The sequence below is a fragment of the Myzus persicae genome, unplaced genomic scaffold, assembly GCF_001856785.1.
Source record: "Myzus persicae strain clone G006 unplaced genomic scaffold, MPER_G0061.0, whole genome shotgun sequence".
Taxonomy (NCBI): domain Eukaryota; kingdom Metazoa; phylum Arthropoda; class Insecta; order Hemiptera; family Aphididae; genus Myzus; species Myzus persicae.
The window spans coordinates 691223-763311 of record NW_019104278.1 but is presented as its reverse complement, the minus strand read 5'-3'; the positions used below and the strand labels follow the sequence as shown (position 1 = coordinate 763311).

The following is a 72089-nucleotide window of genomic DNA, read 5'->3' as shown; positions in this document are numbered from 1 at the left end:
CGAAACCCTCAAACCTGCGAACTATACAAGCCTTCCAATCAATATGTCTCCGTCAAATCGTTTCTGCCCCTTGGTATATAAAAAACGCCAATCTTCACAAAGACACGTTCCCACACTTTCTCAGCTAACCAAATCCCACTTCCTCTCATTCCATTCTAAACTAAATCACCATACTAATCCATTAATTAAACGCCTGTCTTCTTATACAATTCCCGATAATCCTAGAAGAAGATTGAAACGATCTTGGCCTAGAGATTTCCTTGCTTGATCTATGGGGTGGTACTACTGAGTACCTTCCCTCTCTGTTATATCAACACTATTTTCCATCAAAAAAATTACTTATTGTATAAAATGTTTGTATAGATTGTAATTATTCTTTAAATAAAATAAAAAAATAAATAAAATAAAAAAAAACAATTTTACTAAAATTTGAACCTAAAATGTCTATAAAAATTGTCTAAATGTATTTTTATTTTATTTAAATTTCAATAATAACAAATTACGATCCGTAGGTAGGTATGTATAAGGTTTTTGTGACTGTCAACCCTATAACTGAAACTAGTAGAATATTTTTAATAAATGCAAATAATTTGCAAATCTTCATATTTTAAAATTTTGTCAATATTTAAACTTCACTCCCTTATAATTAAAAAAAAGCGGGTAAGTGGATGTCGCTCTACTGTAAAATAGGTTACAACTTACAAGTGGGTCACTATAATGGATGGTATTAAATTCGAATGCAATGATAGAAAATCATTGTACGCTATAATATAATTTGAGCCTCAGCCTATGATATTACTTTTAACAGTTCAAACACATTATTATGGAATATTATAATGATGAAAACTCAATTCATGATTTGTGAAGCTGCTTATATCTCGTTAAGTGGCCAAGTTATAAAAAATAATAATGAAGACAAAATTATTTAAAAAAATAGAAGCTACTAAGTTCCTACTGGGTTAATAAATATTATTAAAGTTGGAATTATTAATAAGTAAATTGTTTTACTTATCATTAGTGTATATAATTTGAGTAAATAAATTAAGAAATGCAGGACGAAGGTCGACGGTTGAAGGGGTAACGTTCTGCTGTGCATTAGATGTCTAGAGAAGTCACTGGAATGGATGTGTCAAATTTGAATTTAATGATTGAATGATATCAAATCATTGTATACCAAAAATGGTTCTGAGTGAAGACGGCCTATGATAATATTAAGCATATTTTATGTTATTATTGGGATTAAAGTAATTTATTTTACTATTAGACAGAACTTCAGAAGTACTGCAGTAGGTTAACTATATTTTCGCAAACAAATTACATTTGAAAGTTTCATTGTATGTGTATTAAAAAATATAATAGTATACTTAATCTAAAATTTTCATATACCAATGAATACTATATTTTTTGGTTACGGAATTAATTGCCTACTTACGTGGAACTCTGTTTTAAGTTTTAACTGCCATCGTAACAATATATTAGGAGCCTACATTTTCTTGTGTCTCTACTCTCAATGGAACCTATATACAGAGACAGAGCTTAAAATGACTCGCAATATTTCGAAAATATCTTGGTGCATGGAAATTGCTAATAAAAACATTCAGTGAAAATGGCATCTACCTATAAACATTTATTTTTTTTATAGTTCGACTAAAAACCAATTTTTCGAAAACTGGATTTGCCTACTGGTACTGAAGTACCAACTAGATTCACTTTCCTGCCAGAAAAGATGAAGTTGAAGAAAATCAAATCATTCTCATTGCCTCAAAAGGCGATGAAAGATACAAAATAAAAATAAAAAACATTTTCATTATAAAATCAATTCATTTATCGCTCCACTGGTATCTAAAATAAGCCTCATCACTCATCAGTCATTAGTCATTAAATACGTAAGTACAACTATGTGTTATGAAGGATCTTGTACGCATTACCTATTTTTTTAAACTTTTTTACGAAGTACCTTTAGGAATACTATTTTTGTTCAACACTTATAATTTTATAAAAAAAAAAAACTATGACAATTAAAACTTTCAATATGTATGGAAAAATGTTAATTACGTATAACATTTCAAGTTCTTACGAATAATATTTTTTGCATTACAAATTGTCGACAAAATAGTAACCAAAACTAATTACCTATGAAGAAATTGTTTTTTATACTTTTGAATAGCCAATATATATTTTGAAGAATTACGTAAAAATTTGAGCTTTAAATTAATTTATTTTTAAACTGTTTTGTAACCAACATTTTTTAACCGTGTTTTTATAAGTACCTATACCATTTTTTGAATTTTTGCTACAACAACTAATGAGGAACTTTTTGTACTACAATTTTAAGCTTTTATACTTAAATAAATAATAACAAATATCTTATCAGTTATCAACATAGTTCAAAGAAAATCTTAAAATGGTATCTTTAAATAGCTAAAAAAAGCCAACATATTTTGAAATGTAGAATTTTTTGGAAAATGCTAACATCAAGTTTCTATTTTGGAAATATTTGTTGTTAGATAATTATTTCCAGGAATCAAAGTGGCACAAAATGATTGGGGTTCTGTGATTCATATTTTATTTTGAGCGTTAATCCATCCTCATGTTTTTCCATACAACAGTTCATTAAACTGTTGAACCTAAACAATTGTTCTCACCATAGACCTATTAATTCTAAGTTAATAGGTCTATGGTTCTCACAATATTAATTGCTTTTGTCAATAGGTAGGTGGCAAAAATATCAATATTATATAGAATCAAAATACCTATGTATACAATTTAGTTAAATAGGTAGGTACAAAATATTTAGTTAGGCACATAACTCACATTTTTCTTTCTTTTTAGAACTTAATTTCACATTTTCACAAAAAACTATACATTACTATATTAAAATAGACTTATTGTCCGTATATTCGTAATAAAATAAAAATAAAATAGAATTACATTTTCATTGTAACTCTTTTTCACAGTACCTACTCACATTTCACAAAATGTTAAATATAATAACTAACTATTAGTTAATAAGTTACAAGATTCATCAGGCAAATCATTTATTAATATTTTTTATTTAACTTAAAAAAAAATATGCTTATAAATTTACCACTACGACAATATTTACTTTAAAATATAAAGAAAAAAAACAATCATTTATTTATTTGAGTTTCATTTTTCACAATAATAATATACTGATGTATACTATAGTTCAGTATATATTGCAGAATTATGTATAATAATGGTACTAATGCACTAATATAAATTATTTCCTTAAAAACAAATACAGGCCATATAGCTAATGATATTCACCATATTTATCATAAACAATATATAACAATAATTTATAAACTTCAAATAAAAATTAAATAATTTAGTTTTTTTCCAAAATTAAGTATAACAATTGAATTTTCAAAGGTTTATTAATATTTAAGGAAACAATTGAATAATTTATTTAGGGGCTGAGCGCCAAAGGATACGACACCTCTTATCATTCACACATATTATATGATATATCTATCGCAACCTAACAGATGTAACCGGCTAAATTTGTGTGAGTTTTGAAATAAAAGTAGAAACTAATAAGACCAAATGCATTATTTTTATCAGTAAGGAACTCCTTCCTATAAGCCTACTGGATTAAGGCTGTATAAACTGTCCTCTCTCGCTATAAAACTTACGACCACCGACTACTAAGTACAACTGGAAATCTAAGACTTCACCTAAAAAGAAAAAACTTTTCATCCCATCACATATTTTGTATTCTAAAATAAGTTAAAAACTAATTTTATCTGTATATCATGTATTATTATTCTCTAGTGATGACTAATTCAACAAAATCAATGACTGTAATATTTAAGTCTATACTCTGCGGTGGTCGAAGTGGCTCAAAATAAGTGGAAGGATGCCTTTCATAATTTATATAGTTTTCATATATTGATTAAACAGTGGTATAAAATAAGTAGAGGGATGGAAAATATGAATTATAAAAAGTGGAGGGATGCCATCCCACTGTATCCCCCTCACTTTGACCACTGATACTCGGTTCAAAATAAGATCATCACCCGGCGGTGATGGGTTTTGTTAAGCGGTGGTCAGACGCATGGTTAGATAGACACGTCCATACACACAACTTGGCTGCAGGGTAATGATCTTATTTTGAACAGAGTACCTATAGAATACTAGCATGAAATAAATACAATTATTCAGTAAGACGATCCCGCAGCCTATAGTTATTCAGTAGCCTAGTTTAGTCCTTTAGTTCATCTGATATAATATTTATAATATTGTTTTTATTGTTATTTACTTAGAAAATAACATGGTGGTCTTGAAGGATAGTCCTACAGATCTCAAATCAGAAAAAATAACAACAAATCAATGCCAATAGACATTAAAACACTATGTAGTGTAGATAGAATCATAGTATGATAATATCGTAGATGTCATATATTTTATTGTTGATAGTTGGAATAATTGTAGGTAATTGATTTTATCATATTAACCAAGTATAACATGGACAGTTTTAATACACATAAGAAATTTACATTTTATTAAACCTTAAAACATTAACTTATAAAATAATATAGATGTATATAAATATAGAATACAATTTTTAAATTATGTTATTTCTATAGTTTGACAGAATCTAGTGATTCTTTGAAAATTAATATTCATAATAAGAAATTAGTTATTATAGTTTAGTTACCATTATAAAATCACTTTCCATTAGAAATTGGTAAATAAGCTGAATGCATGATTGTATAAACAAAACAAAAATACTCAATAAAACAAATCGACATAACTTGAATTCAACTTAATACCTTAAAAAAAACTTAATCACAGATGTTACAAAATGATAGAATAGTTGAAGAAATAAACCAATTATTGACCCTCTCTATCAGTTAACTATAATATGAACTAATAATAATACTTAGTACAACATTTTAATCACATTATGGGATATTTAGATACTTGTTAACAAAAGTTATGTGGAATTGCTTCCAAATTTCTCCAACCTTTTTAACCTAATAATTCGCTGCTGTTCAGTTTCTTCTTGGATCAATTGATCTTCACTGCCACTGCTGCTGCTAAATGTTCCAAATATTATTAATATTTTTAATTTCAGTAAAATTAAAATTAATGTACATGTTAAAAAACTAATATTAATGTACAATAGATATTTTTTTAATTATTTCAATAATCATTTTAGATACCTAATTAAAAACTTTGCAATTTAATATAAAAACAATAATTCATTGTACTTCAGATTTCATTTTCATCTTGTATACAAAATGAATGGCTAAACCTTGACATAATACTAATCCCCAAGATAAACTCCAAGATAATATGCAAAAGGCAGTTGACATTTTGAAAAAGTAAGAATTTATGTATTTAAAGCATGATTAGAATAAAAACTTCTGAAGTACAGTCTTAAAAATATTATCAATAAAAAAATTACAGTAGGAAATAGAACATTTGTGCCACCTCCTATTTTAGTAAATACAATATACGTCTATTCACTTAGATCGAAGTTAAGGATAAACATAGATTTCTAATAGTAGTTCATAATTTATTGGTTTTTATTGAAAAAATTGACAAAATTATGAGCATAGCCCATTTGTTTAATGACGACCTTAAAAGAAATCGTTAAGACTCTTTATGAAGACAATGGTCAAAATGTTGACTGCTGTGAATTCTTATAATATGAGATCTCACCAATCTTTAATCTTTGTTCTGGCCGCCATGAGGGTTTTTCATAGGTTTACTTAAATACAGTTTGACGATTTAAATGAAATATTATTGATTTAAAAAAAACTAACAATGATGATGTACACCTACTGAAAGTGGCAATACTAAACATTTTAAATCCAAAGAGAAAATACCACGGAATAATATAATATATTTATTCTGTGAAAGTACCATAGACCATATATATTTGTAGACAAAGTATGCCAGGCTGTGATGGTTGGGGGACAGTGACAGCAAACTGCGCTGCATTGATGTATTATTATAGCGGGTGGTCAATTCAAAAACCAGACAAGTTACTACTAATACAAAATACAACTTTAATTCAACTACAGTTGGTAAAAAATAAATCTATTTTGGTAGAAAACACAGCAGGATCAAATCCCTTGTTCTCTAAATTCTATACAGTTTTTTTAATAGTTGGTCTAAAGTAAAACCAGTTGAATCATAATAATACTCTTGTCAGTTAAGTTATAACATATAAACATTATTATATAATTAAAAACAGTAAATTAATTTGTGATGTTTAATAAAAAAAAATATATAAAAGTTTACACATACTCTAGCGCTTAATTTATTGTTTAAAAATAATAAATTTTGAAATATCATAAATACCTAGTAACTCCACTACTGGTACTAGAATCAGTTTCGGAAGAAATATTACTTGGTGGTCTAGTTTCTGATTGCTCATCATTTTCTGTAATATCCGAAGTTTTAGTTTCACTGTTTAAAGTTGAATCGGTACTATCAAGACTAGAAAACAAAAGAATAATAGTTAACAGTGTTTGTTATTATTAAAACATTTTAGAATATTTGATGTTTTTGACAAAAATATATTCAACCCAATGGCAACTTGAATCTACAAAAATCAAGGTGCAAGCTGCATAGGCCTACCTACCAACCTACACACCCACCAACTAAATTTACTAGGACAAATGTAATATATTTAAGTTCTTCGTAAGTAAGATTTTTCACGTGCTTATACAATTAATAATAGCTACACTTATTTTTAGCTTGAATGATTAATGTTATGTTATGATAAAAGTATAAAACCTGTTTAATTTCAAAAAAAAATTGTATGATAATAAGGGCCCAAATTTAAAACAAAATGCAATATGTTTTAGGAAGTCCCAATCAATGATTTTCAAGTACAAAATCCGTTTCATACACCAGAAAATTAAAAACTTAAACTTTTTATTTTTAGCAGTTTAGACATTTTTTAAATAATTTTTATACATTATGTACATTTTTAGACCAAAGTTCATAGGTAATTTAAAATATTAGCCAGAGAAATTTTAATTTAACTGTTTATCATTTGTCAAACATACTATTTATGATTTTGATGTGTCGATAACGTTTTTGCTTACCATACTATGAATAGTAAAGTTAAAATTACTTTAATAGTAATATAAATACATAATAAAATATAGTTAGTAATATTGGTTGACAGACTTTGCTTAGAATGGTTGTTTGTTTGCAATTATCTATTATTGAATTCAAATTTAACACATCCACTCAATAACGAGTGTATACACGACAGCTACTATGCAGCAGACCAAGTCACCTAATTTTCGTTTAAATTCTAATGCCACTAATATTTTTACTCGCAATGCATTTGACTAAATATTGTAAAATCCAAATCCAATTAAAATTAAGAATTATATTCAATTCAAAATCATTTACCCAGCTATAAGACATGCTGATGAATACTGATTCATCATTACTACAGCAGCGTCCAACATACATTTTATATCAGTAATGTATTTAATGCGTGCTAAACATCCTTGTCTTGTATTTTGCTCCATTAGACGTAATTCTTCATCAGATAGTGTATCCAAGTTAGGAGGCATATTTGGTCGCTGAATTGCAATTCCTTTTATTAACAATGTATTAATTAGTTAAAATAATAAGTTATTACAAGAAAATATTATTTTTAAAATTGTTAATATATCTCTTAATAATGAATGTTTATAGATGAATAAAAATAATTATTTAGTTTATGTTAATTCAGTAGTGAGAAATAAGAATACCAGTTTCCTTAACCTTTTAGGGCTAGCAGCTTATTTAAATATGGTATAGGCAATTTCTAACTCCTTGTAAATTTTAACTAAAAAATTATTTGGTTTTATATATTTTATTCTTCTTCTTTTCATTTTATGCTCTCCTATGTAAATTAGGGCTTGCTTTTCTATACATCCTATTACCCAAGTTCTCATTGGGAAGCACATAAAAAAATAAATATTGTATTATTGTGTCTAAACCCATTTTTTTATTGGATATTATGCAACCACATTTAAACCAATAATATTTTAACCAACAAATATTTTGGCCGAAATTATTTCAGCAGATTGGATTTTAGCACACAAATATTTTTGCCAACAATATTATAGACGAAAGCTAAAATATGGTTTAGCCAAAATATTTGCCTGGTGAAATACTGTCAGCTAAATTATCTTTGGATCAAATATCAGATATTATTAGGGTAAAATATTATTCAGTCGAAATATTTTTTCAACTAAAATACTGTAGGTGACATTATTTTTGAATTTTTTATAGCCCCTCCTACTTTGTGGAAAAATAGATTTCATGCAATATTATCAATTGTCAATTATTTATTATAAAACAAATAATTTTAGAATCATTAAGGTAGAATTACCGCGTACTCCCTAACTTATCAAATAAAAATAATTTAAAAATAAGTGAAAAAGTTTCTAGATAGAATTTTAATATTAGTTGGTTCAATTAAATTTACTTACCACCAACAAATGGCAAATCAAGTGGAATTTGTGGTATATTTGTAAATGGTAAATTGGAGGATGTTTGAGGTATATCATCTAATTAAAACAAATAAATAAATATTAAGCTAGCATCTTAAATGTTGTATCTATTAACTTTTAATAATTAGTATTTTTAATTACTGAATAATGTTGATGGCCCAATTCCACCACCTATTCCTGCTGCATTCATAAACGCAATCCATGATTCATTCATATTATTCGATTCAGGTATGCCATTATTTGAATTATCACTGTTGCTTCCATTAATTTCATCAATAGATGTTGATCGTTGTTGAAATGTATATGGTCTAAATTGATACTGGAGTGGTGTTTGATTATAATAGGAACTTCCACTACTTCCTGCTTGACCAGAAGATACATGTGTATGATTGCTAGATGGTCCGCGATTGTTGTCAGTAGCAGAAGATGATGCAGCTGCTTCAGCTGATGGTGTTTCCTGGGCTGTTCTGCCAGGTGTTGGTGTTGCTGGTGTGGGAACATTAGAATTTTGAGTTGTTAAAGGTGTTGGGCGCAAAATATCTAATCTACAAGTAGGACATGTTTGATGACGTTGGAACCAGCTTCGTAGACATGATGTATGAAATATATGGTTACAAGGCAATTTTTTTGCAGCTAAAAATAATTAAATTAAAAAAATTATTATTTTATTTTATTATTTTAATAGAATGCAAAATTTAAGTTAATGCTACAATTGTACAATGTTAAAATTATTTTATATTTATAAGGTTAGGTTAGGTTAGGTTATACATCAATAATTACCTGCGGCTGTCATATCTTCCCGGCATATAATACACACGTTTTCAATGGCTTGTAAATCGTGTAACGTAGCATCTGGGTATAATGTATTCATATTATGTATTGCTCTACGAGAGAGTACAAGATCTTGGAATACTTTTTTGAAATTTCTACAAAATAATTTGTTTGTGCATTAGTATTGCTTATACATTTTAGATAGACAAGCTCTACAATTTTTTAAATTATCTCTTCAGTTGCTTATCAAATAATACTATTAATGTTTATTTAAAAGAGTTAATGGTATAAGTACTATCATTGATAATACAGTGGATGTGAATAATATATAATGTAAGGTATTTTGATTTGTTTTCAAAATAAGAGTAGACTTTCTAAAAAATATATACTTAAATATATACTTAAATATATAAGACGTATTGTTTAAATTATTTTATTTTTTTACCTCAGTGTATGATACATTGGTCGAAAAGCAAATAGCGGTATTGTGTATGTTCGTACCATGATTATAAGGAAAACCACATACATCACAGCTTTACACAATCCTAATTAATCAAACGATAGATTAGTTAAAATGATTAAAATAATGAATTTAAGAGACATAATATACAATACTTAATAAGGGGAATGCAGTCAGTATTTAAAGAAAAATATAGAAAAATTGATAAGAGAATATTTTGATGACTAGCCAGCTTGAAGACTATAATAAGGAAACCAAATACGGTTTCTGATAAAGTCCCAAAATTAGTAGCACAATTAAACGGCCACAAGATGTTCTAAGTAAGCTAGGGTTGCTATTTTAATCAGTGTAGTATAGGGATTATTCATGTTATCTTACATTTTTTGGAAAATCTATGCATTATATTGAACCATGCTCATTTATAGATTTAATAGCATGAACGATTAAGTAGTTTATATATGCACTTATGTGAGTATTTCATAAACATTCAATATTTTTAAGAAACAAATTTGAGTATAATGATCATTCAAGAAAACACATGTGCATTGTGTATATAATAGTATCCAAGGCTCGGACTTACTGTAAACATAGATATTTAGGTATAAAAGAACTAGATATAATGTTAACAGATAGTATAATTTAATTATTTACACAATAAAAAAATATTACAAAAATATATGTATATGTACATAATATTTAAAAGCGTAATCATAAAAGCTACAATATCTAGAAAAGGTTATAGTAAAAAATAATGCATATTTTTTTTCAAAAAACATTAATAATCCCTATACTAAAAGTGTTAAAGTAGCAACCCTAGCGTACACAGTGCAGCATGTGACTGTATACTCTTATGACTCATTTCAGTACATTTTTTCATGTGGCTGGCTGTAAAAGTTTGGTTTTCTCAATTTAGTCTTCATGCTAGCCAGTGTGTATCATTTTAATCTAGTGATATTATCACACATATAAATGAATAGTTTATACATTATAATTGATGCACTTCTTAACACACAGGGATATGTCAATAAATATTATTCATGGGTCACTATTCAAATCGATATAAAATATGATATCTCTTGACAAATCTATAGAACTATGGGTTGGTCAGCTTTTGATTTTTATACATCAACATATTAAACACATTATAATTGAAGAAAAGTTTTAATAAGTATTCTAAGAAATGTTTGTTATAAATTACATATAAAAAATAAAATTATTGTTTTTATGTTAAATGATATTTCAGTTGAAAAAGAAATACATATTGAAAATCACTTGAATTAAAACATAGTTAAATTGTTAATGTTTCAAAAACTAAATTTGTCGTAGCAAAAATCTTACTGATTTTTCAGGTGACTATATCAAAATACAACTGTTTTGTATGATGATTATAAATTGTGGTCCCCTTAAACTTAATATTAAATTTGTAATTGTAGAAAATATATATTTCAAATAATCTTACCAATAAAAAATTCAAGGTATAGCAGGAGAACAGCTTTACTTTCCCAAAAAGTGTCACTATGTACATCAACTGCATGCAATATATATTTAAAGGCAGCATTAGCTGCTAATGTGATGAGTAATGCATATTCAAATCCAAATACTAATTGCACAGATGGGCCTTTGATCATTGTAGTAGTATATGCATCATGAACGAAATATATGTCACCCAAAGTTAAGATGACTAATAGCACTATTTAAAAATAATTTAAATTATATTAGAAGTATAAAATGTGTATATTTGAATACAGAAATATTAAGATTACTTACACCATATGCGCAAATGAAATAAATATGATATAACTGGAGTACGTTCCATCTAAAAATATAAAAAATAAAAATAATATAATTACATACTTAATAACAACATGTTTATTAAATATAAAATACGTAAACATACATAATCTACTCGATCCTCTGCCAGCCAATGGAAACATTTTAGAAATAATAATAAAGTAAATAGAGCTACAAATTTGGGACTCAAGTCATCTTTAAAAATAGTAAATGCTAAACATGTTTCTGTCACAGCATACCAGGCCTTTTCTATTAAACGCTAGAAATATAAGTACACAAATAAAGTAATTAAATCACATAGACATTGGAAGTTAATCATAAAAATTAAAAATTTATAAAATAAATACCTCTGATTCTGCGGGGCGTAATGAGCCAAAAAATAATTTACCAGTTAATTTTCCGATTAAATAAACAGCAACTAAAGCTTGCATATACATTATCTAAAATATAAATATATTAATTATGTATAATTATTGTAACTTTTAACCCACTTATTAAAAAAAAACATTAAGGTATTATTGTTTTTTTAGTTAATGTGAACGTTAACTCTTATGATAATGGAAATGCTTTAGTGTAATTGTACTTACAGCCATACTTGGATTGGATTTACATATGTATACAACTGACGGGTAAAATTGTTTCTTTTGACGAAAAGCATTTGCTACAACACAACTGGACAACACTAGACTTATGGCTACAGCCGTGGTGCTCGTCATTTTCGCAGCGGCCGCAGCCGTAGTTGTACTCATATTGATACTTAATTTCTATATGTCGAAAAATAAAATTACATAAAAATAATGCTTTACACGTACGCGAATGTGAAACTGTCGATTATAAACCGATAATTCAACCTTTCAATGTAAACAAATACAATCGCACTTGGAGTCAACTTCGAGTACTATGTCTTGTTCAATATTATATTATTTAAATTATATTTTCTTTTATGTTTCAGCAAAAGGACTAAGGAGTACAATAAAACGACATAGCTGTTGTCACTCTTTTCCAGCGTATGGACGAAGCGCACGTCAACTAAATAATATCAATACTGTTATCATTTGTAATTGATTATGTTTAACAGCAGGGTATCGGAATGATAAAATTATGATCAAGAAGATAAGAGATTAAAAATTAATTCAATTTCCTTTTATTAGAAATACGAAGCATGCAAAACATTTTAATAATTATTATTGTCGGTATAATTATACTCAAGAGTCAAGAGTCATGTACACTCTACAATGTCATGGCTAAATGATATGTTTTATCCATGGTCTACAAAATACTACCGTAAATATCGATTGTTATCCATCGATAATATCTGATATCGATTTTTAGTTTATAAAATTTGTAACCATCCGTTGTGCTTATTGTAAATTTCTGTTACAGATTGTACAAATTAATAAATATGTTTAAAAAAATAAAAAAATAAAAAATATTTACTAGGTACCTACCTGCATAGATAATAGATATATCTCTTTATTATATATGCCTAATTACTAATTAGTAGTTACATAATAATAACTAGTATTTGCCCAATTCAAATTAAAAAAGAAGGAAAGTAGGTTACCGCTCTGTTGTACAGTTGGTGTCGAGTGAACTCGTTGAGGAGTAACTGTAAGAGTAAAATGTGTGATTTAAATTTGAATTCAATAATAAATCATTGAATGCAAAAAACGATTGTGAGCGAATGTCTGTCGACCTATATTCATAGACTTAAAGAAATAGACGGAACATTAGGTATGATAACGCGTGCAAGTGGGTGGAGCTTGTTCCGAGGATCGGGCGTTGAAAAACCGCGGGAATAATTTTCAATATTTAAATATATCTATAATAAAAATAATCTATAATATCTATTACTTATAGAAACTATGAACAATTGTAATAATATTATTCATTGAAGTAGGTTATGTTATTACCTAATGGCTAATATTATCTATTATCTAATAGATCGAAAATAAAAGATTATTTTTATTAAACTATTTATTGTCCTATTATAATACATTATTTAAATTTATAAATATTTATTAATTGTTTAAACTTATGTTTTTTCATTTATTATAAATATTATTTATAAATTTGAATAATAAGTTCAGTTATGAAGACATGCATTGTGTGCGAATGTAATGATCAAAAGGCAACATTTCATAAGTATATTTATTTGATGAATTATATATCAATAACTAATAAGTCCAGACTTGGCTACCTTTTTTGAAAGTATTCAATACGGTATTTTTTACAAGTATTCTAAGTACAGTATTCGGAATACTTTTTTTCTTATATAGGTATACTCTTATGCATTAGGTACTAATTTTATTAATTTGAATATAATTTATGACTAATAGATTCAAGATTGCCATATAGGTGTGTAGGTACTATTGTGATTATAGTAATCTTCTTTTATAAACACAGAATTGAAAAAATAATATTTTTGGTATTGAAATCTAAATCTACTGAAAAAAAGTATTCAAAAAATATTTGAAATACTTTATGTGAAATATTCTAGATACTTAGGGTTAGGAATATTATTATAAAGTATTCGAATACATACCTATTCTGAATACTTTTTTTTAAGTATTCAGAATATTTATTTGAAATACTTTTAAAAAGTATTTTACCCAAGTCTGTCAATAACTTGGTAGTTGTTGGGTGGCAGTTATTATTAATTGTTCTTTGTGCATTTTATTAAATTAGATTCCCTAGTAATCCATATATGAGGCAAAAATGGTTAAATCAATGCAACATTAAAGGAACACTACCTAATTATTCATACATATGTTCATCACATTTTAAAAAAGAGGATTATGTTAGTACTAGACTTAAGAAGGATGCACTCCCAAAACTTGTCGAGTAAGTTTAAGAAAATGTGTATATTTTATGTCAATGTAATATAAATATAATTGTTAAACATTTTTGAAATTTAGAGACCAAATTGAAATACAATATGTTCCCTCACATAGCAAAAATAAAATATTAAGTTGTTCAGAATCAAGTACACCACAATATGTTGAAAATAGGTATTATTTGGACCTTGATAGAATATTTATAAATTTTCAAAAAGTGTAGTACCTATATAATGTTATTATTTATTATTATATTATTTTTAACAGTCCAAAAATATCTACTAGTACTTCTTTAAGTTCTTTATCCAGTGTGAATGACCACGGTGAAAAGTAAGTTTAAAAAAATGTGTTTAATGTATTTTACGTAAATGTAATATGATTATTATACCTTTTGGGAATGTAGAGAGTATTCAATAATCATAGAGAGCAATTAATTAATCTGATTATAGATTTATTTTTGAAAGTTCGTCTTAGACATATTGGAACCAGGATAAACGATGATGTATTCAAATCTTCATTCAGGCAAAAATTTACAAAATTAGTTACACATATGAATCAATAAATTAATAAAATAAATTAATTAATTAATAACTTTAGCTGAAAATGTAATATTTATTATAACAGGAAATATAATAATTATTTTATTGTTTTTATATGTTTATTTTAGATTTATCAAGGAAACATTTTTAGTTTTAAAACAAACTACAAAGAAAAATTTAAATACAAAAGTCTAACAGATATTAATTAACAATTTATTATATTTTACAAATGAGTTGAACTTGAAAATTTCAACTTAAATTATGAAATTTGTATTTTAAAATATAAAGAATATTATATTATTATCACAAATAATTGTCTTATCATTTAGAAAATAATAAAATTGAACGAACGCTCTAATTGGCTGTCCTCGGAGCAGAGGCCAATTCTCTCACTCTTATGATAAAACTAATGCTGTCTCTCTTAATCCGTTTGGCACGACCACGCCACCCAGTCCTCGGGACTAATGTTCCGTCTATTTCTTTAAGTCTATGCCTATATTAGGTAGGTACTCAGTATTAAGTAAGTGTTATGATATAATTGATGTTAAAGTAATTTATTTTACTATTAGTGATACGGTAGGTTCAATTAATTTTTAACATTGCATTTGAAAACGTGATTGTGTGCAAAAAATTACGCTTTTTATTTTTGGTCGGCCGTGCCGTCGACATGACGTGCGTGCGTAGAATTGCCGTAGATAGCTCGGTACCCGCATACAATCACACTCACACTGAAAAAATATAATATATTATATAATGCCATGGGCGGCAGTAACAAAATTGCTTATTGCCTAAATATTGCCTCTTAATAAAGACCCACGAGCAGGCCCCTTAAGCAAAAAAAAAAAATGGACTAAATAATTGCAAAATAGTCTATTTTCAAAAGCTGAAGTAAACGATGTTTTTTGGCATGTTGTTAGTAGTGAAATAAACAGTTAATAACGGGAGATAAACACTACATACTGTGCCCGGCGCCTCCACCATAAATGTTACGTGGTAACAATAATTAATTTATTGTCTATCACTACTGTCTACTGACTACCTACTGGTATACGGTGTGTAATTGTGTATCCGTAGTGATAGATCAGTACCAAACGGGGGAATGTGAGAGGATTTGGATGTTCGACAAGGCAACAAGTTATACCGAGTATTATTTAACGTATATTTTAAAATGTAAGACAAAATGTAATATAAAATATTTTACTTTACCGATGACCTGGCAGCAACAATACACGGAGCAAGTGGTGAAACGACTAAACGAGACTGATCTCGTTCGGCTGACGAATGTCAAGCAGGCCAAACGATTATTATAAATTTTGTTTACTATACAAAATAGTTATACATATATATAGGTAGCTATTAGCTTTACTCCGTGATATTACAGAATGGATAAAAGATGACACGCGCATCTATGATATTTGTATAGTATATAATACTATTCGTAATAATATTATAATTATAAAAATATGAAAACTATGGTGTTTGCAAGATAGTCTACAAAATTGTCCAGAAAAAATGTCTCTTAAAAAAAATCAATGTATGAAACAAATATAAAACAAAGCTATAAATAATGAAGTAGGTAGTAGTAATAGGTACTTTTACTGTAAACCGCTTCAATAAGCAGTATTATTTGAAGTACGAAACCATGTTTTACGGTCGATTTTTTTCTACTGTGACGGCCTCTTAATAACAGTTTTCGTGAAACGAGGGCTGATGTCGATAAACAACTAAATTACGACAAGCATGAGATATTATGTTGTATAGTATTTTCATATATATATTATATATATCACTCATGTTATTTATATCAATGATATTTGATATTTTCATTGATTTTATAAAATCAATGATATTATATTGTATCATTTACGTCGTTTGCGATAAAAATATTCGTTATCGTAGTTATAACGTATTTGTCCGTAACCCATCTTATAGGCGTTGACACAGTTCGGTAGACACCATTGACAGTCAATTCGTAAATTACTCTCCGTGATTTTGTATTGTATTTTTAAATTGACATTTGACGATTACATATAGATCTTTTTTCTAAATTTAAAAAGAGTACTGGAGATGCCCAAGAAACGATGTAGTTTTGGTCCAAAATTAGAAACAAAGCTTCCTTTTTATGAGATGCTGATGAAATAGGGAAAGTTCTATGTAACGAGTGTACATTTATATTATCAATTGAACACGGCGGGACAATAAAAAAAATATATTTCTAAACATTTGAACATTTTTATTAGATATTTAGGTTAGGTTAGTCGTTATTCAACTTAAAAAGGGTAAATAAGTTAGAAAATAATTGTTTGTGATATGACACATATTTAGTCGTTTACACTCTACAGTTGTATGCTTATGTATGAATTTATATAGATATGTTTTTTTTGGAGGGAGGGGAGTAAAAACTATCCCGTTATTTATTTCCCTAAAATATTCATCCTATTATATATTGTGTATTGTGAGTCAGTGAATGCTCGTACTCTGCGGGTTAGTAAATAGTAGGTTTTTACCAAGGTGGATACATATTTGTGCATATAATATGTATGTATATACTATATATTCACATTGTTGAATCTGTATAATAATCTATTTAATCTGTATATGTCTCCTATTTTTAATTCTAAGTAACTTTGGCATAAAGTTAGCTGAAATTTATTTTAGAAAATTTGACCACGGACCTTTTTGAGCCAAGAGCAAAAAGTCGTGTATCACAGATAAGTGCCGACATAAAGCAGAAAAAATGTTCTGGTAATTCGTAAATTAAACCATAAAACCAACCTCTGTGACATTAAAGCGAATTACCAGAACTAGAGTAGTTTAGGACAACTTGTTTTTATTGTAAACATTCAAATTAAAAAAATCTGACCTTAATAGCAAGGATAGTAATCAGGTTACTGTAAGGCTAGCAGGCTACCACTATTCATAATGGATTTGGAGCCCATATAAAATACATGTGTAATCTTAAAAATGTGCTTTGTTATAAAATTAAAGTAGAACTTCCAAGAAAAAATAGTAGTGCTAAAAGGCAAAAATTACCCAACTGTTTGAAAAAAACTGCAAATTAAAATAGAAATGTGAAAACTTAATTGATTAATCGGACTCCACTTCGAGTTGACCATTGAAAACAAATGTCTACTATTTGTAACTCTGATACAATCTCATAAATCTTGTGGCTTATGGTATTCAACTGTGAGATTGTGCCACTAAGTCTTAAACCGTCTTTTTAACTATTACTGCATCCTACTGGTCCAAAAGAAAAAACTCTATTCACCGTGATATGATGCTGCCTACAATAGCAAACCAAATCCAAAAGTTTGCTTGCCAACACGAGATGAGACTAGATCACCACCTTTAATCCATTGACCATCCGCCCATCTAATTACCAGACAATTCCAAGAACAGCAGACATCTTAAGCGTCTGAAACCATACGACTTAGTTTAAGAATTTAGATTAAGGCTACAGGTGAGCCACTTCATTGGAAGTGCGACTACATCGACGTATAAAGTATATATTATTAATATCTAATATATAAAATATAAACAATTATTAAACCTTAGGACAGTTTAAATAAAGGCAATAGAGCATTTAAAAAAATAAAAAATAAAAGACAATACATAATACCCATTACAGCATAATATTCCTAAAATCATGAACAACAATATATTATGGTGTGGTATAATCAATTTCGCAGCACTTTTTTGGCTTGTTTTATACTTTTTCATTCTTTTTTGTTTTGTTATTGATGTGCTCTGTGCCGTTTCTATAATATCATTCACCCAGTTTCTATAATAGTGTATGAAAATGTGAATAGTCTGCATGTCTTCACCTTTGAGATTTAGTGAAAAACTGCATACTCCATACTGCCAGCCATTGCAAATCATTGGACCACCACTGTCTCCTTCATATGTTTTTCGCTTGTTTGGTACCACACATAAATATTGTTCCCATGTGTCTATTATTTGAACACTATGTAAACATGTAAATTCTATAAATCTTGTCTGAATTATATATGTTTATTACCTGTCATATCCTTCACAAGCTTTTCTACCATGTTTAACCATAATTGTATTCATAAATCCTTCATTGCCTAAAGTATTTTCAGCATTAATAACACCAAACCCAAACACAGTACATTTTAAGATTTTGTTGTTGGCGAAGTCGATAGGCGTGCCACCTATCCTTACATATTCCTTAATATGAGGGTATGGTTTTTCCATCTAATTCAAAATATAGTAACAATAATATTTAGTACAATATAAATTTATAAATAAATATAAATTATAATATTTATTTTTTATTTTTTAAATTATAACATTGTTTGCTTTCTCAACTATTAAAATATGACAATTGCCAAGGTGGTTACTACCTACATGGTTATTGGTTACTATACATATTATATATATAATCTGTATAAAAGGCAAATAAGGATAATTCAATGAAATCTGTTTAGGTACAAATAAATCTTAATGTTCTTATGTAGTGTAATATAAAAAAAAAGTGCCCTTACTTCCAATATACTAATATCTCCAATTATAACTTCAGATACAGGGTTATAGCTTTCGTGTACGAATAGCTTGACTACGTTTCGTAAATCATGATTTTTTATCCATGAACCTTGATATACCTGTATAAACATGGGCAATTTAGTAACAACGTATTTAAATGTATTTTGTGCATAATATAATATGTAGTTTTTTACATTAAATACATATTACATAGATATATTTACTTTTATATCCCTTTTGTCTTTACCGTAAATACAGTGAGCAGCCGTCAATACGAACAATTCTGTTAACAACGAGCCTGTGCAAGTCTCTATCCTTTTATGAGGTACCAATACTTTTACAGACATAATGTATGGATAGTCTTCAACATTATACATTTCCCCATTGGCTATAAGTCCTTTGTGTTTGTACTTGGAAGACTTAGATTCAAACAATGCCACTTTAAAAGACAGTAATAAAATGAGTGCAATTCGCATCGTGTCTTAAACGATTGCTGTTTGCGTACCTATTATTAATATTTTGTTGTATACGATTAAGATAGTAAACACTTCTATTATCATGACAACACAATTCTTTTAAAATGTACATAAATCTATATTGTTTGAATATTCATTAATAATTTTTTGTGCTCACGACTCGTCAGGTCATTTGGAATTTTGCGCCACCGATTACGAGAAGGTTTTCAAAGCTTCGTCTGCCGTCGAGATAATCCCCTGCATGCTCCAGCGTGACAGCCCGGACCTTTGGCGTGGACAATAGCCAAAAAGTACAGGCACCAGCATGACCATCGTAAGACCAGCTTCGTCGGATTTTTCCGATGCGGCAGTTCGGCGTTTAGTTTATTAAATAAATCATGTAATTTGTGTTGTTTTTTTTTTATTACAATATAATTGAGTAAATTCACTGCATTACGCGTTGTTGTTGTCACGAGTTAACTAGATACAGGATACCGGTATATATATATATATATATATAGCAGAATGTTATTAGCTACTTAGATACCAGATACGATAGAATGACGGTTAGGCGTTGCAGTCGTCGTTTTTATACTTATAGTAATATAGAATAATAACATATATCATTATATTCCATATATTTTTAAAATATATTTCTACCTACATATAACATATTTACATTTTTCTTTATACATATATATAACATATTTGTATCAGATTATAATTATTAAATTATGATTTTTTTTCTAAGAATATTTATTTTATTTATTATATATTACCTATTACTGAATCTTTCAATAGCCAAATAAATTATATTATGGCAACTTTGCACGTAAATTCATTCTCAATATTTTTCTATTTTGGGTTTTTTTTGGGGGTCAGTGGTAAGTTCTTTGTACATTTTAAGTGTTCTCAATCGTTCAGTCCAAAAGGTAGGCTATAAACCTATATAAGGTTTTCAATCGTTCGATAGCCATTTGTGCCGTCCCACCTTGGTAACCTACAATATATACTCAAATGATGTGAATTTCTCTGTAGCATGAAAGCCATGAGCATACCTAGTGTAGCACTGTAGCGTTATTTTATTTATATATTAGTAGTACAATTTATATTATTTTCTCACTGATGCGATAATGTACAAGATAGTGCGATACATACTGATGTCTTATAAGTCATTCTTTTCTCTTATCGTGGCATATAGAAAGTAATCGAAATGAATACACTTTGTCAGTTGGAGAATGAATAGAACAAACTATCAACTTAACGAAGTTAAAATATCAATCCAATTCTGGACCTATATTGACTATAACGTGTTTATTTTGAAATTTTCGTCTAAACGTTCTTGATCAACGAGGTTTGATCTTCTTTGACGTTCTATGATTACGAGTTGAGAACTGCGACCTATGTTCAGACGTGGGCGAGTCAATACAGATGCTTAATAAATGTAGCACTATGAATTTAGAATAAAGATTACCGAAATAAATTTTCCTGGATTGAAAAAACAAACAATTTTGATATTGAATTGTTATGTTTTACTGATAATACATTATGTTGCTATAGTTAATTAGTTACTCGACTAATGATAATGGTTGACAAAGAAAAAGTTTTTTATCAATGTTAGCAGCTCAACAGTTACGCCTCTCACTTTCTTTCTACTGATGAGATCGGGTATTTACTATTTAGGTGTATAAAAACATAAGAGTATTCGAACTCAACGTTGTGTCAATATTTCAAGTCAATCGACCGAATAAATTTCGAGTCTTACGAGCACAAACGTAAGCAGAATTTATATATACCTACAAGATTTTAATGTTATTTTAGTCTTCTTTTTCTTTCTTTTAATTTATTCAAAAATAATCTGTTCTGGTGTCAGTGGTAGTTATTGTCTAATTGAATATTACCTGAATTATTACAAATCTTTCAGAGCCCAGATAGTTCAGTCGAAAGCTAAGACTTGAAAAATGAAAATGTAAAACAAGGTTTCTCATAAATCTTTCATACTGCAACTTTTTTTAAAATATATAAACACATTTTTTGTAGTTATTATAAGTTCAAATTTGGACGAAATCAGATATTTTAATGAAAAATAACGATTTTAGTTATTTTTTTGTAATTTAAAAATATTGTTCGTGGGTACATGAAACTTTTAAAGCATTATTATATTTTATATACACACAATTATAGTTCCAAATGCAATGTTTTCACTATTCTAATTTTAGGTAGGTATGATTGTATGAGTATTAAATATTTTATACATTTTTTTATATAAAATAATTTACACATTTTAGCAATTTTGCCAAAGTTTCAAATAAGATCACCTATAAAAAATGTTGTGACTGTGTGTTTTCGATCATTTTTAATAAACAAACTTGATACAATTTGAGAAACTACTCTAAAGTTGAAAATCCGAGAATTTTTCTACAATGATTAGGTAGTGTATTAATTGGTGACACAGGAAAATAAGTGAGCTAAATAAATGTATATAATATATATATAGTATAATATACTAGCTATCCCGTCACGGCGTTGCCCGTGTATTATATAGCTGTATAAAAAACCCCCTTTTATCCACTTAGAGATCTTGAAAAATACTTTCAAAAAAAAAAAATATTATTTACTAATGATTCTATACACTTATTGTTATTAAAAAATGATTCTATAGTTATAATTATAATTTGTATAGTTAATTATTTTGATTGTGTACACGCTGATAATAGGCTATAAGAGTAACTCAGCCGACAGCCACCTTGTTAGGAAATGTACTAAAATTCAATTTGATGCATTCTTAAACTTGCTCTGCCCGAATAACCAATGGCAACCAAAAAATGTATACCAAGTTCTACTAAAAAAATTAAGAAAGTTGAGCGGAAAATTAGTTAGGTACCTATTAATTAAAATAAGCAACTAACAAGCAAATTATGTAAGTACCTATACACATATTGTGTAGCACGGCGGCCAGCGGTTGACTTAAGTTTGTTTAAAATTTTAAGTGTGGTTGCTTAAACTAACCTTATGAACAAACACTTATAAAAAAATTCACTATAACATTTTTCATTAATCGTCCGATTGATTCCCCTGTATACGATTATATATTAACTATTTTATATCACAGATAGTCGATAGAAGATAGATGGATCTGTTTTAAATGATAAACGATAAGCGTGATGCCTCGACTAAGGGATATAGGGTTTTATATTTACATACCTAGATAGATATAGATAGATTGTAGAATTTTACTTCTCGGAACAATTCATATTTACACTCTGATCAAACACATAGTAAGACGGACAAAAAGTTATGGTTGCATGTCGCTATGGAAACCCACTAGTCGCCGTACTGTAAATTATATATACAGATAATACTATAATAGATATACAATTTGTAGGTACGTAAACAATTTATTTTTACCGATTTCAACCCTTGAAAATCGGGCGAAGTGGTGTCATTTAGGAAGGTATTTGGAACAATTCTGTGAAAAAAAAATTGGAAAAAAGTTAAATAGCTTCGTCACAAAATTGGTACATAAAAAGGCCTGTTATTGTATATATATATAAGGATATTCTATTGTTCTATGTAATGGCACTTCAATTAATCTTTAATCTCTAGCTTAAAGATTTTGGATTTTAAGTCCATAATCATTAGCTGGTACCAAAATATTTTAAAAATCGAAACCGTAAAGATTGTAAAGATTTCAAGTCCTGTACAGGTTGTACTGAATATCCCCTAAATTATCAAAATTTTCCCCAGGCCCGGATAGCTCAGTCGGTAGAGCATTAGGCTTTTAACCTAAGGGTCCAGGGTTCGAGTCCCTGTCCGGGCGAAATAATTTTTTTCCACTTTTTTTATTATATTGATTAAAGTTTAAATATTTCACTTAATTGTATGTAATAATAACAATTGCAATTAATATTTGCATGATTTACTTAATATATTTAATCTGTAATTTTTTCTTCACAGACATAATAATTATTTATTATTAATTAAATAATTTTACACTCAGAACTGAGAGATTAATGTATTGATTTGACAATGATGAAACCCCTTGGAAATATAATACAGTAGAGCCTCGATAATCCGGACGGCAAAATTCCATTTGTTGAAAATTAAAAGTATTGTTCAGAAAAAAATTACCGATTACTATACTTAAGTTCTACATACATATTATTATAGACATTTTTTTTTTTTTGTAATTCATTAGTTTAGTTTTAATTTAATTATTATTCTTGTAATTTAAAATGCAATAAATATAAAGATGGTGAAATTAAAGTTAAATCTTAGTCATTTGAGTAGATAATTTTGAAAAACCTCCGGTAATCCGGAAAAACGATAATCCGGACGATGCTCGGTCTGAATTCGTCCGGACTATTATATCGAGGCTCTACTGTAGGTATAGGGCAGGGGTGGCCAACCGGTCGATCGCGAGATGAATTCAAGTCGATCGCGACGCCCTTTCGCATTTTCTTAAATTTTTGAACAATTTGTGTATCTTTGTATATCCCACGAATAAAAAAATTGGATTTAGAAAGTGTAACACGCCTGTACATATAATATATTTTTTGTTTATTGACAGCCTTTTTTTTTTTGGTCGATCGCGATCACCTAGAAAAACTCGGAGGTCGATCGCAGGTCTATCAAAGTTGGCCACCCCTGGTATAGGGTACCTAATAAGTTATTAGTGTAACACAAAAAAAAGTTAATCGCAAATCCACAATAATTTTGTATGAGCGTCTAAAGTTAGAATTTTGACCAAATGTATTAAAATCACGGACATTTGCAAATTATTTTGTGGTTGGAAATGTATAAATATTTTATTTTCATATTTAAGATTTTAAAATTTAATTCAAGATTCCTCTTACGTTTTCTACCTATAATAAAAAAATTGTATTTAAAAGTCACAATATTTTTTTACGAGGGTTTGAAGTTTTTATTATTCATCTGTAAATTAGCCACCTGTAATTTTCAGGTATTACGTGAATAAAAAGAGTGTGGGGTGCGAGGGCTGTAGAAATGTCTTCCAGTCCTCCCATAGACAAAAAAAATGTTCCCAGCATTTTTTGTGCGATTATTTATATTTATGAATATTTGTTTTATTTCTACGACCACTTGCAAAATTTTTGGAAATCCCTTACAATCTAGAAACGTGTTTTTGCCTTTTTGGCGCTGTTATTTCTTTAGCCCTCCCCAAAAATTAAAAATACATAACCTAGTTTTGTATTTCTACTTTTGCTTAAAAAAATAAACAAAAACCCTTAACTTCCAATCATTTAAAATTTGATTTTAAATCAATTGATGTAATGATGTTAACTTATATTCTAATGTAGGTGTATCATAATTATTATTAGAATATATCTATGAAAATAAAATAAAATATACCTACTTATTCTCATTAATAATAATCTATTATTTTGTCGAAATAATTAAACATATAAAAATGTTTTTGTAATGTACCTAGTATGAAGTAAGTACAAGGTACTTAAAATGGTAACCATTTCCTAATATGAGTTTTTTATGAATGTATAGATAATTTATAATTATATTTTTTATATTTGGTTACATTAAAGGAAAGTGGCTTATATTCTTCATGAAAAAATCCCGATACCAAATTCTTGCGTTCCTTCCTATAATACGCCTATAACATCGTATAGGACCTAGGTAATTCTTCTCTCAGCTTTTTAAAAAAAAAATCAAATTCTATATAATTGAATTTTATATCTTGAAGCAAAGTACTTTTTTCAAAAAAATGCTGACTTATTAAATAGGTACTTCGATATTTGTTGAACTAATGAATATTTATGGTATGGGAGGGCTTAAAGCCTGTGCACTGTACTATATTTCGTTTAAATGTCATACAAATTTGAAATTTCCTTATAAGTTTGCTTTTAGAAATTTAAATTATCAAAATTTATAATATCATGATCAATTTTGTTCATGGACACATTTTTAAGTTTACATTTTTACGAAATTGGTCATTTAAACAAAAATTGTGTAGCGCCCACACAGCAAATATTATTTATTGGATATTTGATGGATAGCCCAAATATCCATACTATATCTACTCCATGAGTGATATTATTTAGATACCCGTGTGCACGATTTATAAAAGAAAAAATGCTTTGATATTAAACTTCGACATTTTTTCTGCTAAAAAAGTAATTGTTATTGATACTACTATAGTGGTGGTCGACATTACTTTATATTCTCGGTACCTACTATTTAAATTAATAAGGAGAAACAAAAGAATGCAACAAGTAGCTCGTATCGAGGTTTTTATTGTGTCGTTTGGATCATTAAAATATTCATCAACAGTATATTATATTATTGCGCCTTAGGTAATGCAACGCTGCAATTCTTGATAGAAATACTGTGTGTTACACATAGATAATAAAGATATGGATAGGCCACGCCTATGTTAAATACATTTGAGGCCGCGTTCCCGGAGGGGAAGGCAATTGAGGCTCCTTTATATTGATAGTCGATACTCAATATAGGTATACTTTATTTGGCCTCAATTGTTCCCCTCGAAGACCGCTGATAAGACCAATATGTCCTATCCATATCTTTATTATCTATGGTGTTACATGAAATCGGTAAAAATCGCTTTATTTTATAATTTATTTTATACATTTTATGATCGAGAATATGATAAAAGATAGTGAGATAACAATTCTTATCTACTCATTAAAAAACTCATTTTTATTTATCAATTATCAGAGTATCATACATTAATGTCTATTGTCTATTGTTTATTAAAACTTTTAATTTTGACCTAATAATATTAATGTAGTTATGTAGTGAGAAGTGAAGTAGAATAATACATAAAATATTATATTGTTCTATGGTAGTGACAAATTACAAAGTCATTAGATAATAAATACCTATTTGTTTTCTTTCTACAGACTACTTACAATTTCTTAACATAAAATACCAATTTTTCGTATGTTGTTCATGTCGTGTACTCGTGATTCTTGTATATTCATAGGTAAAATAGGTTATAAAATATAATATTTATTTAGTTGAATACCCCTTCAATTTTTAACAGAGGAACTACAAGTTCTCACTCTACTAATCGAGCAATAAACTGTTCTTAATAAATGTTTGTTTTTTTTAGTTATTTCCATACTTTATTTATCAATTGTTCAACCTAAACACTAAATTTATGGGTAAATTTACCAAACATTTAACAAATTTGACAAATGTATACCTATTCTTGCTATGATATTTATGTGGTTAAGTATTGAATAAAGTTGAAAATCAACTTAAACTAAAACACATCTTTTATTAGTTTCGATTACACTATACTTAATGTTAAATTGTGTATATTAAATATTTACATATGATTTTAGTAGATACAGTCTTTTACTGGTATAGTTTTTTTCCTTTTGGTCTTCCATTAATTCTCTACTTTTTTCATATTGTTTACAATGCCCAACTGATGTCCTCAATCGGCTTAATCTGCGTGTATAGTTAAACTACACCTCTCAGCTTGTATGTTATTTCCTTATGAATTAATACAGGAGGTAAATCTCACAGTTTTTTTATTATTATATATATTTAGGAAAATAATATGCATAACAGTTTACTCACTATTCCAGTATTCAATTTCTATTAAAATATGCATATTTGAAATTATTGGATTTATACTTTTTATTCCAATGCATTCACCATAACCAGACACTGAACTTTCTTCATGTCTAAGAACTGCTGCAAGTCTTTTATTCTCACATCAGGTATTTGATATGTAATATAAGTGACAACTTAACTTAAAGATCTTTTGAATTTGGAGTTTAAAAATAAATAAATTGAATTTATTGCTGGGTTTTGTTTTAAAACGGCTTTTAGAACTGACCCTAAGGCTGTATCACAAATAGCAAGAGTTGTATTATACTCAAGTTGTTTTAATTCTGGAATCTGGATTAAGCATATTTATAATGAATTTTGCTCTATTTGAACATGTTGATGCAGTTATACCTTTTTGTTACTATGATGCTTATAAATTGGAAATATTCATAATTTCCATTTAATAGCATCCATCTGTTTTTGATAATTATTATTGTCACAATATGCTGTCATAAATATTGAAGTGAATGTTTCAAAAGTTAATGTGCTGCTAAAATTTACTTTTCCGAGCTCAGCAATTGCATAACTTCTCAATTCTTCTGCCCACCATCTATTTTTAGTATAGATAAAATTCTTATATTCCTAGGATTATTTATACCTAAATGGTGTAAAAGTGAATTTGGCGTCAATATGACTTATTGGCTTGCTTTTTACTTTCCTATTCCAATTTTCAAAAACTGTCTTCTTCACCTAAACAAGTTTTGCTTTAAGTCTAGGCCCACAATTGCAAAAGTTTTGTGCACTGAATTATAAAAGGCAACTAAAACAACTAAAACAGCTAAAAACACTAATTTAGGCAAAAATATTGAAATTGATACCACTTCCTTCACAAATAAATGTTTTACTTTTTTCAAATAAACCTTCAAACCATGATTGATAGGGTTATAAAAATGTTCAACTTTTTTGCTCTGGCAGTCGTATTCATAATCTGTGTTTTTATTTCAATTATTACCTGTCTCTGTTAAGAGGACGCTTCACGCGTATGTGTTGTCTCTGTTATACAAACGTCCAACATATAAAAATCTGTTTTGCACGAAACGGAACCAAACAAGCTGTAGTCCAAGCTAAGCAACCAAATTTTCATAGTATTAAGAGGAGAACATTTACTGTGCAACATTGTTTTTATATAATTGCGATACTAGCAATTGATTACAGACAGTTTCTTTTGTAGTTGGAATGTTACAATGGCTAACCAATTAAATATTGAAATATTAGGTATTATGCCTTTCACTGATCATGTTTGTATCTGCGAAGCTATGTTTTTATTATTATTGTAAAAAACATATTCATATAGAAAAAAATAACGGGTTTTTTGAAAGCCTAATTTAAAAAAAAAATGTTCACCTGATCCCATCGCATCAACTATTAAGTGGATATTGAACTTCTATATTTTATATTTATTTGTTCTGGGCAGTGGTAATGAATAAAAAATGGATTGAATTTCCATATCCTGCAGGCTGCAATATATTTTTGAAGTCTTTAGAGCTACAAGGTAGTCAGTATGCCTTTTGTTTTGAGCTTGTTTAAGTTATTTTATTATCCTCAATGCGTTTTCTGTTAGAATTACAGATTTGGGGATCCTTATACAATATTTAAAATATTCACCCACCAAATTAGCATACTAAAATAATTAGGTTCCAAATATCTATAATAATGATTTTGTGTAATATGACTGATTTATTAATGTAATAAGTTTAACATAATAGACACCATAATATGCTGATCTTTTTCTTCCGTGTTTCTTAAATCCAAAATGAATTTAATTTTAATTATAATTGAATTAAAAAGTTGTATACATAAAACAAAAATATTTGTTAGTAAGTATATTACAAGACTTTCAGCCAGACAAAAAGTGTGTAAAAGAAATTTTATGTTTCAGTATTTTGTATTTATTAAGTACCTAAAGTATTTACATATAAATCTGCATTGTTGTTACTATTATTTTTACTTATTCGACTATTTTATTTAAAATGTGTATTTCAAACAGTATATCAAATTTTCCCTCCCTCAAAATTAATTATTGTAAGTTAGAATCTTAAGTAATTTTTTTGTAAATATCTGAACTTAGCTCATAAAAATATTAAAAAATAAATCTTGAAATATTGTCCCATAAAATATCTGAAAACAACAACTTGTAGTATTGACAATCACATTTTGTTTCATCTTTAAACCACAATAAAATTAGATCTTTAACTTCAAAAATGAATAACAATCTATTATAAAAATTCAAAATAAATACTTATGAATTTCATAAAAATTAGGTACCAATGTCAACCAGTTTTTGTTTTACTATTATATCAATAATATGTAGTAATATAAAATTCAAATTATAAATACAATAGCCATAAATTTGTTAAGAAAATCATTTTTTCTTCTGATATTATGTTATATATTACTATTACACGACACAAAAATAATATACTGATCTCAATTTGAATGTATGTTTTACTAATCAATAAAAAAATCTTGGAAAAAAAGTGAAAAAAAACATTTCGCCCGGTCAGGGACTCGAACCCTGGACCCTTAGGTTAAAAGCCTAATGCTCTACCGACTGAGCTAACCGGGCTTGTGGAAGTTATTGATTATTTAGATAATATTGAATGAAACTGGGTCCGGATTTTGAATTTTGAGGATTAAAACTAAAAAGAATAAGGCCCCAGGATCTAATACATATTCTTTCCTTATCCTCTCAAATTTTTTCATGGTACAATAACACATTTTTTTTTAAATAACATTTTTGCATTGATTATTTACAATTAATTAAATAAGTTGTTTTCTTTCTAATATGTTGCAATCGCAATAAATTAAAATATTTTTAATAATTTTTAAAATCCATCAGTAAAAAAAATTGTAATTATTTTAAAATTATTTATAGGCATAAGAAAATGTCGAATTGTATTCGTGTTTTTTAAATTATTGTTTAAATACAAAATTGTTTGCACTGTAAAATTACTTACAAACGTAATACAACGAAAAATTTAAAAAATACATAAACATAGTTATTTTTTACTGACACTGTAAGTTTAAATTTGGACGAAATTCTATATTAATACTAAGAATAATGATTGTAGTTTTTATTTATAATTAAAAACTATTAGTTTTAGCCTTTAGGGTAGGTACCTACTTGAGACTTTTAGAGTATACACTATACAATATACATTATATATTTATACATTGTATACACTAAACAGTTTAAACACAATGACACTGCCAAATGCAGTTTTTTTAACCTACTATTCCTAATACTAATGGAGTAATGTTTAATAGTAGAATAAATTACTTTAAGCGCAACAATATCATAAGTATTACAGGCTGACAGACCGCTCGTTCTTTGTATACAAAGATGTTTCATCATTGAATTGAAATTTGACATATCCATTACAGTGACTCTTTATAGATATGTACCTATAATGTACAGCAGGCTCAGCAGAGTGTTACCCAGCTTACACTTATGTTTTTATTGTTATATCCGTTAAAGTAATTTGTTTTGCTATTAGTAGGTTTTACACTATTACGTTAGATAAGCAATATTAGCAAGATAATGGGTTGTAGGACTTAAGTACTTAAACTTAGTCCTACATTCCTACACAGTACATCCACAACAAACTAAACGATAAGACATAGATATTTATAATACAAATTAAATACATTTAACGATGTACCTAATACAAATAAAACATATTGGTTGTAATACCTATTACAGGTATATTATATATTGTAATAATATTTTTTTAATAAATTATAGCTTTTATTATCAGAATTTAAAAATGTTTACCTATTAAAATAAAATAAAAGCTATAATATTTTTTATTTTGATCTTTTTAAGCTCTTTGAAATTATCTGTTGACTCGTACGTTTGAAATCATATGATATTATTTTATGTTTAACTATTTAATATTTTAATATTGATTTTTGTAATTTTCAATAATTTTTTCGTTGAGTCCTGTTTTTTTGTCAACGGTAGATAATATATAAACTATTTTCGGAATCATGTTAAACTTCGCTAAATGTTCTTCAGGTAAGTTGTTTTCTAAAAACTGTTCACAAAGAATAATATGAAAATATTTTTTTTCTTTAAACACTTACGTATACCTAAAGTAGGTACCACTAGCTGTGTCTTATACTGTCTACCAGTACTTCATTTCTCGAGTAGATACTTAATTTGTAATACAAATATATTTTAGTAAAGATTTTAGTAGGTACCATTATTTCTATTGTACACACGTGCATAATTTGATTTTGAATTTTATTCATAACTTATTCACGATATCGTATTATGAGATGACTGTTACAGTATTCACTATTATGTACAAAATATTAATATTAATGATATGGTATTTATGTTAGCTAAGAATTATTTTTAATTATAAATTGTAGATGATTTTCAATCTAATCAAGTCGCAATAGTATGTGATAATGGTTCTCATTCATTGAAAGCTGGGTTCTCCAATGACAATTTTCCACGATCAATAATTCCAACTATCGTTGGAAAACCTAAACATGAAAAAGTATGCAATGTTTTTGTAATTCGATATATTTTATATACATATATAGCACATATTATTTATGTGTATTATTCTAAAAAATGAACTAGGTAGAACATTACTATCGCCTTTAAATACATTTATTATGTGTTTCCAATTTCCAGAGACATTTTGGAATGCAAGTTTGGTGATTAGTGGCTTAAGATCATTTTGTAGTCCTAAAATAGATATTGAAAAATAATTGTAAGATAAGTTTAGTTTAAGACTTGAATTATACATAAATAACATATTAACAAGTATCACGTATTCACGTGTGACACCCACTGTTATTTTTTAATAATAATTGTATTCAGTTCACATTGCCCACATGATTCTGGGTAGAGAATATTTTGTCCCGGCGCCGCGTCATAAAATATTGCGTAGACTTTTAAAACTATTACTTTCGCATTGCCAAGATTGATCAGAAAATGTTCACATACTTTTTACTTTAAACTTTATAAATTGTTTGAATTCTAATACAAGTATTTAAAACGAAAATAATAATTATTAGTATAAATGAATGTGTCATAGATGTTTAATTTTAAATTAGCAATGAATACCTTGCTTTTATATTTAAATTATTTAATCATATTTAATTATTTAATATTTAATTATTGTTCTTTTCAGATAAGTACCATACCAGAATATGGAGAAAATCTTGTATTTCCAGGTGAGTCTGCTATAAGAAATATGGACATTTTGGATACGATTTGTCCAATACGTAATAGCATCATTTCTGACTGGGATGCTATGGAAAAAATCTGGTACCACATGTATTTCGAAGACTTGTTGGTACCACCAGAAAATTACAACATTTTACATACAGAAGCAGATATGAATTCAAAGTCGTCACGTGAAAAAATGTTTGAGGTTAATGATTTTATAAATACCTAAAACTAACTACCTATATTATTTTATTATGTTACAAGGGTACTCCAGCTTACGATATTATCTCAGTTAAATTTTGATTCTTAAAAAAAATATATATAGTTTGAGATACTCTTAAGTTTTATCCATTAAAGATAATATAAAATTTCCAAAAAAAATCTTATATTTTGCTATTTTTCATGGGCGATAAAAATAATAAAACCATTTCCTACCAAAAAAAAATAATATCTCGATATACTTGGGAAAAAAAATTTTCACTTATTTGTTTTACATAATTAGATTATGTTTGAATTATTCAACGTACCAAAGACAGCAGTGATACCCAAGTCAGTTCTTGCTTTATATAGTAGTGGTAGAACTACTGGTTTGGTGGTAGATTCTGGATACGACTACACACAAGTTATGCCTATTTTCGAAGGATATCCATTGCATCATGCTGTACAAACAATGTCTGTTGGCGGATGGCATATAACACAATATTTGATGGAGTTATTAAATAAACGTGGATACAGTTTTACCTCTTCGAAAGATTTCGAAACTATAAATAATATTAAAGAACAATTGTGTTATTTTGCTTTGAACTTCCAATTTGAAAAAGATATGTACACTGAAGAAAAGGAAAAACAATATACATTGCCAGACGGAATGGTGATCAATGTCGAAAGCGAATCGTTAGTATTTTATTCAATAAAAATGGGCACTAAGGGTTAAAATTGTATAAATATCAAATTGTTTATGGGACAAAAGAAAAGGTAAACACAAAAGTATAATGTTATTATTATATTTATGGTGTATTTATAAATGTATAATATATATTTTCAGTTTGCTAGATAATACCTACGATTATTATAAGATTTATTAATTACACAGTACATCTATTATGGGTACATTTATATATTATTGAAATCTATGATTTAGGTATCTACCTAGTTTATAATAAATATACAATAGGTATGTTAAATTATAAGAATAATATAATCATCAGTTACTTATTTGAGTATAACTTATTATAGCTTTCAATCACCTGAAATCTTGTTTGATCCTCTTTTGTTCAACATCGAATCAAAGCTAGGAGGTATCCACAACTTGATACAAAGAGCATGCAGTGCTTGCGATTATAAAGAACAAAAAAATATGTACAACAACATCATATTGGCTGGTGGTAGTACGATGTTTCAATTTCTGCCCATTCGTTTGGAGAAAATGTTAGCTGATTTAGGCACATCTCCTAATAGCATACAAATTAAAGCGGATCCCGAACGTAAATTTTCTACATGGCTCGGTGGTGCCGTATTAGCTTCGATGCCTAGCTATCAGCAAATGTGGATCAGCAAAGAAATGTACGAAGAAAAAGGGTCTGAAGCTATACATGAAAAAAACTTAATTTGATCGATGTTAATCTATTATAATTTGTAATAATCCTATACGTCGACCAATGTACTTGTATTTTGACAGTTATTTTAAAGTTAAATGATCGTCAATTGATGGTAAATAACAATTTTCTTTTTTCAATAATCTCCGTTGCCGTTATTTTGTTACCCATTCCGTACTCAGTTAAAAATATAATCCCCATGAATGTCTATGCATTTACGGAATATAACACATATTTATATTATATAATATACCTGGAAGCGCCAGGTATCATAGAGAGAATAGATCATTATAATGACTGTACAGCATTATATGGGTACCTAATTTGTTTCCTTTAATTATTTAGTAGCCTTAAACATTATATATTGTTTTGTTGTGCTTCTTATATCTTTGTTAAAAATAAAAAGGATCTAGAAGAGAGTTTTGTCAACTATATTTAAAAAATATTAACATTTGTTTCTATTCATCATTAAGTTGGTAAAATAGAAAAATATATGTAAATTTATATTAGAAAAAATATATGACACTGTACAAAATCATCTATTGAAATAAAAATTATTTTTCGAAGTATTTAAAGAAACCTGTATTTTTTTTATTGTTCAACTATGTATCCCAAATGGTGGAATAGTTTTTATTATACTGTTAAGTTAAAATGCGTTGTTTCTATTCACGCCACCTTACCTTACTATTTTAAATTTAAATTAATATATAATTATATGATTAAAAAATAAGTAACAATACAATTAGTATCGTTAACGGCAGTCAATAAAGTCTAATTTTTACTTTTTTTCAATCGGCAACAGCTAGATAGTATTTTAAGTGGAGAGCTGTAACTTACATGTTGTAATGGGGTCGCTTGTTCGATGAAAAACAATCTATCCTATATATGAAAAAAGGTCATTAAACATATAAACATAAGACACCCTAATTTCAAAGGCCTAGTTACGGCACTTGCACCTGTGTACATATGAGCTGACGAGCTGTTTTATAAAATTACACAAATTCCCTATAATAAATGGGTTGTTAAGGTTATTTAACAGCTATACCTTATCACATTATAACAAAATTATAAAACCTATTTATGTTTAATATACTTTATTAAAAAAAATCTATTAAAGGATTCCCCCGAGTACTTTTATCAGCATATTGTTCATTAATCATAGTAATCAAAGAAGAAGTAACTTATATGTATCGAATGGTGAATAGTGAATGTTCTAATTAGATCAAACAAAGTGAAAAATAAGACAAATCACTAGTAAAATAAAAATTATGTTACCAAATCAACATATTACATTTTTTAATTATAGCTCTAATTTTGATATAAAAATCATGGCCCTATGCAATTGACTTGTTCATAGCAGTTGATGGTGGATATATGATCGAACAATATTATAAAAAAATATAAAAAATATTACACACAATTCCCGATTCCGACGAGCACTATATTCATTAATTGTTTATTATACCTATTGGATCCACATTGATTATTAAAGTGAGAAAAATTGAAAGCACGCAATTTTATAATATTATGCTGTATTTTTTTTATAATATAAGTTGCTTTTATTCATTAAAAGTTCAACAGATTTCATGATTGTTTTGTCTTCATATTATAAATACATAACTGTAAAAATGGTTATTTTCGAATTTTTTAATCTATTATCAAACTTTAAGTTAAGGACATAACCTGTAACCTACATGGGCTGTTTTATGATATTTTAATTTTTATGTAGGTCATATGAGCGTGTAAATTATTGCAATTTAAAAATGTTATTAAGAAACGTTGTTAAGTATCCAAGTTAAATAATGATTTTTTTTAAACCTAGATTTTTTTTTTTCAATATTTGCCTATAGTTTTAGGTGATCTGATGATTAAGCTTAAATTTATTGAAAGTTGAAATCAACCTAATTGTTAAAAATTATTTACTTACTTTACCATGGTATCCAAATTACAGCAAAAATAAAAATTATAATTCATTTGATATTTTATTTGTATGATATTTTTTATTAACACTGTATGATTGAACATTCTGCTAATCACTCGTAAGTATAATATGTAATAATTTTTTCGCCTCCTTTGTATGCTGTACGGTTAAATCGTCGTGGAAAAATGTTTTTCCTCTTATTTTTTTGTAAGTTCTGTTTTTCCATCTCCATTTTCTGTTTCTTAGTGAATTCTTGACACTCCACCGTAAAGGTATCGTCTTCAGTTGTATTTTCCATTTTAATTTCATCCATAAAAGTTGAATACAAAATATTAGAATCATGCTTTTGACCCCATCCAATATACATATAGTCAGTTTGGCTGTTAACAGTTTTATTATACACGGTTAGAATTGTCTCTTATCAAATATTATATCTTTAATATTTAATAACTGCAATTATTACTTAACGGTTAAAGTGAACATTATTTGAACGATAACTTAATGATATAACAACATAACTTTATAGCCTCCAACATTCAAACGGGCTTTAGAATAATAATTAGACATTAAAAACATATTATTATTGCTTGACATCTAAAGCAATAGTTAAATGGGTTTGCATTGGATCATCACAAATATTGGACACATACCATCACATTTATAATAATCTACCTATTTGAAAAATTTCTAAATTGAAAATTTCTGACTTCCATAAACAAATTCAATTATTTTTTTCAATTTATATTAATTTTCTTAATTTTGTTGTGGTGAAATTAGTAAAATATTAATACAACGAATACTCTACCACGTAAATATTAAATATTATCATTACATCTATACTTATTAATTATGTTTAAAAATAAAATATTTAAATTAATAATATTTGTATAGTATATTTTTAATGCTTCAATAAATGTATAGTCCCACAAATTTAAAACTCAATTTGTGCCTATGCTCAAGTATATTAACTAGGTTGGTACCAACTAGGAATTAAGAATTCAGGGGCCTGGGGCGTATCATGTTTTAAGTAATATTATTTAGGTGATTCAAATGACAAGGACGTTTAGGCTATGTCTATGTGTGTAAATAGTAAACAAACATTAGGGTGTTTCGAAAATCGTTGTCGCGCCAAGATTGGCTACCTCAGACGGATGCAACTCTTGCAAACGCACGCACCTCATATCAACATATCTCGAATAATTAAATATATTCTTGTTTGCATAACTATAAAAATACAAAAATCATAGTAAATTAAACATACCCCCTGAAGTTCGATTGCAATTTCGAAAAAACGTTGAATTTGTAAACTTCTAGATTATGCTTCTTATAAATCACCTTTATAATTGTACCCAAAATAAATACAAAAGTAATGCAATTACTTCATGCGATTTTTGAAAATATTATCTTAATTTAAGGTTTTTTAAAATTGAAAATTACTTCCTAAAAAGCCTAGATATTTTGTCAAATAATTCATACATATACTAAAAATTAAAATCGGACATTTCAAGGTATGTGTAATTTACCACCGTTTGTTGGTCTAAGACGTATGCAAAATACGTGTGCTTCTATCCCCTTTTAATCTTAAATGTCATATTAGTGGTATTACTACAGAAAGTATTTTCAAATCACTGAGGTACTGGATGAAACTTTTTAACCTTTTTTCTACCATAATAATCATTATAACTACGAACTACCATGTAAACATTTTGAACGAAAATTCATCCAACAGTGCATAACTTTTTTTAAATGTAAGTACTTATATACACCAAATAAATTTATTTTTTGTCAGTAATTATTATTGTTATTCCATTTTAGACAATAAACGTCATAAAATTGTAACATTATACTATGTTAAACTGGTATAATAAATTAATAATTATTAATTAGTTAAATTCTTAAAAATAAGACTAAAATCTCCTAGACACACTTATTTTAAGAAAATTAGTAATTTTCAAACTTTAACTTATTCGTAATTATATTTTGGATAAGTTTTCAATGTTACATACAGATTATACGCAACTGCAAAAGCTCCAGGCCATATATGCGATTTCATTATTGTGTTAGAGTAACGAGGATCAAACGGAGAGCAAAGAACACCTTTCCACGCTAATGTATTGTCAACAGAGATATCATTTCCTACGTTTCCAAACAAATCATCCTTAGAAGCTAATACATTATCACCATAACTCAAATTTTCCTCTTCTTCAAGTTCTTCAATTTTTTCTTCGTGTTTTCTTGAATTGGACAGATTAGATAAACCTAATTTGTAGGTAACTCCATTAAGGTCTATGTGAGGATTCTTATGCACCCAATTATTTGCATTCATTAAATTATTATTAGAAATTGGTTTGGTATTTTTGTTGAGAATAAGGTCACCATTTTCTGAAATCAAACATGAAAACAAGTTCATATTTAAAAAAATGTACATACCTAATTAATATGTGTACCTATACATTGTATTTTGGCATTTTGTATACATATAATATAGCATTTACGATACATTTTTTTAAGTCTTTATATATAGATACCAATAAAACATTTAAGTTAAAAATTGTATTGTTTATTATTTAAGAATAATTTTATTATAATTATACATTCAAAAATGTATTACCTAGGTATTATATTTTTATATTAACGATTCTTGCATTCAATGACTTGAACTTCAAGTATCTAATATTTGTTTAGTACCTAGGTTTTTTTTTATAAATACAATGCATGTTAAGTCTAGTAGTTTTTAAATTATTTGGTTCTATTTTTGCGTTTATCATCATTTTTCTTATATATGTATAGATACGTAATATTCAATTTACAATATACATTTACCAAAATTAAAATAATTACATGCAATATTATTAGTAGGTAAATAACGATCAAATGTCGTTATAAAATTAATTTTAAGCTTAAACTAGTGAAGTATGTGTAATGGTGTTATCTAATAAGCTATAACATTAATGTGAAATATTATGAATAACATAATATTTGAAAGAATAAAATATACCCTGTAAGTACCTGGTATTATTAATAAGAATGTAGTGGCATAACAGAATTTTTGTAAGTTTTTAGTTTTTACCTTTACTATTTTCAATTATTGAACAAATTACGTTATATCATGGTTTTTTAATTATTTGTTGAAAAAGAACCATTTAAGACAATTGAATTATCTCTCAAAGATAGGCACCGAATAAAAATAACTAAACTATAATATTAAATATAATTTACTCCAACTTTTTTTTCTAGAAATTAATGAATTTGTGGATCTTTTGTCAGATATTCTGCTCCAAGATTCATCGTTTTCATTTATAATATAATACCCGCGTGGACATATTTGAGTGCTCGATGATATTCGTGCAATTTGAGCTCTAAGATAGTCATTTTCTGAACCATTGAACTTTGAAAAACTGTTTATCTATGTTGAATAAACAATACAAAATAATTAATTAATAATAATTAAATGTATACCTATAGGTATGCTGACCGGATTTTTTAATTCCCCGGTGAAATATCGTTTTATTTTTCTAGCTTCAACTATATGATGTGGCTTGACCGATTCTAGTTCAATCCATTTGGTATTTAATTTATTTGTGACAAAATATGCCTACACATTTTATACTTGTAAAATAAATATTGTTAGTTAAGTATTGTATCAAATAAATTTACATTTATATTTGCACCGACTCCGAACATTTCTGATGGTAACAGGGTTTTTGACGAGGATCTCAGTTTTGCTGTGCAACTGTCAATATCATTTAGAGAAATCCATGAATCGTAATGATTCATTGAATTTTCAGACATTTCACCATCAAGATATGGTACAGTAGATTCAAATTCATTTTCTGTTTCTGGAGCATTATGTGTATATTCTATTGATTTAGTTTCTTGTTGAAGCAAATGATCGGAAGTGACATCATTTTCTATTTGTGTTGATAATTTTGAGTTATGGCTTTCACTGTTTGCAGTCTAAATACCCATCAACAAAAAATTTCACAAATATAATGTATAGGTACCCAAAAGGTGAAGCTGAGATTTTTACCAATAGTTTACGCTCTAATTCTGGGTCTGACCATTTACATTCTATTACATAATACATTTTTTTTATACCAAATATTTTTCCCCAAAATCTACAAATAATTTGGATTATATAGTCTGCTATTAATTGATTTCATATTTTTAGTTTAGTTATATGTAAATAACCATACCGTATGCTTTCAAATTTATTTAACTGAGCCATTTCTTTCATGGTTAGGTATATTAACGATGCTTCATCCATTGGAAGTCCAAAACCAGCTTTATTAAACATATAATTTACTTCACAAAGATTCTGAACTTGTACAGTATTATTATTATTATTCATAGTTGTCTTCTCTTCATATTGATCCAGTTCTGACTTTGTAATATTTTGTTTGTTCTTGTTATATTGTTTTTGTTGTTCAAGTTGTTTTTTCAATGCACACTAAAAACACGAATTTCAAAACAACTGTGCCCTAAATAGTACGAATTGATAATTTGCCTATAATGTAATCTATATGACTATATACCCAAACGGAGATACGATATAGATCATATAAATAATAATATACTATAACATACATATACTTTACACCACATTAACTACGCTCACTTACAAGCAATAATAATAATAATAATACTTACATCCCCCGAATATTAATAGGTACTAATTATTGTACTGTAAACAAGTAAATGTAATTTATTAAGGTTCTGTTTATATTATAATAAAAACGTGAGCTTTATTATGATGTAACATTTAATATTTAATTGATTCGTGTTTCTTACCCGTCCAACCCGTTCCTTAATTTGAACGTTATAATAAAATACTTTATTAATTTATAACTAATTTTTCTACAGAAATGCATTTAAATAATATATATTAAGGGTAATCCCTGATTTTATGACAATTTTATATTACCCGAGTTAATTGCACCAAATTGCATACATAAGTGATAAGTCATACACAAAAAAAAAATGGGAGGACAATATGTGTGTGAAAATATGCACTAATATGATATCAATAGTTGTTAAGAATACTTAAACCTGTAAAATGTCTTTATAAATTATTTCAAAATATGACGAGTCAATCTTAGTGCTAATTTCATCGTTTGACAGAAGAAATTTATTTTACTTAAAATATTCTTAACCCCCACAAAAAAACAACATGCCACAAGTCACAAAAATTTTAGAAGTCGTTATACGTATTCTGTAAGATTACAAGTTACCTATGTGCCATATTTGCACGTGATCATTACTTTATTGTTTGAATCAAATTAAAAAATACATATAAATATTATGAAAAGACGCCGAACGATGATGTTAGGCAATTTCCTATTCACCATGGCGTGTAATGATGATTGCATTATTGAAATTCATTAAACAATATTTATATATATTTAATTGAGAACATTATTAATTGTTATACTAACAAAATAAACCTATTATAGAAGTGTATCTGCTGAATAAAAGTGCTTATCATTGTTGCAAATAACTTTAATTTACCTTATACATTTGTAAACTCTTAAAGCAATAATTTCGGTCTATGTTATCCACAAAGACGCGTTCAAAATTAACTTCTTTATGAATATATGCACGCTTTAACATCACGCTATATTTTTCAAATTTCTCTAGAGGATTTTTAGGTCTTTCCAATAATATCTTATCTAAAATGTCTTGTAAATGATTATACCTAAAAAGTACATTATGTATCTGTAGAAATTTAATTAGCATATTATACTTTAAAATAAAATAATTATGTAAAATCTGTAATACTAATAACCATTGTATGAAATAGAGCGGCAAAACTGAGCAATTATAAAATATGTAGGGGAGACATTGGCAGAATGAATAATGAGAATAACGTTTTAAATGACTATGATTAAAAAATATTGTGTACATACTTTGCTGCAAATATAACATGTTACATAAAATTAAAGGTTTTAAAATATTATTCTTATTCCAGTTGTTTTTTTAAATTATTCCAATGTTAAGAGTGTATGCATATTTTTTTCATTAATAGTCTTAAAATTAATTTATTTTGGTTTATTTTTACTAGATTAAATTTATTATTGTAATCACAATAAAAATATTGAAAATATATTATCTCCAAAATATTTTTTTATAAACGTTTTAAGTTCAAATATTTACAGAATTCATCAAAATCACTAAAATATTCAAATTATTTTGTAACGTAAAATTGATAAAATGTTTAATAAACATACCTTCCTTAAGGCTTAAGTTTGAAATTTTAATAAAAGGTTCCACATAAGTTTTACTCAGGTACTAGAACTATAAAACGATAAATCTAATTACACAAATATTTTCGTTGAGCATGTTAATTTAAAATGTCGATGAACTCTTAACGAGTAAAATCACTATTTCTCATCAAACGATTTTAGTTTTTTTTTAATGCAATTCAATGAGTACTAATTGGTAGAAACCTGAAACATTTCGCTATTTCTAAAATTAAAATTGTCTTCAATTTGTTTTCAAACGACACACCAATAGTTGTGACAAATATAAACAAAAGTACTGTTTCAAGTCATTTTCAAATATTTTTTACTCTTTATTTAACTTTTCTTGGTGTTATAATTAGGCGTAAACAGTTTAATATTTAAATTCATTGATACAGTTAATTAACTATTTATTATGCGTGTCGTCAATTAATAACTAAGAATACCACTTATAATTTAGTAATTAATGATCAGTAGGTATTAACGAATTAACGATATCTGCAGATTATTATGCAAATAAACCTTAAATACTTACACATTAACATTTTCATCTTCTCTTTTTAATAGCCCAATCGCATAGTCAATATTAATATCATATCGAAGGTCTTTCATTCTTGGTCCGTTACACGTAAATAATGATTTGAATTGGGTCGATTGAGATGATACTTTAGATCTATCATGATTATTTATTTTTTCGATTGTTTGCACGCTCTCTTTAATCTCTTTTGACGATATTTTCTCTGCGTCTGATATCGACTTTACAATTTCCAAATCAGACATTTTTAATAAATAGCTTATTGTTCTTATAAATTAAACATAAGCATAATTAATGCATATTGCACAGATTTAACTTGGAGTAAGAACAGAAATACTTAAATTGTAATATTATATTGTATTAACAGGAAAGATTGGGTCGTGAAGCTGTTTATAGTAAGAACAAACAATATTTACGTGCTGTTACCTTGGATATAATACTAGTTATTATTTATTTCATTTTGAATTTTATTTAGTTAATAGGTAATCAAATCAATAAAACTAAAACCTGTAGTCAGATGAATGTTGTTTTTATTTTATAATATCTAATAATAACCAGCTGTATAACCCAACTTCGTCCGGAAAAAATGATCAAAGACAAAATATGGCGCTGTATAGGCTTGTCTCAGTTCACTGGCAAATCGACGCCGACGCACCTCACTTGTGAACTAATTTTACAGAGATGAGTATTCTGCCTGTTAATTTGGACGAGATTGAAACTTTACTATCTACACTTGTCTGATGTCACCAAGAACAGATTTTGATATTTTGGTTAAAATCGGTTAAGTAGTTCTTGAGTTTATACGCTACAAGCATACATTACTTTGTATATAAGTATAGGTACTACCTACATAGATCATATAAAAATATATTTTATTTCGGTAGCCAATGGCAATGCTGTAATAAAATCAAAAATATAAGATTTTCTTGAGCCAAAACAAAAATCCTGCTTGACTGTGTGAGCCACAGCCCACAGAAATATCCAAAAGCAACATAGGTTGAAAAATGAAGCTATAAACGACTAAACGAGTGATCAACCAGTCTCAATAAGAATATGTGCGCAAAATGTTGTGTCTATTGGTTCAATAGTTTCCAGAATTACCGGATGCATACGCACAATTATTTTGATATATACAAAGAAGAAGGTATAAGGATAAGAAACTTTATTTGAATATAATTTTTAATACATAATATTTTATAATTCAAATATATTGTATTTATCATTTATCACAACTAATACATTTAAATGTGGTAGTGGTTAATATTTAGTGTTGATGAATTTTTTTTAAACTGCTATTATTTTTATTTAATGTATGTGAACGTACATTTTACTTTTTAGAAACTGATTTTTTTGTGATTTTAAAAATAAATCATTCACTATAATTATATTATGATCTATAAAAAAAAAAACTACTGATTTGAGATAATATTATATTATTTATTAAAAATCGTACCTATTCTTGAAATAATTATTAAACTATAAATTAATATGTCCTATTAATAATAGGAACAACACAATTATACATAGATTTAATACAAAAAACTTCGTTCTCATAAAGTCAAATATTTTTAAAAGATTGTAAATTATATAGATAAGTAAACAAATAAGTTTATATAATATTTTAGAATTCCTTTTGAATTATTTGGAGATTCTTTTTGATTGATATTGGTAATATAATTATGTCATGAAATCACTAAATAGTATCCTATTATTTTGAGAAGAACATAATTTTGTCTTTAAAACAAATTAATAACGTCATTTAATTTATCGGTAGTAATAAATTTTAATTCAACATTTCTAAATAAAGTTGGTTTCTAATCGGTTTTACATGCTAAAGCTGAACAAATACGCTGTTCTAATCTATCTTTACACCAAGTCCATGTAACATTTTCTGGAACTCTCGTACGTTGTTGTACTGCATTCATACCACATAGTGCTGAACATAATGACCACTCCGACCATGGCGAATAATTACATCCTATAAAAATTAGGTATTAATGTATAAAATAATATTAACCACCACAATAATTGGAATTATTTCAAATATTTTAATTAAACGTGACGTGCACAACTCCAATCGCGAGTATCGTTCATATATAAATAATTAATTATGTAGATCTCTTTTATTATTAAGACCATAACAATTATTTCTAAGAGCTATTAAAATGTAACAATTATTGTTAGTAATAGTTGAAGATTCTGCATAGCAGTGAGATCAATGTATTGATTTTACATTGAGTATCATTTTTGGTAGGAATTTAGGTTTAATTGGAACTTTGAAGTTTGAAGGGTCAAAAGTAAAAATTACAAGTAATGAAAAAATAAAATAGGTTGGAAAAACATACATTTTTACCTAAAAACAAGTTTTTGGAAATTTCGATTTTATTTATATATATTTTTTAAATTCATAAATTAATATTTTTTTTAGAGACTTCGATTATTCATCAAATATTATTTTAACATTTCTTTACTTGGAATCATTTCAAAATATTATATCCTAGTTATTTAAACTTGATTTTAGTCATATATTATGAACATTATTAGGTGCTACATTTATTATTTTATTTAACTATGTTGGCCAATATTATTTTGTTGTGGAGTTGTACACCTTATATTTAATATTAATTTATGCTTACGTGCTTAACAAATCTAATGGGTTATGCTATGTAATGCAAAAACAAAAAATAAACATAGATTAACTTATATTATTTATTATATAATTTATACTATTAAATAAGTAACAGCAAGTATTTTGTTAATATTCGGCATTATGCATTTTTAGATATTAGGTAATTTATTTTACAATATTGCTAATAAATGTAATTATTTTGGAATCGTTTTTTTTTAAGCTTAATTCTGCCTTAGATACTCGTAATTTGTTTAGTAATTCCACAGTTTCAACATTCTGCATTAATGGAATTAACTGTGTAATAAAAACACAAAATAACTACCTTTTTTTGAAATAAATAATATTATTATCTAACAATAAAATGTGCTATTGTGTAATTAATTCTGTAAATCATATTATTATTTTATTTTTGTAATAATATTAAATAAAATATCTTGTTGCATTTTGAACTTACTGCTACATTGTCTTCCTCGACAATTTCGACGATCAACTAGTTTTTTCCTACATTTCTTTTGTTCCAGTGGATCTGTTGGGGACTAAAATATAGAATATTTATACAAGGTTAACTTCTGTTATTAAGTAATAAAATAACTAACTAGTATGGTACGTGTACGCTCTTTGAAACCAGGACCACAAATAGCATTACAACTCGAAAATTTACTCCAATTTGACAAAAAACATTTTTCTGTCGAATCCTCTGAAATCTAAACAGTACAAAAACATATTTAACGATGTAGAAATGAGGTAGAGTAGTAATTTATTATAAAAGTCTACCTATTTTAAGTTGTCCTAAAAAATTATGTAATAAAATCATTTAACAATAATTAACAAATAACAAAAAAATTAAATTTGAAAAAGATTTGAATAAATTATTTTGTTTATTTAATATGAAAAAGCTGTTGTGTTTCAACTTATTTGGTACTTTGATGGTAGTTATTTAAATGTTTCTTTTACATTAATCAAACAAATTAATTCGAGGACTTTGGTTTGGGCCAATCTGGTAAGTTACACTTCTTTTCAAAACTGTTTATAATTTAGACTGGTTTATACTCACTATTTGGTATGTGCATTTTAGTTTCACCAAAAATAACTTACTATTTAGTTTGTTTATACTTACATCGTCTGGATTTATAGTAACAGATGTTACTGGTGTATTTTCAGAACTTGGTGATATGGTTGTTTCTAAATAAAAATAAAAACACTTTGTATAAAACGTAGATGTCGAAAACATTATTATCTTTTTAAATAATTAAAAAAGATATAAATTTTTAAACATACGATTGACGATGGAAGTATTACATAACCTATTTGTCTTTTGATTAATATTATAAATAAGGGAGCGTTGTACCGTTACATTATATTTTTTTAACATAAAACTGTTTCCAAATAATAAAATATCCTCTAATATATGCAGCATGTAAAATTATATTAAAACATTTTCATTTTTGTCATTTAAAAAATTTGTGAATTTGGAATGAATTATTAAAATCAATATATCTTACCCATTCGCATATTATTTTCACATGGAGGATTATCTGTACAGTTTATTGTCTGTGTATAACAACGAGAGTCACAATTTTCTGTCACTCCAGATCTGTCTAAATTCATCCTATGCCTCTCCTTCTGACCCGTTCCACATTTCATGTTGCAAGGCGACCACAACGACCACTTAGTTAGCGAACAATTACTGCATATTATACCCAAGTCCTAAGATTTCATTAATGCTTCAGAAATTTATTATTCATAAATTATATAATATAATACTGATAATTGTGTCCTAACCACGTTATCTCGTTCGTCTTGGCAAGGTTTTGATTCGCATTGCATAGTTTGTTGTAAAAACATTCTACCTAAACAGTATTTTGGTGTCACTTCTTCGTTTAAAATTGTCCGAAATCTTGCAGTTACACCAGGTCCACACTCTGCAGAACAATCCGACCACTGACCGAAAGCAGTTACATCACATTTTGGATCAATCGTATCAGTCTCCTCGCTCTCAATTCTAAAAATAAATCATATTGATTAATTTATTAATGTCAACTTCTAAAGATATCATAAAGTTCTGAATTTTCGAAATTTATTAATTATTTAATTATTAATTATTAAATTAATTTTAACTTACGCGCACGAAGGAAGCACATAACATCCTTTACGTTGTGACATCGACCGTTTACTACAGTGAGGTTTATGTGCGTCTTCTGGATTCTTATATTGCCTATACCTATTACTGTAACCTTTACCACAAGTCACTGAACACTCGTCCCAATCTGACCACGGACCAGTATCACAAACTTATAGTGTATAGAACAAATAAATCAGTTCGTTGATTCAAACGTCACGTAAACGAAAAGAAAAATCTAAACAACAGACCTGTTGATTCGGTTTTAGGCTCTTCTTCCGAACAACTTTTCTCATAAAGACGTTGTCTCATAAGATGAAGTTTTGCAATAGGCTTCATTTGTGCACCCGATTGGTCATAAAACGGAGAACGTACATCATTGGTATTTGATGGCCAAACTCTCTCTATATTCATTATTGGTACTTGAGGCATATCGGATGACTGAAATCATATTAAACATATTTTAAAAATATATTTTAAATACCATTTATAAATAACAGCGATAACTATAAAAATGTTTATATTATTTCTAAACTATGAAATTTAAAAAGATAAATTATAAAACAAAGTCAATAACGACAGAACAACATAAAACCATATGTGTCCTTAATTAGTTTTACTTATAATCGACATAAAATATACAAAAAAGTGGACCCGTGGGTACACAGTATACAGTAGCCAGTAGACGTCGAGTGAGCCACTGTTATCAATGTGTTAAATTTTAATTCTTAAGTAAAAATTATAAGTCCCAGCTAATAATGTTTTTGAATTATAACAAAATAGCAACTAATTTCGTTATTCATCGTTTAAGTATGTAATTTCTTCCAAATTTGAACTACAGATGTCTATAAAAATATATTATGCATATACATTTTTAAGAATTTTTAATTTTTTAGTATTTACTACTTACGAGGAACCTTATATTAAATTTCCAAGTTTTTTAACCAAAACAAAATTTTTTTTATCGGTTTTAATAGTAAATTGTGCTATGTACAGAAAATGATAATATAAACTGGTGAAAATATAGTATAGAATAAAAAACTATCTTGACTTTCCGGTAAACTTTTATAATTATCATAATGTGTAGAAAACCATATAACGAATCTTGTGTTCAATTTTCTTTCCTTAGGTATGAAAACATTTTTTTTTAGACATTTCTAATTAAAAATAATTTGCAAATTTTAGGAATGTTACCGAATTTCATTTAAGTTCCTACCTCAGAGGGTCATACAAATTTATTCTGGATTTTTGCTTATTTTTTTAAAACTTTTCTTATAACATTGTTTAAGAAACTTTTTATAAAATTCTCATGTTTTTTAGTAGGAAAAAATATTTTTTTACAACAATTGAAAAAAAATCAAAGAAAGATTGAAAGTTATCTAATTTCTATGTTTTTAGTAACAAAAATTGGTTAGTAGCAAATCCGGATTAAGAGTCTATCAGATACGATGGTGGAACTTTATAATGGCCCTTTTAAATATCTTAAAATATTTATTATTGGAGTCACTTAAGCTCCTAAGTCCTAGTTTCTAATACCCACGACTTGCGTGAGTTCTATTCCCATTAATCAGGCCAGAATCCGTAGTAAGTATAGTGATACTAGTACATTTTGCATTAATAAGATCAGATATTAAACCAACTCTCAATTTATTAGTATAATCAATTATTTAATTTACCTATCTTTAAATATTAAAGTAAACAATTGCAAAATTGTAATTTGTAATATGTATTACAAAAGATGGTATTATGGTTTATTATATAATATGTGATTAAAATTACTAGAACACAATACATTGTATGTGACTCCGCTATCAATTCCAGCGTCCCATGGGTACAAGTTGATGGTTTTATTCGTAATCCAATTACAGTTTGGCAAACACAGTTCCAACCCCGAAATTCCAACAAACCAATCCGGCGATGGATCTAGTTTTAAATTAAAAGAATCTTAAAATGTTACCATAAGTAATTTAAAAATTTTTACAAATTATTTAGTTTCTTACACATGAATGACACAACTGAAATCAAATGATGATCTTGATCCACTCGAAATACAGCAAATGTCTTTCCAGTCACATTTGGATAGCTAATGCCTCTGGCTTTAATTATAGTACGAATTTTATCGCTCTATAATAAAATATTAAATCATTTTAAGTAAGCTCAGACGGTTGTAATATTTTCTTATTACTTTAGATTTAAGTTCGGATTCCAAAGTCGAAGTAGTTCCACTTTGTGCTATACTATTCATTCCGTCGGAAGCTACTTGATCTTGTTCCCAAAATCTTGAAAATTATAAAAAACTTAACTTGGTAATCACATAATATTATACATAATATTAAACATATAAGTATATATTGTTTATCATCAATATACCGATAATCAATTGTATGTGAAGCGCCAATAACATCACTAAATCGAGTCTGCCAATTGTCATCCGGGTAATCTTTTGGGTGGGTATGTCTTGACCATAGTCCTTCAAAAGTTAACTACAAAATGTCGTATGAAACTTTCAAAATAATTTTATTGCATTTCTCATAATTTACAAGTTCATACAATAACCAAACAAATACCTACTAGCTACCTAGATACTATGAATTTAATTTTAAACTAATCTTATAAAATATACAAACCTCAAACTTAGCTTCGTGACACGCACAGCACTCGTAGACTACATTAGCGTTATCGTCATTGCTTTCATTACTTTCTTCACAAATTCTTTTGTTTAATTGGTCGTCGTCCATATACCATATATCACGATATTCAACAATGGTAGCTCTAATTAATCCAAAAATGTAATAATGATATACATATATTAATGCTATACATAGCATATATAATATTATACCTAATATATGTACTCAAAAATATGTACTCAAAAATGCGTAAGAGCTTGAAATACCAAACTTCAGTTAGAGAAATATAATTTACAGTAATTATATCAAAAATTAACAATTTTAAACATACCTAAATATAACGCATCCGCTACCAGATAATGGAGCTGTCCAAAATACTTGTACTTCTGATTTTGGAATCAAAGAGGTCTGAGTAACTGTATTTGGACAGACTTCGCTAATTTTTGTTCTTACGTCACCAGTTAGTTGAAATTTTCCAGTTATAAAGTCATTGTTTTCGTCGTCATAATTCTGACTCTCTTCAGCCTCAACCATCAATATAAAACTAGTAAAACTTGGTGTTGCAGTTGGAATCGTCTTAATACCTTGCAGTAAAACTAGAGCCAACCGAAATTAATGTTTTACATTTTAGATTCTGAGCGGAACTATAAAAATATTAATTTTACAAAGATATGGGTTTTTATTTTTTCAGTGTATTTATGTGTATTTATAGTAGAAAAATGCTTCGATTTTCCACTTTAGTGGTGATTTCTGATTGTGAATTGGATCAAGTAAATACTTTTAAAAGAACAACATTTAAAATCCCTAACATTTTTCCAAAAGTTTACCAGAAAGTCACATTAATTTTTTAATCAATTTAAAAAGATGAGTTTTTTCAGTTATTGTCGATAAAAATTGATTGCTAATTAAATAAGCTTAAAATGTAATATAAGGTTCCTAATAAGTTTTCATTTTAGGTATTTACAAATAAGAAACTTTTTTTAAATTTATATTTTAAGTTCAAATGTTGACAAAATGCGTTAAAATCACTATTTACAAATAATTTTGTAGTTAAACATTTATTAAATTATCTAAGATTTGAAAAATTAACTTAAGATTCCTTGTAGGTGAGTAATTAATATTGAAACAAAAATTAAAAAATATATTTGAACTCAATGTTTTCTTTGTGTATATTATATTAAGTACTGATTTGGACGAAATTTGATATTTAAACACAGATTAACGATGTTAATTTATTGTTGTATTATAAACTGTGTGGATGGTTTTAAAAAACCCAACCATTTTTATTACACCTTACTCAGAATAATTTTAAATTAACAATTTGGTAACAAAACTTATTGCTGAAGGACTATTAACCAACCATGTTAAGCGTGGTACGATCCACATCAGTTTTCAGGGAGTAAGGCCACATATACGCATAAATATATTTAACAGCTGTACTTAAGTCGAAAATATTATTGGCAGGGACTTAAAACTTTTACGTATATTATACATTTTACTATATACAGTGATATTTTCAAAAGATTTATAGATTCATTTTATGCTATTGTATGTTTATAGTTCATAATAAATGACAATTTATTTTTATGATGATAATGTAGTCTTTGTTCAATATCATTTTTCGAATATAATGATTTCTCATTGAATTTAAATTTGACACATCCATTACAGTGACCTACTCAATAACAATGGGCACTTGACTCCTCTTTCACAGCACAGCGGTTACCTCAGTACTTACCCCATTTTTAATGATGAAAAACAACATATAATACCTAATAACTAGGGCTTGAATTTTGTAGCAAATGCTTCTTTTGGGAAGAGTGTCATAGAAAGATAATTGTACATAAATACGTTTTGAAACGTTCAGATTTTATTGAAGTAAACTTTGTTGTGTATTTTTTTTTGCTTTTTTCCACAAAACCTGCTTTTTATTGCTTTTTCCCCGGTTTGGTTATTTTTTCTTGATTTTTACATATTTTTCTTGAAAATTTAACTTATTTCTATGTTTATTATACCTGGACTTTATTATTATAATCAGAAATAATAAAACCGGTGAAAAACCCAGTAATTAATGTATGACTGATAAAATAACTATGGTTATTGTTCCGAAATAGTTTTATATACAATTATATCTATAGTTGTATTTACGACTCAAGGAAAGGGAAAATCATCTGAACTATATCTGTGTATTTTTATAGCATGTTCTAATACTTTAGTTAGCCGTTAAATTTCAATTGACAATCAATGAGTTATAGACGTATAGTGTTCTAAATAATTTCTCTAGAATCGTCAAAATGCCAAAAGTTAAAAATTTAAATTTAAAACTAAAAAAAATTGTAAGAGAATTTGGTGAAAATGTGCTTATGACTGACGGAAATATTATATTTTGTTAACGTTCAACAACATAATCATAATGATTCAATGCAGAGAAAAACACAAAGAAGCATTGAAAAAACTTGAAGCTGCAAAACATAATGCAGTTCAGCCATTCATTCAACAATTTTGTAAGACTGATTTTAATGCTGACCTATGTTCCGCACTTGTAGTGGCGACTGGCGAATATCCCCCTAAACAAATTAAATAACGAACATTTTCGGTCATTTCTTTCAAAATATTGCAATAAAATTATTCCAAATGAATAAACTTTACGAAATGGATACTTCGATTCTTGGTATAGACTATACGATAGCTAATATACGCGATGCTGTGAACGGCCAAAAAATATGTGTTCGCTTAGATGAAACAATAATTGACAGTGTACGACGTAATGTAGCTAATGTCATTATTGGTATTTTGAAACCACAAGATGTTGGTAAAACCTATCTTATTCACACAGAATATTTAGACAAAGTACTATTTTTCAATTATTTGATAAATCTATGCATATTTTATGGCCAAATAATGTTAATCATGAGAACAATTTATTATTTGTTTCGGACGCCGCGGCGCTGCGCCGCATATGAAAAAAACTGGCCGCTGTATTCAAACACTATCCAAAAGCGTTTCATGTTACATGCCTAGCTCATGCCCTCCATAGTGTGTGTGAAGAAGTGCGTGCACATTTCCCAAAAGTTGATCGTCTGATTGCCAAGATGAAAAAAACATTTCTGAAATGTCCTAAACGGATCGCTATTTCAAATAAAAAATGTCTGGATATTCCAAATCCACCTAAACCAATCACTACTCGTTGGGTTACATGGATTACAGCAGCCGAATATTATTGCACATATTTAAATGAAATAAAAAGTGTAGTTGAAGAATTTAGCGAGAATGCCCAGTGTGTGAATGTTGTAAAAGAGCTTATAAATGATCAATCTCTACATTCAAATTTCGTCTACATTACAACGAATTTTGAATTTATACCACATGCAATTACACAATTAGAAAAAAGCGGTATTTTTTATTTTTGTTTCAAATATTTGCTGTATTTATATATAAATTTTTTTTTGGCAAAACTTGGCAAGAAGTATATGTATTGTGTTAGAAGCAAAACAAAAGTTAGAGGAAGCTAATGGTGAAGTAGCGAAATTGATTTTAGAAAAGTGCAATCGTGTTTTTTCAAAGAATAATGGATGAGCAGAACTTCAAAAAGTCAATAGTAATCTTAATGGCACTGCACTAAACGTAAATGTGGAACAGTATGATTCAGATGATTTAGTTTATTTGAAATATGCACCGATTACATCGGTTGACGTGGAAAGGTCTTTTTCTATATATAAAAATATATTAGCACCCAATAGAATAAGTTTTAATGATAGTAACTTGACTAAATATATGGCCGTGAATTCCTTTTTTAATATTTAATCTTATGTGTAATTGAAATTTGTTTTTTTAGAATTAAATTAATAAATGCTTTTTTGCTTTTTTTGGCTACTAAAATTGCTTTTTTGAGGATTTATTTCGCTACAAAATCCGAACCCTACTAATAACTATAAGAATAGTATTTTAATATAATTATCAACATAAAAAAGTGAGTAAGTGGATGTCGCACTACTTACAGTAGGTTACAAGTGGGTCATTATAATGGATGAAGTTAAATTTGAATTCAATAACATAAAATCATTGCATACGATAAATGATTCTAAGCGAAGACGGCCTATCAGTCTATAATATTACTTAGTAATTTGGTATATTTGATGATATTATTTTGACTAAAGTAATTTATTTTACTAGTAAGCATTAGTAATACGCAATAGATTAAATTCATTTTTGGTAAAAAAAATACACTTTAAAAGTCATTGTGTGTATAAAATATAATAACTTTAATAATACTTTAAAAGTTTCAAGTAAACACAAATAATAATTTTAATTTACATAAAAATAACATAAATCATTATTCTTGATTATTTAATATGTAATTTTGTCCACACTTGAACAAAACAATATTTTTTTAAATATGATTATGCAGAGGTTTTTTGGTTACAAAGGAACCAAATTGCATGGAATTTTGTTTTAAATTTTTAACCTTTAGCTATAAAATTTGAACATTTAAAAAAAATTTAATTATACAATTATTTATACAATTTGAATAATATGAATTTTGTTAATGATTGAACATTAAATGCTTATAAAAAAAAAACGTGCCTATGTATTTTTAATATCTTTCAATTAAAATTTTAAATATATATCAGGAGCCTTGTATTAAATTTTCAAACTTTTTGACCCAACAAATTAAATTGTATTGACAATTACAGAAAAAAAAAACTAATAAAATTTAAAATTTAAAATGTCTTGCAACAGCTTAAGACGAGTTAAAATATTTTAAAAATTGTATCAAGTATTCAAGTATATGAATTAATAATATAAACATATAATGTAAATTTCAAGTATCTGCAATTATTCGTTTTTGAATTATAACAAAATAAGAAAATCACCATATGAGAAATGGAGTGAATATCCAATGTTGTAAAAATGTCAACTTCAAACGCTCATAAAAGTTTAATTTGACTTTCAGGTAGAAATTGTTTCTATCAATTTTGTTTTGGTAAAAGTAGACAAACTTATAAGAAATCTTTTATTAAATAAAAAAGTTTTTTAACAGAGATACCATTTTTTATAGACATTAATCGAAAAAAACTAAGAATAATCAAAAATTTCATATGCCTATAAGTAGTTCAACATTAGCCAAAATATTTTTAAAATGTTATGGTGTATGGAAAATGTAAATACAAACATTCAGTGAAAATTGCATGTATCTATGGTAATTTTTTGAGAGTGACATAAAAAACCAAAATCGAATTTTTTGAAAGCTGGTTTTGCCATTTTCATTCGAAATAATATAATAGAAATAGTATATTATAATATAATGATTTGTTCATTTATACATTATATACTTACATGTAAAAATCTAAAAAATATATTATCATATATTTTTATACTCATAATATTTGTTATTTCAGAGATCTAGTCGCAGGTCAAATGTAAAAATTTCCAGGAACATCCAGAAAAATCAGGTAAAAATACCAAAAAGAACAGCATAAAGACGGAAACATAAATGATGAAATACAAGTAGACAAATGATCTGCGGTCGAGAAAGTCGTTGTAACGGATGTATCTGAATTCAATTATTATCATTTAAGAGGATGCTACCCACAAGTTTATTGTCTGCGTCTCACCAACTTACGACATACCAAATTTTCATTAACTAGTTTGAAAAGTCTGCCGTTAGTTCTGATATTAGAGTGAATTTAAGTACTATCAAACTTTTAGGTAAGAACATTATCTATGCTTGAGCGTCGGCGGATTTTCCATATTTTCATCTTCAAGAAGATACGAGTATGTGAAATAACTCAAATCAGAAATGTTCATATCTCGCTTGAAAATTAAAATATCCAAAAATCAGCCGAACCCTGTGCATAGATAATGTTCTTACCTAAAACTTTGATAATAGGTCAATTCACTCGAATATCACAACTAACATTACACTATTAAAACTAGTGAACGAAAATGTTCTAGGTCGTACCTATGTAAGACAACAAATGCATGGGTAGTGTCCTCTTAATACGAAAAACGGATCTGGACCCGACTAGCCCGACTCAGCCTACAATTACTATTTCGATTTTTGGTAATTCTACTTGTGGCGGGCTCAAATTCACTTTATATGTACCAGTACCGCATGTAATAGTCGTTACTGTTCTTCGATTTTTGCGGCGGCGGAATCGGCAGCCAGTGTTTGAGACGGCGGCAGTAGCGGTCATCACGTTCGCCGTACAATGTACATGATCCTGTTACATTAATTTAGTTATCTAACCCCGTCAACATTCATTCATTACATCGTCCCTGCAATGTTCCTATAACGTCCTTACTACGTTCATACAAAAGCGAATGAAACAACCAATTCAAAACAAACCGTGAAGTGTCGTATTTTACAACTTTTACTATCCAAATTACACTCATTACGAATTATTTACGATCATATTATTAGGCACAATCAATAATATACAATTAAATTTGCATATTTATAATTAATAATATATTAAATAATTATATTTATTTAATTGGTTATGTCTACCTAGTACGTATAGCCGTATAGGTAAATGCAAATATAATTTAAAAATGGATATAGCTCTCTTGTACAGGAAATTCAGTTGTATACAGAGTACGCTAATACAATGGTTTTAAATGGTTAAAGGTTTTAAACAATTGTTTTAATTTTTCAAAAATGGAAATTTTATAACATTTATACATAGTTTATTTACCATTATTTTATATTTTGTTTTCTATTCTGTAAACATTTTCCTGATTATTTTTTAATAATATTATTGATTATGATTCAATGACATATTTTTTTTTAATATATAATTATTAGATTTTTTTTAATACATCTGTTTTGTATTTATTAGTTATAATTTTTAGAAACCAGACATTTTTCCTGGTACTTTTTTTCCGGGACTTTTTTACCCCGAGACTTTTTTCTTACCATCGTCTAGAGGAGTGTCTGTTATGAATGAATTATGATGAATTTTCTCAAAACGTGAACTTATTATAATGCTTTTAAAAATAATCTTGCTGATATATTTTTAGTATTTTTCAACTGCTGTTGTAACAACATATCAGGAACCTTATATTTAATATTCAAGCTTTTTTTATCGACGAATAAAATTGTATTGACATTTGCTGGGTAAAAAAAAATTGAAAACTGAAAATGTCAGTTAACAGCTCAAAACATCAAATATTTTACAAAATTTTAAGAATATCAAAAGTAGAGCTTAGGAATTGATAAAACTAAAATTTTGGTCACACTATTTAAAAATGAAATGATCACAAAATTAACGGTTAGGTGCTGACGCTGAGTAGCCTCATAACTATTATTATTTTTCTGTTTTTTATGTTATACTTTTATTATATTTTATAAAACTTTAGCTATCAATATTCGTAATAATTGTCTACAGATTATACTTTATCTTAGGTATACTCTGCACTCTGCTATACCATAGGTGTAGAGCATATCTCAACATTGAGTGAGTCACTGTAATGGATTTTTTAGATCATTTAATTTTGAATTAAAACAAAACATAAAATGTATTTTGTCAAAAACTGATTTTGACTTCTTAAAAGTACCAACTAGATCCTATTTGGTACCAGAAACCTCACTCGATGTTGAAGATCAAACCTTTGGACATTTTCCTTCTATAAAACATTTACACAATACACACTACCACACTGACAAAAAAATAAATAAACACATCAAAATGCTACACATTCATCGCTCCACTCAGAATCTAAAAGCTAAAAGATACATGAAAAATAATATCAAAACAAATTTATTTTTACAATTATAGGAAACTATGATAAATAAATGTAAAAAATACAATCGAGGAAAATACTGTTAGTTTTTATTATTACATTATAATTAATCCTTAATTGGTTATTTTAAATTTTAAATTATTTATTCGAATTTTGTAAGGATAGTTTTTTGTAATAAATAATATACCTATATTCATACTCTTTTTAATAAATAATATTAACTAAGTAACGAATTTAACAATCATGATTTTTGTTACCTGTGTATGTAGTTCCTGGTGTATAAAATTCTACATTTCCTTTAAAAATAATTCTAAACGGATGCGGATTTGTACTTTTTGGTGTTGATATTGTGGTTGGCTTTCGATCACATATTTTAGTTGCCGAAGAATTAGAAAAATAAAATACAAACGCCGCAAAAAATATACTTCTGATAATCATAGTTTCTGTAAAATAGATATTTTATATTAATAAATATTTTACAAGGAAACAAATAAATCGATTAAGAAAATTGAAAATACTTTAAGCTTGACAAGTAAATTTATACTTTTAATCTTAAAACTAACTTTTTTGCATAAAGTATTATTTACATTAAGTATGTTTAATGATGTAATAAAATAGGTATGTGCATACTGCATAATTAATTTATTGATATATAAATATAATTATTTTATTTAAGTTCAGCTAAATAATATAATATAAAATCAGTGATTAACTAAAAAATAATAAAAATAGTTTTTTTATTATTGTTCAATACTATTATTTAGTAGGTAAACGTATAAAAACGAATATAGGTTTGGTATTAGTCATATTGTGCATAGGTGCATTACATAGGTGTGTGTAGCATAATATATTATGTTGTTCATGAATAATATTGTCGCTAAAAATACAAAAACAATTTTGGCATGTACCGCTTCTACTTGTTAGAACTCATTGTAATAATAATTAAATAATTTGTTAGTTATTACACTTGTGGCTTGTGCGAATTATTCTAAACTTGATGATACTAATTAATATTACTACTTATACATTTATTTGATATTATATTTTTATGGATCCATTTAGTTATGAAAAATAATTTAAGTTAAAAATAATAAATTTTAAATTTCAGAAAAAAATGTAATAATTTATATAGTGATAGTGCAAACCAGTGGTTTCCAATCTGGTGGTCGAAACCCCCCAAAAAGGGCCCCGGGTGATTGATAGGGGTCACCAAAAATAATGAACAAAATAGTCTTTTATATGATGATTCCTCAAACATGTAATTTTAAAGTTATTTTGAAGTAGAAACTTTGACAATTTGATAAAATAAAAATTGAACTATTCAAATGTATACCTACCTGTTTACAAATTAAATTTAAATAAATATTGTAAATTGTGGTGGTTAATTCTAAAAATAAAACACATTTAAATATCCATTAATTATATCTATTATTTAACTTAAAACACGAGTAGTTAAATATTATATTATTTAGAAAATGTATTCACTTTCTATTATTAACTTATTTCAGGTGTCGCGATTCGTGTAAGATTTAAAACCACTGGTGTATACTATAAAATATAAAGCCACAAACCTAATACTTAAATACATTTATTTAGGAAAAAGTATTGTTTGTAAATATTTACAATAAGAATTTTCGAAAACATACTTATATATATACATATATATGACCACGAAAAATTGAACTGAGGAGAAACATACCCCTAATATTAAAAAATGCATGTAAATATATTATTTACATTTAATTTAAAGTAGCTATATTACTTAATAGATACCAAATATGCGTAATAATTAATTAATACTTCATATTTAAATTTATGTATCTTTATCATATTATTTATGGCTTTTCATCGGAATAATTTTTTCAGAATCAACATAGGAATAACTCGTTTTATATTAACCATCCATTTAGTATTACTTTTTACGAATATTACCCCAAAATAATCCTAAACATTAAAAGTAAGAAAATATGAAGAAAAAAAATGTTAACATCTAAAATTGATTATGCGTTGTAATTAATAATTATTGTCGAAATAAGCAGATGCTTTTCCATTTAAATTTAAATGAAGTGAATTATGTTCACATTTTTTTAATAAAATAGTTGTAAAAAACAAACAATTTACCTTTATGAATGCAATTGAAATCTGTAGTTAGTTCAAGTGAATAATTGTTATATGGTAATATACTACATATTTGTAACAAAGGAATTTCATAAGATCTCGTAAAAAATGTAATTAATTGTATAAAAAAATCACAGTGACGACACACGTAAACGTATTACTGTGGGTCAGAATAAACTGCCACAAAATGGAATGCTGGATGCTGTACCGCTGCCAGAAAAGAGATCATAATAAAAAATGATGTAAAAAGGGATTGTGTGTAACAATCTGTAAACTTTTTGGTACTTCACATTTATGTATTAGCGCTGCCTGTCGGGTCGGCAAAAGTGTGACTGTTCTAAAAAAAAAAACTTCAATCGATACAGCGCTGAAACACTAGCTCTACAGGAAATTCATTATTCCCCCTCATTATTTTATCGGATATCTTATAAAATGCACCTACATACAAAATTCAATGCGAATATTTAATAAATGTATGATATACAAGCTGTAACACATTATAAAACCTATTTATATTTTTATATATTTTATTTATTTTATACGTCCTGAAAACCATAATGTGTCTATATTTTGTTGTTATTCAACTTTTTTTTACAAACTTTTTATTCTATTTATGTTATAATAGTTAAATAATTTGTTTAAGTTTAAGATGATAATATAATATGTATTTTTTAACTACTGCAGTGTATTGTGTAGCTTGCTGAAATGCTGAATATAATAATACTTCATTATTATTAAACGGAAACTGTAGCAGTTCACAACGATTATGGCGTATTTTATGAAAGTCAACTTATTACACAGAATCGCACTGAAAGAATCATTAAAAAATAGTTGTAAGTAAGCCCAATTTTATTCTAAGTGGAGTTTCATTCAAAAAGTATTAAAAGTCTGTTTGACCTAATTTAAAATTTAATTTTCTTAATCAGTGATAATTATGTACATGAGTAACTAATGTACATAAGTATAATACATGAACTTTTCTGGATATTTTATCATGTAAAATGTTAACTAAAGAAAACCATTATTGTAATGTGTTGTGTATCATTAATGTGAATAATAACGCAAACGTAAATTATAGTCTTTTATTGTCAAACATATAAATCGTAATGTCGTATAATGAAATTATGTGCTGGCTACTGACCGATGGACAATCCCCACCGATCGTAATATGATACTTATTATTATTAATGGTTAAACACTACGTTTCTTATATTATATAAATGCTGAATATGCAACATATCTTTCCTTTAAAAAAAAAGGAAAAAAAAAAAAATATATATATATATATTTGTATTATATAGTGTAGTACTTAATTGCTATGTTGGTGTATATTTTTTTTTTTTATTACATTAATCATAATCACTTGGAGAGTATCGCTGAGGCGGTTTTCTAGATCTAACTGGCCTGGGTGTTTTATTCACTATAATGGGATCAGGATTTTTATTTTCACCTGCTGGTTCAGTATTTTCCGAATTTTCATTTGTTTGTTTAGTGGGTGTAAGTGAAACAGAATTACCCGAAGGTGTCAACGATTTGTCTATCAGTAATTGATCATTGTGCCTTGTCCAAATAGTTCCGTCATCCAGTTCTACATCATGTGTATTGTAACTTATGCATTTGATAATTTTACCCTTTTGCCATTTATTGTTATTGTTCCTATAATCTCTAGCTAAAACATTATCGCCTATATTAAATGATACAGCCCTATTACCGCCATTGTTTATTTGTGATATTTGTCGTTCAATAACCACTTCACTTGTACTCGGAATTAACGCGTCAAACTGTGAACGTGTTGTTCGACCTAGCATTAGCTGAGCTGGCGTTTCTCGTGTGGTTGAATGAGGAGTATTACGATACATCAAAAGAAATTTATTTAATTGGGATTGTTTAGTTGAGCATTTTTTAAAGAAATTTTTTATTGTTTTGACTGCTGATTCAGCACAACCGTTCGATTCCGGGTGGAAAGGTGCACCTGTCATATGCCTTATGCCTAGATTTTTGCAATATGCTTGAAATTCAAAACCTGTGAAACATTTTGCGCCGTCTGATGTAATTGTTTTTGGAATGCCAAATCGTGCTATGGTTTCTGAAAATTTTTGAATAACAGTTTCTGCTGTCATAGAATTTACTTGAAATACTTCTAACCATTTTGTGGTTGCGTCAACAATGACAAAAAAATATTTATTTTGAAATGGTCCAAGAAAATCGCAATGCACTCTAGTCCACGGTTTTTCTGGCCATTTCCAAGGTGATATAATAGATTTTGGTGGATTTTGCCTAACACTAAGACAATTGTCGCAATTTTGCGAAATATTTTCAATTTCTTTATCCATTCCTGGCCACCAAAAGTATGATCTCGCTAAACTTTTCATACTGGAAGAACCCATGTGACATGAATGAAGTTCGCTTAGAATATTGTTTCGAAATTTTGCTGGTATAATAACACGGTAACCCCATAATAGGCATCCCTGTTCCACCGAAATTTGAGTTTTTCGTATATTGTACGACTTAAGTTCTAGATTATTAGAAAAATCACTATTCCATTCTCCTGTTTTGACTGCGTTTAATACTTTGGCGAGAATTGTGTCTCTACTTGTTTCGATTTTTATTTTAGACCAGTCTAATGTGAAAGGTGATTGTTCGTGAATAAAGTTAAGATTAATACATCCTTCATTTTGATTTTCTATTTTTGATTTTGAACCTTTTATTCGTGATAGAAAATCAGCTGTATTATCTTCGGATTTCACATATTTTATATCGAAATCAAATGATGATAGAACATAGGCCCATCGTTGTAACCGATTTGCCGCGTAAATTGGGATACCTTTCTTATCACCGAAAATGTATATTAACGGTTTATGGTCGGTTTCTAATAGAAAATGCCTACCATATAGATAGTCGTAGAATTTTGTAACACCGTAAATAATTGCCAAAGCTTCTTTTTCAATTTGTGGAAATTTACATTCTGACTCAGATAAAACCCTTGAGGCATAGGCTATAGGTTTTTCTGTACGATCTGGATATACATGCGAAAGTACTGCGCCTAGTGCATATGATGATGAGTCTACTACGAGTTTAATCGGAATATTATGATCGTAATGTGCTAATACGGGTTTCGAAATTAAAATTTGTTTAACTCTATTGAATGCTTTGTCACATTCTGGTGTCCAATTCCATTCACTGCCGTTACGTAAAAGTACGTACAGTGGTTTTAAAATATTTGCAGCGTTTGGTATAAATTTTATATAATACGTGACTAAACCTAAAAATGATTTTAGCAATGTTTTATTTTCTGGGACAGTTGCATTGCTTATAACATCTGTGTGTTTTGTTAGTGTGTGTAGACCATTTTCATCTAACCTGTGACCCAAATATTCAATTGATTTTTGCATAAATTTGCACTTATTCAACTTAACTCTTAAACCTGTATTAGACAATACATTTAGTAATTTTTCCAGACGAGCATTGTGCTCTGTGATAGTAGATCCTGCAACAATTATATCATCTTGGAATATACCTATGCCCTCAAGTCCTGCTGCGCAAGTTTCCATAGCTTTTTGGAACTCCCCTGCCGATGATTTTATACCGAAAGGGTTACGGGTATAGCTAAATAAACCTTTGTGTGTATTAATAGTGGTATATTTGCGATCAGATTCTTTAATGACCATTTGTTGGTATGCGTCTTTTAAATCTATTTTTGAAAAATATTTTGAACCACTAACATTTGCAAATAAATGTTCTATTTTTGGAAGAGGGTATTCGGTCCCTTCTAATACCGGATTAATTGTTATTTTAAAATCACCGCAAATTCTAACCGTGCCGTCCGGTTTTAATATTGGTACTATTGGAGTTGCCCATTCACTGTGGTCGACGGGAACTAAAATATTGCTTTTAATTAAACGCTCAATTTCGGTTTCAACCTTTGGTTTTAATGCTAACGGAATAGACCTAGGTTTGTAAAATTTAGGTACCGCCCCAGGTTTGATATTTAGGGAAATTTCGTATTTGTTAAAAGTACCTATTTCATCTTTAAACACACTGTTAAATTTGCTTATAATACTATCGACATTTTCGTAATTTTCAATATTAAACAAAGTAAAACATTTTATATTTTTTATATCATTTCGACCTATTAGTGGAGGACCACCATTGTCGATTACATAAAGACACATTGTAAATTTTTTATTTTGATATGCCGCGTTTACAAATGTTTTTCCAATCGGTTTAATTTCGTTGCCGACGTAATCGGAGAGCGAGATATCATTTTTTTTTAATATGATATGACTAAACAGTTGATGATATAATCTTTTTGAAATTACGCTGTGTTGTGAACCAGTGTCAATTTCGAAGTTAACGTTGTTGTTTTCTACGATTAAATTTACTGTAAACGGTTTCACCGCCTTTTTTTGAGAATTTTGATCAACAATAGAAAAAAAAGTATTCGCAAGATCATAATTAACTGTTTCGTCATCATCGTCGTTATCGTATAAAAATTTATTTTGTGTCTTTTTATTATTATTCATTTCTTTCTTACCCTTTTTACATACAGTTGACAAATGACCCTTTTCACCGCAATTGTTGCATTCGTAGTCCTTGTATCTGCAGTCTTTTTGAAGGTGATTGGAACGGCCACAAACCCCGCATTTGATTTTTGAATGAAACCCCTGCTTGGCTTGACTATGTCCATTGCTTTTTTTCTGGTACTTCAAATCTACGCGTTCTTCTTTGTTCCAGCTGCTTTTGTCGTTGATTGCAGCTTCTTTGGCTGTCGCAATTTCCATTAGTTTTGAATATGTAACTCCAACATTTGCAGCATCTTCTTCTAACAGACGATCTTGTATTGGTCCTGAACCCATGCCGACAACAAATATGTCTCGAATAACCGTTGTTAATTCCGATGAAAAGCCACATTTTGAAGCAAGATTTTTGACACGTGCACCCCATTGGCACACTGATTCATCTTGTCTTTGTCTAGCTTGATAAAATGTATACCTAGCCGCAAAGTACGATTTTACCGGTTTGAAATATTTATTCAAACTTTTTATTAGAGTATCATACTCCACATCGTTAGGCGTGCTAGGAACACATAAACTGAAAAGCACTTTATGTATTTCTTCACTCACTGACGATAGTAAAATTGCTCTTTTTTGAATCTTGTTTTCAATCGAATTTGCCATAAAAAAATTTGTTAATTTTGACTCGAAAATTGTTATGTCCATACCTGTTTCAAAAGTTCCTGGTGACCCAATAACTTGACTGAAGTTCATTATGGAATCAGTCTTCGGAGTTGTCATTTCTTTATTTCTTTTTTTTTTTAAGCAATAGTGATTACGATCAAACGATTTGAATTATCTTCGTCGCCAATTTGTTGTGTATCATTAATGTGAATAATAACGCAAACGTAAATTATAGTCTTTTATTGTCAAACATATAAATCGTAATGTCGTATAATGAAATTATGTGCTGGCTACTGACCGATGGACAATCCCCTCCGATCGTAATATGATACTTATTATTATTAATTGTTAAACACTACGTTTCTTATATTATATAAATGCTGAATATGCAACATAATGTATTACGGTATTGTGTATTTATGTAATATATTGTACAGGGTGTAACAAAAAGATATAAAAAGTAAAATAACTTGTGTTCTAATTATTCTTATTGTTCTTATTATTAATAATGTCTGTACTAGTTGTACTTTTTACTATACGTATTAATTACGTATTATTATCTATTAATTGTATAAAAAAAAATTTAACATTGATTAGAATACGAGTTATTTAATTTGTCATATGTTTCTGTTACGCCCTGTAAACCTAAAATCGCAAAATGTTCTTCTAGCTTATAATTACCTACTACTTATACAAACATACAAATGATTAACTTCTTATTACGTTTTAATAGACCTGCCAATTAAAATTACCTAGGTACTGGAAAATATATATATAATTTTTTTTATAAGTCAATTATACTTTTGCTTTTAACCTCTTGTTAAAATAAAAAAATTTATGCCGTAAATCTTACCATACATATTTATCTTTTTTCCAAAACTTAACGATTCAAATTCGGCATAGGTACCTAACCTAATGACAGTGAAACAGTTGAATCTTACAAAAACTCGTACAGTTAAATCATCAAAAATGTATATAAAATAATATTTTCCTTCTCACTTTTACAGATTTAGGACATGCCACATACACACGAAAAAGTACATTTCTTTTAGTAGTAAGTACAATATGTTGAACTATTTTTTGTTAAAAACATTGCATTTAATACACAAAATGTTCAAAAAGTTTTGAAACAGTCATTAGACTAATTAAAATTGATGAACGATAATATTATGAAACAAGTGAATACCCCGTGGTCCTTACCGTTGACGATGGTTTGAATAGGTTTGTTTGATAGCTTAAACATTTAAATTTTTTTTTTTTTGAAAATGGCATATAGCTTATGGAAAAATATACCTTTTTTCTGTTTATACCGACAGCTGAAGAGACGCTGTGTGAACTATTGTATCTCCTCTGCTGCCATCGTTTATTAATGTTTACACAATATTACATACAATATATGTAAAGACACATGGAAAATTATACCCAATTTAAGTAATAGTGTTATGTACTTACTACTTATGTTTCAAGTTGTTTCTACGATTAATACTTTTTAATTACATACAACTAAATAATAAAAATTGTTTTTCATTAAAATGCCTATCCAATTTTGTCAAAATTAGAACTTGTCAGTTGTCAATAAAAAAAAATTGTACTTACGTATAATAACTTACACCTTGGGTTGCACGCCAGGATCTCGAGGCATTAATGCGTTATGCACCGTCGGACATCTTGGACTTTACCTAAAAATATGAACGCTGCACTAAATACAATATAAATGCTATAATGTACGTTTTATAGTTTTTGATCGTATCTACTAGACACTCAAGATTTAAAAAATAATTAATTTGGTACAATTTGTATAATACAAATTATTGTCTGCAATATATATCGGCATATCACGACGGTGAACAGTGAACACAAGACTTTCCCCTCCCGTACTAAGGGCTAAGGTATCAACAACTTGGCGGTGATGGCTGATATTTCCTATGCCCTAGCTGTTCACTGTTCAGTGAGTAGTGAGGCAATACGCCAATTCTGTACATCCTCAAGATACAGCCCCCTACTATCGAAATTGGTTTCACTGTGGTAGGGTACCACGTAAGGATACTCAAGAGGACATCGTACCCACATGTGTTGTTACGACTTACACACGTATATAACAGCAAATTTACGTTCACCTGTTTCGATAGTGTGCTGTTAGTTTTGTATTAGAGTGAATTGACCTATTATAAAATTGATACGTAGGCTTTTATTAATATTATTATTTTTTAGTAAGTTATGACCTTTTTGAAACTGTACATTTTAAAATGTTTATAACTTACTTGTAAATAATAATAACAATAAAAGGCCAAATTGGGCCCTAGATGACAATCTCACGTTTAAATTTTATAATAGGTCATTTCTCAATGATATCAAAACGAACAGCACACTGCCACACTATTGAAACTGGCGGATACGGGCTCTTGAAATAACTGATTTTTTCGGGCCAAAAATGTTCACGCTGGACGGAGTACAAACATTATTATTATTATTAAAAAATTTCTCTTACGCCATGTACCAAGGTTTTTACTTCACACATCTGACAACCTCCAGTGACATATTACATGCAGTTTATTTCAATATTTAATAGTTCCATTATTGTTTCAGGAGGTTAGGCGTGTAAAAAATTACATTTCTAGACTCTTTTGAATGTTACCCTCTGCGGAAATCTTTAGTAAAAGGCGTCATATATTATCGTATTGAAGGGGAACCGGAGTTACCGTCGTCGCAGTGTTCGATTCCCTACATTACCGTCTACCCTAGTACTACACCGTGCACTGGGCTTGTGTCACACCACACAGTTTTACTGGATATAGACTCAAGTCGTCCGGTCCGGGCCAGGTACAGTGAAAGTTTTCGGTGTTGTCCGACCGCGAAACCCGATGGCTGCGGCTCGCCGAAAACGTCCGGCGAACGCGTCGATAGACGACCGCATACGCGAACGGCATCTATCGACTGTCGGACGAAACACAAGTGATCGGCGGCGGCCGATTGAAACAATATTATTACTAAACAGAAAGCTCGTTTTAAACGAGGAATTATTACGGATCTCATTCTCTATCGCCGGTTTCCAGATCTATAACTATTTAGCATTTACTATAGCCGAACCATGATAATATTACATACAAAAGCATGACGAATTAATTAATTAAATGTATAATTTATGAGAAGATTAAGGGGATAACGATTAAAACACGGACGACAATGTAAATACCAATCTAAGTAGGTAGTCAGACGCTTTTTCTTGACTTTGTTGCTTTCAAATAGTTGTTGATCTTGTTAATGAGTGTTTATTTCTATTGTTTCGTTTCCGTAAAAGAATTACAATTTCGTCTGATTTTCGAGTAGAGTAACGTTTACTCACGGACTATAATATTATAGTCTTATTTCTGTGGTTAGCTGATCTACCACTATGCTCGACGTTACATTGCGGCGCTATGTATTCCACCTAGAAAAAATAATACGTGGACAGCAAATAATAACAGAATAAATAGTATGATAGTCGAGGACCGTACTTCGTCAAAAACAACATTTATTACGAGGACCACCTAATTTTAAAATTCCAAAATGTTCATGCCATATTTAAGATAAGTACGAACACACTGCGGCGGCGGTGATGGCAAAATTTTATTAGTTGTACGGTGCCGCTGGAGACAATCTTCTTTGCTGGCGACCTGTATGAGTGGGCCTTTACGCGCGTCGTATAAAATCGCGGTGTGGTTACCTCCCATCCCTGATTAAAACATTTATGAGTCTTTATTTTATGCCATTTAATGGTGTTATTGTCCGACAGTAGTGCTAAAAATGACGATTTTGGTATTTTGCTATTACTACGGTATTACAAATCATTGTGTATTTGACTTTACTTTGACTGTTGTCTGTTAACATTTTTAAGTGTTTCAAGTTTTTGTGAGTTCTACATATTAATCAATATTAACCTACAATATATTATTTAAATATGTGATTTATAAAGTTATAACATCCAAAATTTGTATTGTGGGATGTTCAATTTTCAAGGTCATATTAATATTATTTATCTAGTTCATATTATACAATATATAATACGGTAACGTAAAAACCAAATTGGTGTCAATCATCACATTAAATTATTCCGAAAATAGAAAATGCTATTTGACTAAAATGTTAAAGTAATATAATTTAAATTAACCTGTTTATATTTGGTATTTCAAATCAATATTAAAACTGAAAACAAAATTGAAAAAAATAGGGAAAAATGTTTTCGGTTTCAAACCTTGTTCAAGCCCCTGAAAAACTGCTTTTACAAATCCCAGGTGACTCTGTATTGTTGTACTGCAGGAAAGTAACACGCATTACATTAATTTAAACTGTATTTAATTAAATAAATATTATGTAATTTTGGTTAATATGTTTATAAAAACAAATGAATAATTTTTTTCTTTTTTAAAATTCAATATGTCATTATTGTTATTATTTAATACTTATATTTATGTATAGAATTAATTTCAGTATTTAGAACAAACAAAAAAACAATTCCTTTTTAATTATGAAATAAATAAATACAGTATAATACTAATGACTTTTTTTTAAAATTTAAGTTAAAGCCTCTATAACAGGACCATTGGCTTGTATTAGGTACATACTTAAATTACTTTAACTAAATTGTACAATTTAATATCTTTTATAAATAATAACATTTTTTTATGTCATCTTCGTTGGTGCTCGGGTATGTCGATTTTTTGAAGGGTCTATATATAATATTTAATTATAAAATAAATGCATGATTATAAAAACAGTTAAATTATAATTCAATGAATAACTGTATATTTAATTAAATGAATCACGGAAATAAGACCACTGAAAAAACCAAAAATAAAAAACCAAAGGAAAAAAAGACCACGGAAAAAAACCAAGAAAATAAAAACCAAAATTTTATATTTTGCTATATTATGTCATATTTCATTATATATAAGTTTTAATTTTCTAATTAAAAATTTAGATCACTGATCCAACTACCCAGGTATTATATTTGTAGAATACTCTCATAACAGAATTTGTAAATTTTGAATAATAAAAAAAAATATTTTTTTTTTTACTTAAAATATTTAAAAGCTAGCTTACCTTTGTTATACTATGTTTTGGGAACACGAGTTGGGAAAATTAAGTTAACATCATTAAATTTATACCTTATATCGTTGTACCTATGTATGGCTATAATATGTGCATAAGTATACAGCCCATACAAGTACTATACAGGCATAATAGAACTGCCATTAAGATTTTAAAAAAGGGACCTACGTTATGCAATACAAATTTTGACTTATTTAGACAGTTAAGATAATACAAGCACACGTGCATCACTTTGCTAACGAAGCTCACACAAATCCAATTACGAGTATCACAACAGAAACTACAAAAAAACGGTGTACAAAAAAATGCAAATTCAATTATAAAAATTATGCGAAGATTATGAGAGGATTATCCTAATAGGATACGCGATATTGAAAACTTTTTAACTGCCATCTCTTATACTATAAGATATCGATAACTTATAATTTTTATTATTATTTTTACTATATCCAATTCATCAAATTATGGATATAACAATTTTTTGAAACTTATAACTTATAAACTTACTATAACATATTATAAACCATACGAAATTCAATGAAAAATATTTTTTTTTTAAATTCATGACATAACAAAATACAGTTGTCTTGATTTGTTCCTGTATTTAATTTATTTTCTATTTATTAATTACATGATATAAGTACGAGTATATCGGACGAAAGGATACATTATAAATTAGATTATTGATCTAATCAATCTTTAATTAGAAAATTAAAACTTATATCTAATGAACTATGACGTAACATATAAAAATATGTTATTTTGGTTTTTTTTTTGTTTTTTTCCTTCTACCCAAATTCCCAATAGTTTTCGAAAGACACAAAAATAAAAGTGAAAAAAGTGGTGATTTAAAACTCACGACTAATTTTTGTAAAATCAATTTTATTTTATTTTTATTTTTATTTGTTGTAACCATGATATATTTTTGATTTTTATTAATTTTTTTTTTTAATTACTAAATTTGACTAATTATGCAAGTATTCTAGGATGACATAACGTCTCCGATCAGAATAGTTTTTCGTAGGGAATGATTTATCATTGAATTCAAATATACCATCCATTACAATGACATGCTCGGTAACTACATAACAGCAAAGTACAAATAGTACTCACTTGTCCACATTTTTTTTAGACAAGTCTTGTTAACGATCAAAAATACATTTTTGGAATAAACATTTTTTAACCACATATTGTTTTATTATATGGTGTAAACCTAAATGACATATGACATAACTCGATTTATATTTCTAACCCAATTATCATATTTTTAAATAATGTAAAATAATAATTTAGGTAATTACGATTAAATATATTTTTGTAGTAAATATGTCGCGTTAAGGGGATTCGATACCTTCATTTTCTGTTTTTGTCTAACACACGCGTGACATGGTAGGTACTTAGACGTTTTTTTTGCCAAACATACTAATTGATCTAATGAAGCGATAATAAATCTGAAAACAGATTTGAATTTGTCGTTAAGTCTACTTAAAATCGACTTTCCCACATTTTTGATATTATCCCCCAAATTCCTAAAAATGTCATATTAAAAAAGAGCATTTAAACATTTTTGTATTTCAATTTTCGGAGAAGTTAAAATCAAAAAATCATAAATGTGGGAAAGTCGATTTCA

The 72089-nt window shown here is 27.8% G+C and overlaps 8 protein-coding genes and 2 non-coding genes across 18 annotated transcripts; 3 read left to right on the top strand and 7 right to left on the bottom strand.

Moving 5' to 3' along the window:
- Positions 1-3919: 3919 nt before the first annotated feature.
- LOC111040802 (E3 ubiquitin-protein ligase synoviolin B-like) lies at positions 3920-14945 on the bottom strand. 5 transcript variants are annotated; one of them, XM_022324824.1, is made up of 13 exons: positions 14749-14945; positions 12111-12287; positions 11871-11963; positions 11630-11782; positions 11500-11548; positions 11192-11422; positions 9718-9817; positions 9282-9427; positions 8643-9134; positions 8481-8558; positions 7408-7597; positions 6340-6477; positions 3920-5063 (listed from the first exon to the last, which is right to left on the bottom strand). In XM_022324824.1, the coding sequence occupies exons 1-13, from the start codon at positions 14779-14781 to the stop codon at positions 4964-4966; spliced, it is 1980 nt and encodes a 659-aa protein (XP_022180516.1). In that variant the 5' UTR covers positions 14782-14945; the 3' UTR covers positions 3920-4963. The 5 variants fall into 5 exon arrangements, with proteins under 5 accessions (XP_022180516.1, XP_022180515.1, XP_022180520.1 ...); XM_022324823.1 differs by having other exon boundaries at positions 3920-5066; positions 14749-14942; XM_022324828.1 differs by lacking the exon at positions 14749-14945 and adding an exon at positions 13088-13235 and having other exon boundaries at positions 4950-5066.
- Positions 13545-14742, top strand: LOC111040803. Its single transcript, XM_022324829.1, has 4 exons — positions 13545-13668; positions 14212-14367; positions 14442-14534; positions 14628-14742. The coding sequence occupies exons 1-4, from the start codon at positions 13616-13618 to the stop codon at positions 14692-14694; spliced, it is 369 nt and encodes a 122-aa protein (XP_022180521.1). The 5' UTR covers positions 13545-13615; the 3' UTR covers positions 14695-14742.
- Positions 14946-18183: 3238 nt separating the features above from the next.
- On the bottom strand, positions 18184-19020 carry LOC111040824. The gene is made up of 3 exons (XM_022324878.1): positions 18918-19020; positions 18519-18849; positions 18184-18271 (listed from the first exon to the last, which is right to left on the bottom strand). The coding sequence occupies exons 1-3, from the start codon at positions 18946-18948 to the stop codon at positions 18184-18186; spliced, it is 450 nt and encodes a 149-aa protein (XP_022180570.1). The 5' UTR covers positions 18949-19020.
- Positions 18967-19878, bottom strand: LOC111040823 (trypsin epsilon-like). The gene is made up of 4 exons (XM_022324877.1): positions 19627-19878; positions 19405-19521; positions 19082-19114; positions 18967-18984 (listed from the first exon to the last, which is right to left on the bottom strand). The coding sequence occupies exons 1-4, from the start codon at positions 19876-19878 to the stop codon at positions 18967-18969; spliced, it is 420 nt and encodes a 139-aa protein (XP_022180569.1).
- Positions 19879-23604: 3726 nt separating this feature from the next.
- Trnak-uuu lies at positions 23605-23677 on the top strand. Its single transcript has one exon. It is a non-coding gene; the product is annotated as a tRNA-Lys (tRNA).
- A 6290-nt stretch (positions 23678-29967) lies between these two features.
- Positions 29968-30040, bottom strand: Trnak-uuu. Its single transcript has one exon. It is a non-coding gene; the product is annotated as a tRNA-Lys (tRNA).
- Positions 30041-30996: 956 nt separating this feature from the next.
- On the top strand, positions 30997-34661 carry LOC111040819 (actin-1-like). Of its 3 annotated transcripts, none has more exons than XM_022324868.1 (5): positions 30997-31177; positions 31852-31982; positions 32625-32867; positions 33165-33556; positions 33899-34661. In XM_022324868.1, the coding sequence occupies exons 3-5, from the start codon at positions 32688-32690 to the stop codon at positions 34272-34274; spliced, it is 948 nt and encodes a 315-aa protein (XP_022180560.1). In that variant the 5' UTR covers positions 30997-31177; positions 31852-31982; positions 32625-32687; the 3' UTR covers positions 34275-34661. The 3 variants fall into 3 exon arrangements, with proteins under 3 accessions (XP_022180560.1, XP_022180559.1, XP_022180561.1); XM_022324867.1 differs by lacking the exon at positions 30997-31177 and adding an exon at positions 31319-31492; XM_022324869.1 differs by lacking the exons at positions 30997-31177; positions 31852-31982 and adding an exon at positions 31319-31492.
- A 1629-nt stretch (positions 34662-36290) lies between these two features.
- LOC111040804 (radial spoke head protein 6 homolog A-like) lies at positions 36291-43197 on the bottom strand. Its single transcript, XM_022324830.1, has 9 exons — positions 42953-43197; positions 41687-41873; positions 40375-40628; positions 40209-40296; positions 39836-40135; positions 39654-39773; positions 39404-39584; positions 38185-38560; positions 36291-36558 (listed from the first exon to the last, which is right to left on the bottom strand). Exons 1-9 carry the CDS (start codon positions 43195-43197, stop codon positions 36291-36293), a joined length of 2019 nt encoding a protein of 672 aa, XP_022180522.1.
- A 1536-nt stretch (positions 43198-44733) lies between these two features.
- On the bottom strand, positions 44734-60462 carry LOC111040833 (spondin-1). Of its 3 annotated transcripts, XM_022324888.1 has the most exons (18): positions 60198-60462; positions 58334-58519; positions 50662-50926; positions 50328-50472; positions 50071-50183; positions 49886-49979; positions 49701-49824; positions 49493-49623; positions 47952-48141; positions 47704-47872; positions 47364-47583; positions 47084-47288; positions 46860-46982; positions 46699-46763; positions 46178-46285; positions 46036-46117; positions 45589-45614; positions 44817-44930 (listed from the first exon to the last, which is right to left on the bottom strand). In XM_022324888.1, exons 2-17 carry the CDS (start codon positions 58512-58514, stop codon positions 45610-45612), a joined length of 2220 nt encoding a protein of 739 aa, XP_022180580.1. In that variant the 5' UTR covers positions 58515-58519; positions 60198-60462; the 3' UTR covers positions 44817-44930; positions 45589-45609. The 3 variants fall into 3 exon arrangements, with proteins under 3 accessions (XP_022180578.1, XP_022180579.1, XP_022180580.1); XM_022324886.1 differs by lacking the exon at positions 45589-45614 and having other exon boundaries at positions 44734-44930; positions 60198-60460; XM_022324887.1 differs by lacking the exons at positions 45589-45614; positions 46860-46982 and having other exon boundaries at positions 44734-44930; positions 60198-60457.
- Positions 60463-61262: 800 nt separating this feature from the next.
- On the bottom strand, positions 61263-65681 carry LOC111040826 (uncharacterized protein K02A2.6-like). Its single transcript, XM_022324880.1, has one exon. It carries the CDS (start codon positions 65486-65488, stop codon positions 61544-61546), a length of 3945 nt encoding a protein of 1314 aa, XP_022180572.1. The 5' UTR covers positions 65489-65681; the 3' UTR covers positions 61263-61543.
- Positions 65682-72089: the final 6408 nt, after the last annotated feature.

Excerpts from the sequence above, each read along its gene's own strand:
- LOC111040803 (XM_022324829.1), top strand. The coding sequence starts at position 13,616 with ATGAAGACATGCATTGTGTGCGAATGTAATGATCAAAAGGCAACATTT. Across the intron at positions 13,669-14,211 it reads CAAAAGGCAACATTTCATAA|ATTCCCTAGTAATCCATATA; the intron begins GTATATTTATTT and ends TTATTAAATTAG. Across the intron at positions 14,535-14,627 it reads CCACAATATGTTGAAAATAG|TCCAAAAATATCTACTAGTA; the intron begins GTATTATTTGGA and ends TATTTTTAACAG.
- LOC111040802 (XM_022324823.1), bottom strand. The coding sequence starts at position 14,781 with ATGATTATTGAATACTCTCTACATTCCCAAAAG. Across the intron at positions 12,288-14,748 it reads ACTCTCTACATTCCCAAAAG|AAATTAAGTATCAATATGAG; the intron begins GTATAATAATCA and ends TTCGACATATAG. Across the intron at positions 9,818-11,191 it reads ATACCTTGAATTTTTTATTG|GATTGTGTAAAGCTGTGATG; the intron begins GTAAGATTATTT and ends TTGATTAATTAG.
- LOC111040824 (XM_022324878.1), bottom strand. The coding sequence starts at position 18,948 with ATGGTAGAAAAGCTTGTGAAGGATATGACAG. Across the intron at positions 18,850-18,917 it reads GCTTGTGAAGGATATGACAG|ACACATGGGAACAATATTTA; the intron begins GTAATAAACATA and ends TTCAAATAATAG. Across the intron at positions 18,272-18,518 it reads GGAATATTATGCTGTAATGG|ATGGGCGGATGGTCAATGGA; the intron begins GTATTATGTATT and ends TCTGGTAATTAG.
- LOC111040823 (XM_022324877.1), bottom strand. The coding sequence starts at position 19,878 with ATGCGAATTGCACTCATTTTATTACTGTCTTTTAAAGTGGCATTGTTT. Across the intron at positions 19,522-19,626 it reads AAGACAAAAGGGATATAAAA|GTATATCAAGGTTCATGGAT; the intron begins GTAAATATATCT and ends ATGTTTATACAG. Across the intron at positions 19,115-19,404 it reads GAGATATTAGTATATTGGAA|ATGGAAAAACCATACCCTCA; the intron begins GTAAGGGCACTT and ends ATTTTGAATTAG.
- LOC111040819 (XM_022324867.1), top strand. The coding sequence starts at position 31,465 with ATGTTAAACTTCGCTAAATGTTCTTCAG. Across the intron at positions 31,983-32,624 it reads GAAAACCTAAACATGAAAAA|ATAAGTACCATACCAGAATA; the intron begins GTATGCAATGTT and ends TGTTCTTTTCAG. Across the intron at positions 32,868-33,164 it reads CACGTGAAAAAATGTTTGAG|ATTATGTTTGAATTATTCAA; the intron begins GTTAATGATTTT and ends TTACATAATTAG.
- LOC111040804 (XM_022324830.1), bottom strand. The coding sequence starts at position 43,197 with ATGTCTGATTTGGAAATTGTAAAGTCGATATCAGACGCAGAGAAAATA. Across the intron at positions 40,136-40,208 it reads AATTAGAGCGTAAACTATTG|ACTGCAAACAGTGAAAGCCA; the intron begins GTAAAAATCTCA and ends ATGGGTATTTAG. Across the intron at positions 38,561-39,403 it reads ATTAATTTCTAGAAAAAAAA|AAAATGGTGACCTTATTCTC; the intron begins GTTGGAGTAAAT and ends GTTTGATTTCAG.
- LOC111040833 (XM_022324886.1), bottom strand. The coding sequence starts at position 58,514 with ATGATTATCAGAAGTATATTTTTTGCGGCGTTTGTATTTTATTTTTCT. Across the intron at positions 49,980-50,070 it reads TCACATACAATTGATTATCG|ATTTTGGGAACAAGATCAAG; the intron begins GTATATTGATGA and ends ATAATTTTCAAG. Across the intron at positions 48,142-49,492 it reads ATAGCGGAGTCACATACAAT|TCATCCGATATGCCTCAAGT; the intron begins GTATTGTGTTCT and ends ATATGATTTCAG.
- LOC111040826 (XM_022324880.1), bottom strand. The coding sequence starts at position 65,488 with ATGACAACTCCGAAGACTGATTCCATAATGAACTTCAGTCAAGTTATT.